The following is a 72089-nucleotide window of genomic DNA, read 5'->3' on the forward strand; positions in this document are numbered from 1 at the left end:
TACAGTATTTTGGGGTTGTGAAAAGCTTTTCCCAGAAGTAAAAAATTTGTTTTTTTGCATTGAACAGTATTTATTTTCAGCCAGCAACAAAAATGCATATATATATAAGGAAGAACTATAAAGACAGAGGTGTGCATAGATAACTTATTAAGAGTTTTAAAGAGACGGATTTATAAAAGTTTTTCTAATTTAGTTTCCAAATCCCATATTTGAATTCTATGTACCGGGTAATATTGTGCTCTTTCATTGTTATAATTTTTCATTAATAAATACTGTTTAAACTAGAGTTTTGATTAATACATATATATCTATATATGAATATAAAATAATTCTGAATAGTACCTGAGTGAATGTTTGACAAAAGTAGTTACAATATAACTTTAAGCATGTTAAGTACAACAAATTTTATTTTTTAAAGCTTTTTATACATCTGCATGATGTAAAACATCTTGGTGTACAGTGGGTGATATACTTAAACATGTGCATGTGAAACATGTTAAAATAAAAATGTAAGCAAGTCAAGAAATCTTTGGTCAGACATAAGGATAAACAAATTATAAATTTTTTAACAACCACTCACAAATGTAGGTACAGGGTACACATGGTACAAGGAAAATCAAAACTGAAAATAGTAGAAGCAACTTAATTCAATTCATATGTGTGCAGATACAACTGTACACAATTGAGACGTTAAGTAAACTACAATCAATCAAGCAAGTGTAGAAAATAAAACAATTATATGTTCTAAATAAAAACAGAACATGTCTCACATGACTAAGCATAAGTTTTTACAATATTATTTTGAAAAAATATACAGGTTTGTACACTTTTAAGCTTGAGCTTAGGCAAGAGTTTTTTAATTTGTTGGTTTACAGATCCGTCAACCCAATTTTTCGGATTTTCAGAAAGAAAAAAAAATGACGTATCATGCTTTTTTATTCCAACCAACCTTAAGAAATACATTATCCCTAAAATATAAATAAAAATATCTGCATAGCAAAAATTCAATGGTATATTATCAGAAATGATTACATATCATGTTCTAAAAAAATTAAAAATCTAAAAATAATCCATAGTTTGCGTTTCTAAAATAGACAATCAAAACTAACCTTAAAACAATATTTGAGCAAATAATTTTACGGAATGAAGCAGATGTTAAAATCCCATTACAATAATTTTGTTTTCCTTTTTTTGTCATTATTCCGATATATTTTTCATCTCATAGAAGAAATGAACCCGTCCAAACGGGAAAGACCTCAAGTTAAAAGAAAGAAATATCCACATACAATTGGGAATTTTCTTGTTTCATAAATTGACAAAAATGTTTATCTACTCGGATATCAAAAACAGGATTGGTTTTTTTTCGTTTGTAAAATTACCATTTTATTTTCCTGTTTTCCATGGTCGTACTCCACTTTTACAAACTTATATATGATGATTGCATGCATTGTATGTTTAAAACAGCTGAGCTATAATATTTGGAACTAAGAAAGCAGCTGAGCTATAATATTTGGAACTAAGAAAGCAGCTGAGCTATAATATTTGGAACTAAGAAAGCAGCTGAGCTATAATATTTGGAACTAAGAAAGGAGACAAAAAAAGCATACCAAAAATATTGTAAGTAAGCTGAATGATATATTTTTTCATTTTCATTTAAATGTCTTGTAAGAATTTTTATTTTCCGACCGACCCAACTTTTTCACATAAAAAATCTGTAAACCAACAAATTAAAAAACCCTGGCCTTACAGAATTATTTGAAAAAGTACATTTGTGTAAAAATGCATGTTAGAAATCAAAATAGAAAATAAATGACTTCACTAAAATAAAAACAATAAATGCAATATCTACCAAATATCATACTTTTTCTGTGTAAACAAATTGTCATCTTAAGATGTCAATCAACAATGAATTATACAATACATAAAAAAATGAAAAATGTCAATGCATGTATTTGACATATTTGGTGGAAAATAAGCTAGGTCATGAAGAAAAATAATTGCTTCTCATACAAAATTAAACATGTTTATAAAATTTGATTGTTCCAAAAAAAAAAATTTAGTGTACAATCACGAATGAATGATCTATTTCATAGAACATTGTATTTGTCTTTTTCTTGTAAGTTTTTCCAAATGAAAAAAGTACCATTAAGCAATCTGTTGAAACTGTTATATAACTTAAGCTATGTGAGAAAACCTACCAAAAAGTAAATTACTCTTACTGATCTTCATTTTTCTGAAAGGAAATAGTCCAACCATAACAATAAGTTTTGAAGCTTTCATTTGGGCCACCCTTAAAAAATTCTTTGTTTGATGTTGCCTACCCATGCCTTGTAGGGTTGGGTAGGTAGGTAGGGATTTTTTTTTTTTGCCAACAACATATGTTTTAGACAAGAAAACGATGTCAAAGCAGGAAAAAATCTTTTAAAAAAAAAATTTGAACCAATTTGTGCAATAAAATTTTTCAGGAAGGCTGATTTTTAGTTGGGTAGCTATATATATAGGTTGGCAACATCAAACAATCTAAATTTTATTTTTGGCCTTGAAAGTGGAATGTATATGAGTTGATCAAAGTTCAAGGCTTATGAAAATTATATTCAATGGAAAAACTGAAATGTTTGTGTCCATTTACATGTATGATTGTGAATGTTGAACAATGAACAAAGTAATGCAAGATTTCAATAAATTCTGCATACAAATAATGCTATCAAAATTTAAAATGCTATTTTTAATTTTTGAGAAAAACTATCCTGTTGCAATTTTTGCAAAAATGAAAAAAATTTAAATACATCATTCCTCCCTATTTGACAAATTACTTTTGCCACAAGACATCTCCCGGCCATCTCTGAGCATTTTGTGTTTGAAGTTGAATCAGTGGATTAGTTTTTGGATTGTATGCTTTGTAATTTCGTTTCAAAAAGAAATCCAGCAGCTGCTGTAGATCATGTGCTCCTTCATGCCAGCGCCATTCCATAAGAACTGCTTTAACATCTACAGTATCAAAAAATGTTTGTCCACCATTAAAAACTTTTGTTTCATATCCTTCTACATCTATTTTAAGAATTACTTTTTTAAAATCGAAATTCGGAAGTTGAAGTATATCATCCAATTTTGCTGTCATGACAACATCTTTGTATTTTCCCGAAACAGAACTGCCCTGAACTTTTTTCTCATTACTATCTTTCAAGACGTATGTTCCACCTACATTTTGAAAATCTTTCCCGAGCTCTACTTTTTCACGCGTATCTGATAGAGCATTGTGTATAATAGTGATTTTATCCGAAAATGGCTTGCCATCCAATGAAACACCAGATTCCACTGATTTACATAATCTTTGTAAATTAATCGACAATGGTTCAACTGCTATCACCCTCCTTCCCAGTTTTGCTATAGACAGCGCAAATACTCCTATGTTTGCTCCCAAGTCTACAAACTGTAAATCTTTGTCTTGATTGAGAAGTCGTGACACTAGATTCACTAAATTTCCTTCCCAGTGTCCACTTTTCATCAGGTCCCCACTGACCCATTTGTCATCAAGTGGACTATGAATATAAATTGGCGTATTACCCCATGAATTAACCAATGAAGCTTTTATGAAGTTATCTTTTGTTTGACAAATGCCGTTATCAGGAATCCAATCATTTCCATTGTGGGAGAACACTTTTAAACCATTGTTAACACTTACATCTGTGACGACAGGTTTAGCTTTTCTTATTGCTTGTTGAATGTTTTTATTATTCATGATGGTAGGCTGCATTTTAGCTTTTATAGCTGATATCAGAAAAGGCTTTTTATTTGTTTTTCTTCCCTCACTGTTTTTAATACTGTTAATTACTTTGTCATTACTTACAATAGTATTCATCAAGGTATTTCCATTATTTACAGAAGATTTTTGATTTTGTATTGTTATTCCTCCTTTTACAGAGGACTGTTGATTTTGATTTGAGTAATCTCCCTTTATAGAAGATGTTTGATTTTGTATAGAGTTATCTCCCTGTTTCAATATTTTCTGTTTTTCAACAGAACTAGTCTTTTCCGACACCTGTCCATTTTCAGATTGGTCAGTCTCGTTGTCCACTCGAATAAGTGTATGGTGTCCAATGATCCATCCTGCAACTGTACAGCATACAACTACAACAACGAACACAATGGGCCTCACATTCATATTTAATGCTTTCTAAGACTACAAAAATAAAAAATCAGCTTGTATATTTAGATGACTAATCTTGTGAAGATAATAAAGTGGACTACAAAAATAATGAAACAGCCTGAATATTTAAATGACTAATCTTGTGGAGATATAAAGTTATATGACTACTCTTTGTGAAGATAATGTTAAGTCCATTTGGCACATATTACATTTTACATGAGGTAGCTTAATTTATGTTGAATGTTAACAGGCCTACTAAATGACTAGTTTGGTCAGCTTTTAAATAAGATAAAGCACTGAGACAAAACACTGGATAATAGAAAGACTTTCACTAGACACTATTATTACAACTCTGAGGTATTATTGTAGAATCTGCCTTAAAGATATGCATCTCTTTTGTAAATGTAGTTTCAGTTAGAAGGTTGACTGGGATACCAAACCATCCATCTGGCTTTTCTTTAATATGATACTTCACATCTCTCAATTATCCTTTAAAGATGTCTGAATTTTGTACAGGTATCGATTACATAATGTGCACAACTGAAATTAGAAAATAAATTTATTCTAAATGTATATTTTAAGAGTATATATTTAAATGTACAAGTAGCAATGAGAAATTTAACAATTTTTAAATTTGCACATGTCTAATTTGCTTTTTTGTCATTTTGTTTAAACTATTAAAGGCAGGACACCAAAAAGTGATCAATGCTTACAAACTTGTATTTGTCATTTGTTGCTGTACAAATGTATATATCATATTGGTATATCGTTCATTGTTTTTACTTAAATCAGGCCATTAGGTTTCTTGTTTGAATTGTTTTACATTTGTCATTTTGTGGCCTTTTATAGCTGACTATGAGGTATGGGTTTTGCTCAGTGTTGAAGGTTATAGGGCTTTTGGCTGGCCTATAGTTGTTAACTTCTATGTCATTTGGTCTCTGGTGGCGAGTTGTCTCATTGGCAATTATACCACACCTTCTTATTTTCATATATATCCTTTTGTCAAGTTTAGTACAGTTAGTGTGGTAAGTGGCCCAATAACACAATTATCATCCTTTGATTTGTGTTGCCTACAAATTCAGTCCCTAGCATGCCTAGTGTGGACAGTGTATTACTTGCAAATATACACCTAAATATACATGATCTAGTTACATTTAATCCTTCAAATTATGAAATTAAAAGGGCTAATTGATGTTTAAATTAAATTGCTATTTAAGGCTTAAAACATGAAAAAGTAAACTGGTAAGGAATGTATTATTAGTCACAATCTTTTTTTTAAACTCTGGAGGATAACAAGCTTGAAACACAGTTAAACCTTATCTGAAATAAAGTTAACTTGTATACATCATGTACATATTTCATATTTTTTATGACATTTTTGATAATGGAAAGTTTTCATTGGAAGGCACAGAATTGTCTAAAGTATACATATCTGTTGATCCATATTTTTTTTGCAGTTGTTTTATCCTGGGAATTGTATACTACATGTAAGTCAATATATCATGTATATTATGTCCCAGTTTTATCCTATTGTGAACATGACAATATTTTTTTTACAAATAAATTTGGTTGAAATATATAGTAAATTTAGGAAATTACAACAAAATACATCAACATTATAGACCTGTGACACTTCTGTTTCTTATAATACCAAGTTGATTGAATTCCGACCAGAAATGACTACAAAAGTTTTTGAAAAAAAACATAGTTTTATATGAAATATATAAACAAAACATTGTAGGCAATGAATATTTATTGCATAACTTTGTTCATTAAAAAAAAAATCATGAAACAGTTGGGATATTCATGATATTGAACACTTCACAAGTTCACTTGCTTCCGCCCCATTCAGACTCTCCTTCATTCATGTACTGTACTAAATTGTCATCTATTTGTACCCTGTGAATGTTTGCACAGGACTTTGGTACAGAATTTGAATATTTTTTTTTTCTTGTTTGCACTGAAATTTCAATTTCCTATTTTTATACCACATACTCAACACTACTAAGCTTGCCTTATCCATAGGGATTTGACAAAGTGCATTTAAAAAAAAATGTATACCCCTATATATCCTTGTATATCCTTGGGTATACATTTTTTTAAATGCATGTAGAGGATTAACGGACTTATGATAGGTATCAGGTCGTTCTGGCCCAAAATAGATTCGGCCCGTTAATCTGACCCAAGTCGTTCCAGCGCCAAGCACATCTGGCCCCATAATAAGATAATGAATAATTACTATAAAAGTTAGAGAGTTTTCTGAAGTATTGGTTGAGGGTTAGTGCAAATGAAGAGGTTGTATAAATTTCGCTGATCGGAGGAATACTTTAATATTTGGAAACAGTATTGATGATCAATGACAACATTTAATTAAACCTTTTTTGAATGGGATTCGGCAAATCAAACAATATTTCACAATCAGTTTTTATAACTTTTAAAGAAAACAATTTGAGTGCACAAATGCACAAGCTTGGAGATTATCTTGTGTGTACATGTATTAACCATTTGTAATTACACCAGTTGAAAAGAATATTAAGATCAAAGTAATATGAAAAATTGCTGATTAAGTTGACTAATGATTGCACTAACTACTGTTATGTATGTTTTTAATATAATCATGCATATACCCAATATTCTTGATTTTTATAACATGTTTAACATAATGACTTCTAATAAAATTGTTATTAACATCAGGGATGATTCCAGGTGTTTTCTAATGGGTCCCTTGACCATCAAATTGGAAATTTTTATCCCAATTGGGAATTTTTTTATCATAAAATCTTAGACGAAATAACATTTATTTTCCTGTAAAAACGGAAAATGTATTAGTTTTACACTGACTGCTGTAAAGAGAGTTGTAACATTTAGAATAATCCTGGATAGGCTTCTGATTATGATATACATGTATATGATTACCAGATTGCTTGACATTTAGTGGATTGAAACCAGAAAAGTTGTTTCATGAAGATCATTGCACATGATGCACTATCTTTTGAAGGCTTGCATCTTAGCTATGATAACCTTTAACATATATAACAGCTAACATATACCATTGAAAAAAATCATCCATTGGGTAATTTTTTCAACAACTGGTCATCTTTATCATGTTTATAAATTTACCTTGATTTGAATGGATTTCAAATTGGACTGGCATGACTGGCCAACTGTTGAATTCAGAAAAGGAATTACATGTACAAAAAATTTAGTACTTAATTGACAAGATTTGTTTGTGATTGTTGCTTGCTGTTTAATATCAGGGACTTTCTATACTAACACTAAAATATGCTTTGAAATACGCAAATAACTTCTAGCTTTGTATATCAGAGATACGAAACTAAGTTTATTGTTGGGGTGTAGCTTTACCCGAGCGGCTTGGTAATTCAATAAAATCAATAGAGACGAGTCCCGTTAGTATAGAAAGTCCCTGTTAATATGTAGAAGGTTGCCATAGTTTTACTTAAGTTGTTACCCTAAGAAACAGGAAATGTAAGCATTGAACCATTGTATTATATTTAATTATTTGGATCATCTTTTATAATATTAATTTTTTTTTTTTCTGAATTGGGAATTTATGTTCACATTATAAATTATTTTTGGGCTGCTGGCTGATTTAAGGGCCGCTAAGCGGCCCTAAACTATATAGTAGAATCCCTGAGCATATTAAATGCTATCTACTGCATAATCATCCCTACTCATTAAAAGTGATAAAAAGATTCTAATGTAAATTTTTTACATTAAAAAAATATAATTCGATATGAATTCTATATACATGAAATACAAATATTTAAAACATTAAAAACGATATTCCATTTTTTTTTTTAGATTGGGACGGATCGACTTAAAATGTAGGCTGCATCAACTTGGGATGGATTGACTTGGGAATGGATCAACTGGGGCCACATCTACAATGTACTTGGGGCTGGATCGGCATGAACCCATATGATATATCTTACCTGTAGTCAAGTCCCTAAGGGTAAGGCAAGCTTAGTAGTGCTCAGTATTGGTTCAAAAAATAGAAACTTAAATTTTCAGTGCAAACAAGGAAAAAAAATCCAAATTATGTACCCAAGCACCTGTGTTTGGTCTTCGTAGTCCAAATAATTATGATGTCTTGAAAGGCTTTTCATTTTTTTACTTTGACGCTTTCCTGCTTCAGAGCAAAAAAATAAAATAGGCTTTCAAGACGTCATAATTATTTGGACTAGGCTTTGTACAACTTTTCTAGCTAGTAGGATCACAGCCACAGGTACTTGTACACATGTATGTTGTAGGCACTGGCAGGATATCCTTTGGGTACCTCTGTGAAGTTATATTTTGATTCATTTTTTATTAAACGTTTATCAACATTGTTTTTACTTGGAATATATGTTACTGTTACTGACAAACAGCATTTGAGTTATTTAACATGATATTGAAAATTTGCCGGTCGACTGATACGTTTCTAGAGAGTTCTCTACTGGGGTCATTCGGGGTACTACCACTCAGGGGCATCGATAGGGTATCCTGTCTACAAGTACCTTTGGGTAGGCTTTGTAAACTCACATCTATATTAAGTTTTCTGTTGAATCCAGGTCTCTGCAAATGATGAACTTTTGTGGGATTTTCAAAACAGGAAGTTAGCAAAGATTTGTAATTTATATGAAAGAAATCGGTCTTGGATAACTTAAAAAAATCCGGATTAGTAAACGATAACAAAATAATAATAATAATATAATAATAAAATTTTATTCAATAAAATATCAAGCATATGAGTTAATACAATACTCAATATATACGATACATAAAGACAATACTAACACATGCTTTGTAAAATATAATGGCATTTTATGAGTGTAGTATCCTTAAGTGCATGGAAAAAATTTGCTGATATTTTATCAGGGATAACCCATGAAAGCTCTAGAGCTTGTTTCCTATGGGGTCCTTTCATGTAAACGGCTTATAGTTTCGACATACAAAAAATTATATCACACAAATTAATATGACATAAAAACTTCATTAAATAAAAAATAAGTTTAATAATATAAAAAGAAGTCTGATGAAGTCTCACTATAACTTTTGGTCAAGTACTCTTTGACGCTAATTTTGAAATCCTTTATTTTCTTTATTTTTTATCATTATTTGGCAACATTTTCCAATCTTGTATGCCATTAAAATAAAATGTATCTTTTTGTTGACTCTTTACTGGTGAAACCCAGAAGTTATATTCACTATTTCGTGTGAAATGATGATGAAAATGTCTTACCTTTGTAAAATTTGTATACATATAATTAGGACAATGATGGTAATAAATATTATGAACATGGTTTAATCTCAATTGTTTAACACGATTTTCAATATTAACATAACCAATACTATTCAATACATTATGGTCAACTTTTGATCTATGATCAAGTATTTTTTATTAATCTAACACATTTGTTTTGTAATACTTGTAACTTATCTTTATATTTTTTGCTGACACCAGCATACCATGCAGAACAGGCATAGTCAAAATGACATTGAATTAGAGCTGTAACTAAAGTCTTTCTAGATTGTTCTGATAAACAATTGGCCTGTCTGTATAGGAACTTCAATCTTGAATTTATCTTTTGAATAATATTATTTAAAAAATTTTCTCCAGGAAGAGAATTATCAATATGCAGGCCTAAATATTTCACACAATTTTGCGATGAAATTGTGTGATTATTACAAGTTACGTCAAAGTTACGAATTTTAGACAATTTACGTTTTGACCCAAACAGAATAGTTTCTGTTTTCCCCAAATGAAGTGATAATTTATTATCGATCAGCCATTTGCTGCAAGATTCAAGTTCCTTACCCAGTTTCTCAGATATAACTTCTGTGTTCTTATGAGAATATAGTATGGTACTATCGTCAGCATATAATAAAATTTTGAAGTCTTTACTTATACTTATAGACATGTCATTAACATAATTTAAGAATAATGGTGGTCCTAAAATACTCCCTTGTGGTACTCCACGTGTAATATATCTTAAATCAGATTCAGTACCATTAATACTTACTTTTTTGTTGTCTATTACATAAATATGATTCAAACCATTTAGTACATTTGACACCCATTATTTGTAGTTTGTTACACAATGTATGATGGTTGACCGTGTCAAAGGCTTTTTGCAAATCTAACATTATCATTCCAATATAGAGTCCCTTAGCAGTTTCATTTTTAATATGATCTAACAAATGAATAAGACATGTATCTGTGGAATAAGTAGATCTGAAACTAGATTGTAAATTATAAAGTAGATCATTTTCCACAAGATATTTCTCAAATTGTGAATATACTGATCTTTCAACAATTTAAGAAACAACTACTAAAATACTAACTGGTCGATAATTTCCGACATCCAGCCTACTATTTTTCTAATATATAGGACACACTCTAGCTGTTTTCATCTCATCAGGTACTATGCCTGAAGTTATCGACAAATTAACTATATATGTAATTGGCTTTTCTGAAATACTCGAGCCATCTCTTAAAAACCTTGATGGTATTCCATCTAATCCAGTACTTTTACTTGGAATGAGTTGTTGTAACTGTTTTAAAAATATATTCTTCAGTCACAGGTTTTAATTTAAAACTCAAATCGTTACACCTAACAGTGTTATAAAAAAATTTAAATATGTCTGTTTCGATATCAAACACTTTTGGAACTGGTGGTAATTTTGATACTAAATTATCAGCTATAGTTGTAAAAAAGTTATTAAAATAGTTAGCCACTGTATTTGAGTCATGACAGTTTTCATTATCTAAATCAAGTACAACTTTACTTTTCTCTTTCTTTTTAGTACTGTAACCCATACTTTTAAACAGGTTCCAAACATTTTTAGGATTATTTTTATTTTCTTCTATTTTATTTTCAAAATATGAAGACTTAGCTTTGTTTCCCTCCCTCTGGGTTTTATTTCCACATTTACAATAATCATTATAAAGATGTTTATTATTTTTTTTATACATATTCAAAAGCTGATACAGGATCATACAGGTGTCACTAGTGAAACAGGAACTTCTGACCTTTCCGGATCATATGAGTTCGCCTAGTCCAAATAATTATGACGTCTAGAAAAGCTATTTTTGATAAGCAGGCGTCCAGAAAAAATATCAAAAAGCCGTACAAAATGTCATAATTATTTGGACTACAGTCGAGTTCATCCCGTTTTTTAGTTCGGGTTGCTAATCTCAAGGAGGTTATAACCTCCTTGCTAATCTTAAGTTTTCTGTATCGTGTCTTGTTGTATGTGTTTTCATTAATGATTTTTATTGCCTCGTTGTTACTGTCTTCAGCCTCCTTTCACATGTGTACAATGTCAACATTTTTGTTAATTTAAAATCCAGATTCTTGATGGTCATCAAACAAAAACTACAGAAAACAAGTGTCTCTTCCATGGGACTATTATACTAGTTAGTATAATAGTCCCAGCTCTTCCATTTCGACTACTGAGTATACCGGTCAAGTTAGACTCGGCTATTGTTTATATTAGTATCGATCACTGACCGTAGGTGCTGGAAAGGTGAGACAAGGAAGCAATTCTAAATATAGGGTTCAAAACTGTGCGTTTACTGAGCCCCCACCACTCCCACTTTTTGGCAAAAAAAAATATTGAAATGAAAATGAAAGTTGACACTAACTACAATCTGATAACAATTCAGATCTATCGTAACTCGCATACTCATCGGGGTTCATATATGAGCATATAACGAAATCAGACATCTATATTTTAGTTAGATTACACTAAATGACTCCTACACTACAGTACAATGTTCTAGTATAAGACTTAATTCAGAAATTTTCTATTTTTTTTAATGCTTGTCTCTTCCAGTATGTAGCGCAAATAAATAAGTCAGTTTAACTATGATCACTTGCTAAAAAATTGACAATAAAGACAGAAAGAACAAAATAATGCACAATAAAGACATGAGAGAAAAGTATCACTGGTGTACTATAATCAATGATGAAAGATCAGTGAACATAAATGATATTGTGAGTCAATTCAAGACACAAAATCACCTTTAGCATATGACAAAGCAAATGAATGGCGCTTTCATAGACGTTTTTCATCTCAAAGTTACACTGATACCTTCAAGATGGTGTAAAGAAAAACTCTGACCTAGCTGAAAGTTGCCAAGTCAGTCAAAAGACGACTCTAGCCATGACCTGTTTGAACTGAATGATTCTTAATTTGCTACATGTCGAGCACGCCAGAACAAATCAGTTGCGGTAATGATATAAACGAATTATAAATTATATCTGACATTCACAAAGAAATAAATCTAACAAAAGATTAACAAAGTGTCAGGAAACAAAACTGCTCAATGAAAATCACTGCCACATATTAAAGCAAAAAAATGAAGAAGAAAAAAATCACTGAAAATGTTTGTACTATATAACGATTATCGGATATAATAGTAAGCTATGGCACAATACCTTGATGTATGTTGTTGCACCATATGTATATATATATCACCATATGTATATATATATCTATTATATAAATTGCAAATATATATATATATAACTTTCGTGTTTTTTTTTCTATAAAACTACAATACATGAAAAGTTAAATAGATACTAAAGAGCAAAAAATGATAATCAATACAAGGTATACACCAATATGACCGATTTTTCCCACAGGCGCTTGGGTATATGATACAGATATTTTGTTTGGATTTTTTTTTGTTGATTAAAATATTCAAGTCTCTATATTCATACTACATATCTACCACTACTGCGCATGTCTCACCTAGTTTCGAGTGATTTTACCAACTCTTGTGACAACCAGCAGTTATAATCAAGCACACATTTGTACTCTTAATTGACATAGATGATCTTATTCCTATTCTATTATGGAGTGGACTCGTTCTCCTGAGACAGGCAATGATTTAAAAAAAAATAATTCACTATTTGATACTACACAACACGACTAGGAACATTAGATTCTTCATTACGTTGTGAGTAGATATAAGAAGATGTGGTATGAGTGCCAATGAGACAACTCTCCATCCAAGTCAAAATTTATAAAAGTAAACCATTATAGGTCAAAGTACGTTCTTCAACACGGAGCCTTGGCTCACACCGAACAGCAAGCTATAAAGGGCCCCAAAAATTACTAGTGTAAAACCATTCAAACTGGAAAACCAATGATTATAAATTTACAACAACACAACGTGCAAAATATTTATGAAAATGAAAGAAAAATCATTGATAAGGCGTTTCAGTGTGTCAACACTACCTGTAACCGAGTACGGCAGAAAGTGATTTTCCCCCGATTATAGTACTGATTTTCCTTGATTTTGTACTGATTTTTCATGATAAATTTTACACTATAGCTCTGTCATTTAATTTAAATAGCTTGAACTAATCAATTGGTTAAAGATGATTTATTCTGTCTGGTCAGTAGTCATTAGTAAGTGATATCCTGAGGTGGGATTGCCTTGAAGTTACATCATGACCTCTCTTATTCTTTGTTTTGATGCTGTTGCAGCTGATTTGAGTCAAATAAATTCTGTTTTAGTCTGCTTTAAGAAAACTGGGAGTATGAATTTTTTTTCATGACATTTTTTTCAAATATAATAATCTGAAAAATGCAAGTAGAAATTTGGACAAAATAAGCATTTAAATGGAAAAAAACTAGCAATTAAACTTGAGCTTTTGTGTACAGATTGTCCCCGATCAGCTTGTGTTGATTACAGATTTTCCCTGATACCTATACAGATTGTCCCCGATTTTAAAAAAGCTATTCCTTCAAAAATAAAGCTAATATGTGGATCTTTTTTACACTTAGGCATGTGCTAATAATTAATAAATAGTGGAATATAAGAAAAAATTATTTTCATGCAAACCTGTAATTCTATGATTTTATATATAAAATTAAATTAGAGATTTTTTGTTCATGGATATTTCATTGGTTGTTTCAGAAACTTTAAACAGGCTTCTTCATGCTTGGGGTTCATTACTTACTGTTTGTATATTTCTGGATTCATAGTTTAGTGAATTTGATAAATTGTCTGAAATGGTCAGATATTGTAATGATTTTTTTTTATAATCTTTTGTAGTGTATTTGTTGATTAGTTACAAATTAAAATATTTTCATCTTGTATTTTAAAGTTTTTCCTTCTCTGTCAAGAAGTTCTGGAATGAATGTCTGGTATGGTCTGCTTTTATAACCTCTTTCGCTACACTCTTCAAGTCTTCTCCAAATGACAAGTTTCTCAGATAAACATGTCTTCTGATGGTGATCTACTATTTTTTCGAAGATGACATTTTTAGAAATCAATTAAAGCATTTGTATGTTGACATTTTCTTGCAAGTAACAGTTTAAAATAAAACTTAGAATGAACCTTTTTCCTTATGATACTATAAGAGAAAATCGGGGAAAATCTGTAATTAACTTCATCTTCTCTGGGACAATCTGTACACTGATCGTGGACAATCAGTACACTGCATCAGAAATTGAAATCATATTTTTTTTAGTATTTTCCTAATCTTCTTAAAAAAGTACTTCCAGATCTAAGTCTACTTAATTTGCACATTTGAATAAGTATTCTATAATTAGAGTAACACTTTTAGATATTTGAATAATATAAGAAAATCACTTCCAATGACTTCCTTTGATTCAGAAAACTTTCTATATTTAGGATTGGTCATCAAAATCCATATTGCCCATGGGAGGTCAATGATAAGAATGTATGAATGAAAAGGAAGGTTGCATAATTATTGACACAGATTTTCTTTTATTCATATATAATTACCCTTTTGATGTTCTCTACATAGGAAAATCGGGGAAAATCAGTAATCAATCGGTGAAAATCAGTACTGTAATCGGGGGAAAATCACTTTCTGCCGTACTCGGTTACAGGCAGTGGTCAAGCATTATCCAATAATTTTTTGAGTCATTTTCGATTTTGAGTTTGCCTATAAAATATTCTCATTCGTAAACACTAAATTCAACTTGAGATTTTTTATAATTTGATTGATAATTATATTTAAAAAAAATAGAATAAATAGAAAATAATTACAAATGTTCCATAGCTACTAAATACACCGTATATTGTATTCTGAAGGTGACACTCCGCAGGCAGACATAAAATAGAAATTGACCCTTATAATTTCTAACAACCAACCTTTTCTAGGCTATCTTCTGAATTAAGCTTAATGTTTGGGTCATGCATGTTCATCGGTATGTAATCAGTATCTTCCATAGATTTAATTGATTTACAGTAGATAACATGGTGAAATATGTAATTTATTTTGTGTATCCATGGCAACATTTTACATTTATTTGCCATATATATATGGCAAAATTTGGGATACTTTGCTAATTGTGCATATTTGCCATATTGCCTTATCATGACGACAGCCATTACAATAGGATTATACTGGCCCCTAAATTAAAATACAAATATGCCAATTCGTAAGTCGAATCAACAATCTCAGCTCGCATATATAGGCGAATTGGACATGTTTTTGCCTTCTGTTCTTGTACAAATGAACATTATAAAAATAAGGATCGAGATGAAATATGATTGCCAATGAGACAACTATCCATGCACCAAAGTTCAAATAAGGTGGATGTAAGCAATTATATGCAACTGTACGGCCTTCAACAATGAGAAAAACCCATACCGTATAGTTCGTCAATAAAAGGCTCCGACATGAAAAATGTGAAACAATTCAATTGAGAAAACTAACGGCCTAATTTATAACAAAACAATTTACGAAAAACAAATATGACAGACATGAACCAACGACAACCACTGAACTACAGGCTCCTGACTTGGGACAGGCACTAAACAATGTGGCGGGGTTAAACATGTTTGTAAGCGCTCAACCCTCGGACTCCCCCTAAAGGCGTGCGAAATTGACGATCTTTTCCGGTGAAAGACATGATTCCAGAAATGACGTATTTGTTCATGATTTGTTCGCATGTAGGGAAACACCTTGCAGGTTGAATTTTCAGGTTAAATAACTTTTATCTTACCTGCTTTCTTACTTTTTCTGTCAAATTGTTTTAAAAACATGATAATTTCATCCTTCCCATTTCGAAAATTACCGTACTTTAGCATTTTGCCTTTGAATTGTACAACATATTTGTAAATATTCGCCAAAGGAAGTTTTCAAAGACACGTTAGTTTTCGAACCAAGACGGAAAAAGATTGGATTATATAATAAAACATTGCGGCCTTTTGCAATGCATATTTTGAATTTTCAGTATATTTTTCAAATTCGTCAGTTGTAAACTTTTGAACAGGACTGGAAATATTTAGAGAAATAATAATTCCAAAAAGTATAGGACTGAAAGGAAAATCTTATTGAATGTAAAGCAAAAAGGAGTTAAGAAAAACCTCTGAATACAGCCATAATTTGACGAGGTAATTTTTCATCAAAACAAACAAATGTACATGTATTATAAAGAAAAAAAAAGGTTTTGTCTTTAATTGTTTCTTGTCGTGTATGATTACTGTTTTTTTTAATGTTATAACTGCAAAAAGGAACTGTAACGAATACAGAAAATATCTCAAGTTGACATCAAGATTGATCAAAAGACATACATTTAATATGATATGGTATACGTAATGTCGTGTACAAAATAGTAAAATTGCAACTGTCAACGCTTCCACTTTTGCTTTCAAATGATTGTTTTACTTAACATAAATAGCTTGTCAATCACAGTAGTCATATATAATTTTCTTCCCTTCTTAAGACTCCAGACTAGGATTGCCAGTTTAACGGCCGAAGGCTGGTGGTTCTCTCCGGCTTCCACAACTAAATAATTGGCTGAGACAATATAGCAACGATAGCTAAAAGTGGCGTTAATTAACAACAATTAAGCAGGCATATGACTCCAAATGTTTGGATATGATAACATTTTTACTTTATTCCTTTCAATATAAAGATCTCTTATTCATACTTATTTATTCGTCATGAACATCCATGTAATATTTGCCACTGGACGTTAAGCAACCAACAAGCAATCAATCAAACGTATTTACAGCAGTTAGGTTATCCTCCAGTTGTTTACAGTTTCAATATGATAAGAAATCTTTCGCTCTAACAACTATTTGAGGTGGTAGCATGAAAACAAAAGTTAATCTGTGACGTCATCATGTCCTTTTATAGCAGCTGACAAACTCAATCAAGCTATCGTCTGCATCAATCAATTATAGAGATAAAGGGCACATGCGCAACAATCGCTGAAGAGGTTACTGGCACTGATTGTCTAAACCCTTTGACTTTCTTCAATTTTGATATGAGTGGAAATAAAACAGAAAAATAACAGGTACGTTAGTTCATAACTTACTATCAGTTTTAATTAACCTTAAGAAAATAATAAACCTATTTCATTAATCTCCTGTGAATATTTTTATCAACTTTGATTGACGTTAAACTCGAGTAGGAAGCTAGTGAAGAGAGTCTTCAAGTTGTCTTAGATTAATATTCTTTACATATATGATTAATATACGATTTATGCATGATATATATACTTATATAAATCTATAATTTTATTGTGAACTTTTGATAGAATTACTTGTGAGATAATGTACAGGTGGCACATCCGTGGTGAATTCAGGAGGTGTAGAGAGCGTCCCCCTTTGATTGGAAAATATATCATTATTGGCATAAAATCGTCCAACTTTTTTTCGAATATATTCCGTTTTATGGAATTACACCCCCTTTCAAAAATCCTGTATCCGCCCTTGCAAATTGTATTTGCAAATAATTGATATTTTAGATGATTCAAATATCTTGCATGCTACTTTTGTTGTGTGTCCTTAAATTATATGCCTGGAAGATACTATATCCATATAAAAATTTGTATTTGAACCTTCACTATCAAGTTTATTTCATGCATGTGTCCGGCCTTGAATCTTACTAGTCTTAGTATCGGTGTTGACGTAGACATAATTTTGTCTGCTTGCCATATGAACACTTTCATTGATTGATAAAACACATGGAATTTACAAGTAAATGTGATATAACGTAAAGAAGTAATTAAAAGTATTTACAGGTACAATCATTCTAAATCAACACAAATTCAAAGTATTTTGTCGATAATTTCTGGACATATGTTTTTAATAATAAAAAAGGAGTAGGAAAATCCTGATTATATTAAATTCATAATTACGAAACACCTAATTACATCACCCCTGGCTCCCCGTAGTTTCTATTCTGTCATTACTCCACCACTGTGCAGAAATAGCGGTTTCCACGGTGATAACAATATTTAGAATCACAGTTTGTGTATACATGTGGTTTGTGTTTACAGCTTCGCTGTTGATTAATTACATATCTTTTATTTATCTCCTTGCTAAGGCTTTCGTCGAATTAATTTTGTATAATGATTTACAAAATAACAAAAATATTCAAAATTCCAAGAAAGTTTTGATAATTTTTACATGCCATTTAAACTCATTTTACCTATGGGACGTGTACAATAAATAAATCATTAGTACAATAAAAGAAAGAAAAAAAGAAGACAACAACAGTTCTCAAGTCTTATGTGAGGAAACGGTGGCAGCATTGTTGTATAACAACAGCTTGAATATGTATACATATATATTGTTACTTGTCGCACAGATTTTCCTCAAACGATTTAATAATTGTGAAAATAAGAAGATGTGGTATGATTGCCAATGAGACACCAGAGACCAAACGGCATAGAAGTTAACAACCATAATTAGTCATCGTCCGACCTTCAACAATGAGCAAAACCCATACCGCATAGTAAAGCTATATAAAAGGCCTCGAAATTACAAATGTAAAAGAATTCAAATGAAAAATCTAATGATCTGATTTATGTAAAAAACAATGAACGAAAAACAAACAAGATAATTTTATACAGCAAAAAACGACAACCACTGAAAAACAGGCTCCTGACTTGGGACATACACACACTGAATGTTGCGGGGTTAAACATATTTGATGGAGCCATGCAACCCTTACCTAACCTGGTACAATGGTGCAACGACACAACACAAGAACAAACTATACAGAACAATAAATGAAAAACAAATATGAGAAACAGCAATAAACGACAACCTCTCAAATACAGGCTCCTGACTTGGGACAGGCACATATAAAATGTAATAACATATAAATACTTATTACATACCGACAAGTCGACCGTTATTTTCATGTGAATAAAACGAACGGGACAGAACGTTCATTCACATTTGAGTTGCAGGATACACCTTTTACCTGCATGCATAATAAACCCTTTGTATTAAAAAGTGTTTTACTTAAATTAAAATACGTCTGCGAATGGTATATTCCTGATAAAAGGTGGGTTTTTGAAACAAGAAAACTAATTCATCAGACCATGCAATCTAAATAATATTTGAGAAATGGCTTTTATAATCATTTGTGGATTTAGGCAGGACCTAACTCGCCCTACTAAAATCGGAAAATATCATTTCCATGCATAAAAAACGCTCGGCGAAATTTGTACGGTCGCACCCCACCTAGCCACAAATCCTATAGATCCGTACCTGCCAATTATAATGAAACGTTTGTGTGTGCTTTCTACATAATGCAAGAATGCATATCCTCATTTCTACCATTAATCCAATTTATGAATTTAAAAACGTTTTCAATTTAAATTCTGATCTGTATATCAGTAAATTGCATAATTAGAAGAACCGGTAATAACATAATGAAATATTAGAGATTAATTCGTCGGATATTTTACTAATGAAAACCAGATTCATGTCATCCAGGAGACTTCGATAGTTTAACTCATTGGTTACAAATACAATATAAGGCGTGCGTAAAACATAAATCTTTGGTCTAAATGATAGACATACAATGATACATAATAAAAAGTAAAATAACAAAAATACCGAACTCCAAGGAAAATTCAAAACGGAAAGTCCCTAATGAAATGGCAAAATTAAAAGCTCAAACACATCAAACGAATGGAAAACAACTGTCATATTCCTGACTTGTTACAGGCATTTCCTTATGTAGAAAATGGTGGATTAAGCCTAGTTTTATAGCTAGCTAAACCTCTCACTTATATGACAGTCGCATAAAATTCCATTATATCGACAACAATGTGTGAACAAAACAAATAGACATAATAGGTAAAAATGTCAAAAATAGGGGTACAGCAGTCAACATTGTGTTATAATCTTAATCACTATAAAAACAAATATGTCAACAAAGAAAAACAAAATATGGCATATAGACAAAGCACATAAGCAAAAAAGATTATCGTTACCTGATACATAGTATTTGTCACCTAAGCCATTTTGCAACTGGTACATGTAATTGATATATTTACGGATGGCGGTTACCATTAACCAGGGACAAGTATTACAGATATAAAGGGAGAACAGAATAAACAAAATTATGTTCACCCACTACACATTGGGGTTGTCCAATTGTACTGAAAGGAGAACAGAATAAACAAAATTATGTTCACCCACTACACATTGGGGTTGTCCAATTGTACTGAAAGTAAAGTTGCAGCTCGTTCGGTCGATTTTTGGCTTTGAAATTAATTTTGAGTGTTTAGATCCAAAACCTTTGGTCTCGATCGATCCTGGTGAAGCTTCTCTCGGAAACACGTGTGACACGCGGTATCCCAAACTTTTGGTCTCGATCGATCCTGGTGAAGCTTCTCTCGGAAACACACGTGACACACGGTGCTTCCGAAACTTTTTGGAACGAGCGATCCCGGTGAAGCTTTTCTCTGAAATACTTCTATCAAGCTATATTATAAGCACAACAGAATTTCTCGAATATTTAGCCGTGCGACCACTTTTAATGCAAATCTTAGTGATGCTACATGTAAATCCCCATTTCAATCGAATAAGATAAACCCATGCAATCCGTGAATCTTTTATAAATTAGTAGTTGTATTAATTATTCCATATGATCATAAATGTAGCAAAAATTACAACTTTGGTCGATACAGTGATTCAATACATTCAAATGTACTCTATATGAAAAACGTTTCAAAGTGAAGCAGTAGAGAAATTTTTTACTCGTTAGACGCTTGTTTCTGCTTGAAACACGATTGAATAACCATATTAGAGGCATTCGAGTCTTTTACAAGTATGTTATAAAACGTGTTGCAGATATACGAGTAATACATATCTTTTCCCTTGTTTGTGTTGCAAATACATGGCGACATTTATTAGTAAAACAATAGTTCATTCTCTATAGTTGATAGGACCGCCATTGAAAACCCAATGCGTGTCCTGTACAAAATTGGTTGAATTGCAGTTTTGAAAAGATAATAAGTCAGAAAAAACTAAATAACAAGTTAAATTTCTGCATGTTTACTTGTTTTCTCTTTTCCTGTTCTTACTAACTTTGATTTCAGAAAAGTAAAGTATGACCTCTATATATCCATTTTAACCAAATGACGCTTAAGATATATGCATTTAAGGACGCTAGCTTGCAATGCATGCATTGAGAGACGCTTGCGATGCATACATTTAAGGACGCTTGCGATGCATGTATTATTTCCGGCAGCAGTGATAAACAATAGAAAACTGATATGATCCCTTTTTGTATGAAAACCGGCTACCTACTTTGCATTGGTCATTGAGGATTGTATCCCAATTGCTTACACCAATTCAGACATGTCCATCCTCTTGGTATTTTACCCTCTCAGTTTCAGACTGTACATGCATATAAACAAAATTTGCTTTGATTTAAACAGAAATTCGCCATCTAAGAGATGTCAAAATCTTCTCCCATCGATTCCGAGGAAGTTTATCATCCGGAAAAATCCAGGTAAGTTGACAAACGAGTGATCGATTGATTCCGAATTCATACCTATTCCCACCTTCCCATAGATAAAAAACTATCCATTTACCACGAGTCCGTAGAAAGAGTGAAAACTATTTGCATGGTGCCTATAGAAAGTATATTTTTGCCATGTCAAATAATAGCTTCGTCCCTATTCCATATGTTTGCAAATGTTCGTATGGCTATTGACCACACATAGTTTGTCCTATAGGTTCTTCTTCAAAGATGTTTTAGTCAAAACGTGTACCGAAGCCTTTTACATATACACCTATATATCAGTAAGGGTTTTGCTCGTTGTTGAAGCCGAACAATGCCTGCATGTTATTGTACAAATCTTTGTCATTTGGTCCTTCACTTTTGTCTCACTTGCAACCCTATCTCCTTATTTTTATATTTATAACTATTAATAAATATAGTAATCAAAACAAGATTAATAATTATCAGATTGACGAACCTAGTATTTGTTCATTGTCGTTAGTAGCACATTGAAAATAAAGCATTTAGATGTTTTATATTAAGCATAAGATAAGCTAGCTGCATGTGCCTGTCCCAAGCCGGGAACCTCGTCAGTGATTGTCTTATATCATATCTTTATTTGAGAATATGATGTTTATGGCAAATCATTGATAGTTATTTCTATTTAGCTATTCACATTTTTTAATCAGATGAGTTTGAGGTTAAAGATTGCGTTTTGGCTGTAGGATGGTTTTCTTTTGTTACTTATATCGCTTGGTTGCTGTCTCATTGACGTATACCCCACACATCCTTTTATTCATAATTTCATTACCTAAACACCCCAAAACAATAGATTAGTTCAATTATATCTGGCATTATCATGATTAAGATCAGCATCCCAATATATTAATAGCTTTAATGTCAAATAAATATATTAATCTTGTGATAAAACAAAGCAAAAATAATATAGCATAGAGATAAAAATTCTTTTATAAATGAGCACATGGTAAAAAATTATAAGACTTCTGCCCTCTGTTCTAATGACTGTTTTATAAAGGAGGCAACATTTTAGCATGTTCCATAATACAGGGGATAGCATTTCTGTTCGTTCTTGTGTAAGAGGCATACAATTATAAGTAGATAAACAATTTTCAAACAGATTATCCCTTTGATTTTTGTTAATTTAACATTTAAGGAGTAAGTAATTCTCTTCCTCCAGAAAGTGATACAGTTTACATAATCTAGCCTTTCTGAGTTTTAAAATGGCGACCTTTTTATATTTCTATATAACGCTTGTTCATTCGTTGTCATAGCAAGCATGAACAAGGTTCTACTCTTCTCTAATTCATTTGTCAGACTTTCTATTGTCACAGCAAGCATGAACAAGGTTCTGCTGTCTCTAATTCATTTATCAGACTTTCTATTGTCACAGCAAGCATGAACAAGGTTCTACTGTCTCTAATTCATTTATCAGACTTTCTATTGTCACAGCAAGCATGAACAAGGTTCTACTGTTCCTACTTCATTTGACAAGCTTTCTAGTGTCACAATAAGCATGAACAAGGTTCTATTGTCACAGTAAGCATGAACAAGGTTCTATTGTCACAGTAAGCATGAACAAAGTTCTACTGTATCTAATTCATTTGTCAGACTTTCTATTGTTACAGCAAGCATTAACAAGGTTCTACTGTCTCTAATTCATTTATCAGACTTTCTATTGTCACAGCAAGCATGAACAAGGTTCTACTGTTCCTACTTCACTTGACAAGCTTTCTAGTGTCACAGTAAGCATGAACAAGGTTCTACTGTCTCTAATTCATTTGTCAGACTTTCTATTGTCACAGTAAGCATGAACAAGGTTCTATTGTCACAGTAAGCATGAACAAAGTTCTACTGTATCTAATTCATTTGTCAGACTTTCTATTGTCACAGCAAGCATGAACAAGGTTCTACTGTTCCTACTTCATTTGACAAGCTTTCTATTGTCACAGCAAGCATGAACAAGGTTCTACTGTCTCTAATTTATTTATCAGACTTTCTATTGTCACAGCAAGCATGAACAAGGTTCTACTGTTCCTACTTCATTTGACAAGCTTTCTAGTGTCACAGTAGGCATGAACAGGGTTCTACTGTCTCTAAATCATTTGACAAGCTTTCTAGTGTCACAGTAGGCATGAACAAGGTTCTACTGTCTCTAATTCGTTTGACAAGCTTTCTAGTGTCACAGTAGGCATGAACAAGGTTCTACTGTCTCTAATTCGTTTGACAAACTTTCTATGTCACAGTAAGCATGAACAAGGTTCTATTGTATCTAATTCATTTGTCAGACTTTCTATCAACACAAACGAAAAGTAGGAGAACCGTTTTTTTTCCAATGAAAAATAATCGTTATAGAAACTGTCGATCCTTATTAAGAGAATAAAGCAGATTGTTTGCTTTGCGTCAATTGGCAAATATTTCATGCATATTCATGCAAGACGAGAAAAAACTTAACAATACGTCTGGTAGATAGGCTCTTGCAAATAGTTAAGAACGGTATATAAAGAGAAATTTTGACGTTTTGCTGCACATAGGGGCATAAATATTGCCTTGCCACTGGACATTTGTCGTTTAGGAAGCTGCATTGTGCCCTGGCTTTAGACGCTCGAAGACGCTGCATAAGACCAGAGTTAACACAAATGAACATTAAAATATACTTAAACCAATTTTAAATGTAAAATAAAGGAAACATACACATTACACTTGAATTTGATCAGACAGATAAGATACATACAGGATGCTTTTAACTGTAGATAACTAATCAAAGTTAGTATCTTTGAAATTTATTTTCAGACTAAAGATGAGTCATTTCGTCAGAATAAGACGTGTTGCTATGTTACTAATCGAATATTGTCTAACTTTTTGTAAAATGCATGTATATATACATATGAAAATTAACAATTTGCATTAATTTCACAATCATGACGGAGCTACTAACTCCGCTGCGTGGAGGGTAAGTTAATATAAAACAAAACTTTTATTATCCAATGATGTTTTCTAAAATCACCTTTAATGGAAATTCAGTATACATTTGCTGTTGTCTTTTTGATTTTGAAAGCAAGAAATTTAAACATAAACAATAGTTTACTCTTTTTCATATCCTTGCATTTAAATTCTAATTAATAGGCTCTGATCTTTGTTGAATCAAAACCATTTGACTATATATGTGACGCGTATTAGTACAATATTGGTGTGTGGTGTTCAGATTATATGTGACACGTATTAGTACAATATTGATGCATGATGTCCAGAACAGTAATGACAAAACGTTAAATCGTACAGTATGGAGGAGAGAACAAGAAAAAAATAACTATAAGTGTGTTTTTGTTATTGACATTCAGGAAAGGAAGCTAGCTGATATATTTGGCAATTGGTGAATTAGGTGTGTCAAATTAGTGATTTTCGTTTAGTGAACAGAAAACAAAACCTTTGGATGGCCGTTTTATAAGTATGCTATCGCATTTGATGATGGACCATGAAAAAAATCATAGAAGCGAAGTATGTTTTTTTAGATATTGACAAAGTTTTAGACACTGTAAGCTTTGACTGATTGTTAAAAAAAACTGTGATAATCGCCAGAGTACTTTTATGTGGAAGACTAGCTTAGTCTTATACTTATTATTTAATATTTTTACTTGAATAATTATTTATTCGTCCGTCACTTGTGGAAGATTCTATAGATGAATGTTCCTAATGGGCTTCTAATTATCCATGATTGCATTCCCCGCTGTGATGCTTATTTATGTACACACACTTCTTGATCTATTGTGATCTTTGACTGCTCCTGTCGATTCTGGTAAAATAGTTCCTGGACAATTCACGCCTGAAACATGGCAGCAGCTGTGATTCATCCGCGGTCGTCTGCTGACTAACGATACAGATCTTGCCAAGTTTTCGTATTTCATGATTTTTGTTAAAGTTTTTGTATAAAGTTTGTTGGAATAACTTATTTAAATGGATGATTCTGATATAATTCAAAAGATTGGAAAGAAACGGTAAGAAATATTTCTTTAACATCTGGAAGAAGTATTCTGTAGGTAAAAATAGTTTGTAAAGTAAAAGCAGATGTTCGTTGTATGCAAGGTTGTTGAAATAGATAAAGAAATTATCTCCTTAGGAACAATAAATGAAATGTAGAAGAAGTTAAATTTTGAAGCACAATAAACATAGTTTGGTTTGTTTATTTAAAAACTACGCAAACAGTACCTATAGTTAAAATTTAATTACTGTGTCATTTGGTGCGTTCTGTTTTGTTCGTTTCCACTGTATTGCAAGATAACCTGGCACCTCTTTACCTATTAACACTGTAATAGCTTTAAATGTAACTGGATATACTGCATTATAATGCTTAATCTTAAAACAAAGCCAAATTCCTGAACCCCATTCTAAATTATCGATCGCTTTCATTTTGAATTAACCATAGATATCATGCATGGTGTACATTTGATACAATAAATCGGACTCACGCCCTCAGGGGTATCTCTAAAACCTGTGTTTCTGAATCAAAGTATACGCTCGAAACAAAGCTTGTATATAATTCAAACTGACTATATCAAGTTGCTCTGTGTTTCTGTTGTGGTATATACCAAAACTATTTGCATGTAGTTCGCAGGACTTTATTATTTTAAATTCAATCTGCCTAAATGTCATTACGACTTTTCAACGAACTTTTTACCTTTCATTCGGGTTTCAATTGAATCGATTTCAAATAACTGAAAAAAAATTAAACTGTTTTTTTTTATTAACAATCTCTACTATTACTTCATTGTTGAAAGGAGCATGTTTTCACCGGTTGACCCCTCTTTTGAGCTATAAAATGACTCAATTTGAGATGTATAAGTCATGCTAGTAGGTAGTTTCGTATTATCATGATCATTAGGTTGGAATTTTCGGAGGAATTTACATCAATTACTCAATAACTTAAAAGCATAAGGAATTCAGACTTCAACGAGCTGTAATTTACTATACATGAAAAGATAAGATACTTAAGAAGATAAAAATAGCTTAAAACTCACCTAACGTTTTATCCATCAGCGCCATCATATTTCAACAATACACCAATATATGAATTCATGCACACTTGTACGTGATTGTACGGTGCATATACATGACTTGGAGGAAGAAGGGGAAAAAGGGGGGTAGTATATGGTTACTGTACCTTGAATAAGATAGAAGAAATCGGATATTAAGTGAAAATAATTATATGAGTTACATTAAAAACACTATTTGGCCACGAAAGTTAAAAAAATAATAATTGTTTTTAAATGATGAAGGTGGTGACACGCTTTTATAATGTGGTATATATGGGGTAAATAAAGCAGGGATATGGGATATGAGGGGATAGAAAAGTGTGGATGTGGGATATAGGGGGTAAATAAAGTGTGGTTATGGGATATAGGGGGTAAAAAAGTGTGGATGTGGGATATAGGGGATAAACAAATGGGGATGTTGATTATTAGGGGTAAAAAAAAGTGGGAAGTAGGAAAAAATTTACAAAAAGCGGGATTTGAGAAATGATTTCAAACCCCTCTATGATGTTTATATTCTGACAGACCAATGTCTTGTTAAAATTTGTAACTATGTTTATAACATATGAGATTGATTTAGAATAATTTTTTATTTGGGACGCAAGAACACAGTGTGTATGATATTTTTGTCGTACAACTCGCCATTTACGAAATCCCCATGGATAGTTTTTTTGAAGGTTCTTATCAGGTTCTATAGATTAAACGTCCAAAAATGTTGTTTTTTTGTTGTTTGATTGACGTCCAGTGTCAAATATTGTATGCATATTCAAAACGAGAACAATCAATAAATATTCTATTGGTGGATTATGCAATGTGGGTCGATTGCGATAAAGGACGGATAAACAAGACCGCCACTGGAAAACTACAAATAGGGACAGACCCTCAAAGAAATTGAGCCCCTTCACGAAGCATCGGTTTAAAGTCCTCATACCGACTAGACGTGGCTGCTTTTATTTGTACATTCCACACAGCCAAACAGACGCACTTTTGTATATTTTTTTAAATCAACGTGACAATATTTCTATATCCCAGTCATCCCTTGGGGACGTTGCTGTGTATTTAAAACACCCAACACAACCAAACCGAATTCACTACTACGCCAGTCTCAGACAGCCTCTTTTCCATACCCAAGTGATACTTAAAAGTAAGTTCATCGAAATAACTCTGCAAATAATTACATTATTTGATTTCTGTACGAAATACACGGGATTATATTAACACTTGTTTTGAAAAAAAAAATATAGACAGCAAAGATTGTATTATATCTATCTGATGAGTCAAGCCCTCTTCAACTGATTTGTTTGTTCATATGTTGTGCTGTTATACCACTGTCCCAGGTTAGGGGAGGGTTGGGCGGCCGCAAACGCATTTAACCCAGCATGTGCCTGGCCCATTTCAGGGGCCTGTAATTTACTGGTTTTCTTATGTGACTGTATATTAAATTTGTTTTTCATTTGTTGTTTTATAAACAAAGCACACTGTCGGTTTTCTCGTTTGAATTGTTTTACGTTTTGTCATGTAGGAACCTTTAATGTAGTATGGATTTTGCTCATTGTTGAAGACCATACGCCGGTGACTCTACGTCATTTGGTCTTGGGTGAAAATTTATCTTATTGGCAATTTCACCTCCTTATTTTATTATATCAATGAATGAATTACTTTATAAAAACAGTCGATAGACATGAGGCTCTGGATGGGGGGAAAGGGGGGGGGGGGGTGGTCTTCCATTCTGTATTTCTTAATTTCTAAGGCCATTTTTCTCTATTCTTTATAAATTTTGCCTGTTATTCTCTATTCTTTATATTTTAGCACCCCATTATTCTCTATTCTTTATTTCATTTTTTTGCCTATTTTTTTCCATGTTTTTTATTTTTGCCGTTTATTCTTCACATTTTGCTTATAATGATCTATTCTGTAAACCACATCCAGTCATGGTAGACGGAATTATATCACAAATATGCCTTAATGTAACAGTGAACAGACATACGCTGACCAGACTGACCTTGTATATTTTTACACACAAGTACTAACTTGTCTGGCACAGACTTTCCAAACAATTGGGTACGAAATCAGATTACATGTTACAGAAATAATAAGTACAAATTATTCTGATTATCTCGTATCTCTAGGTCTGCGTGCAACACCATCATGATCATTGGAATTAATTAGGAATATGCGATCAGCATCATTATCTCGGACATATAACATGTATAAGTGGATATTAAATTGATGATCTTATTCAAATTTGTTTTGCTATTTTGGTAAAATTGTTTCTCAAACTTAATTTTCTATCCAATGCTAGTTTTTTAATATACAATTATTATTGATAATGTTTATCAAGTTGCATTTATGTGTATTTAACCCATATTAATCGAGGCTACATATAGCCCAGTGTATATATGCATGCATACAGCTTTGGGGATCCGTTGTTTTGCCATTATCAAATGGTATTTCATAGGCTTAATTACAAAAAAATATTGAATCTAGACCTGAAAAATTGAAAGCATGTATCAATTTTAAATCTCTATCCAGTAATTATTACTCGTATATCTACTTGCCGGAGTGAATATCTTCATATATTTGCCAGTGGATGTAATGGAAACAACAATCAACAAGTCGTTTTTTTTAAAGTGCAGCTACGTGTATAACATGTATAACAAGAAGCATAAATGTTATTGAAATATTGAAATCTTAATATATACTCATAATGACAAGTAATCAACTACAAAACCAATCCTAACGAGTGATTCAACTTCTTCGTTACTAACAGGGTAAATGAACTCGATCTATAACTTGTAATGAACCTGCCAAGACTTCTTTCATCTCGTCTTATTGTCTATCCTTTACGTAAATGAGAAGGTGCGTGAAAGTTCTTTCTTGAAATAGAAAATTGTGTTTACATAAGACCAGTATATATACAACCGATATCAATTTTATATACACATATAGAATATTTGTTCCCAAGTATTGTGTGCCTTCTTTTATTTTAAATATCAGTAACAGGTAATTATGTATATACAACTTATGTTTAACAGGGGCTATTCAGGATTGTTTAAAGGGAGGTGTAATTCCCAACGAATAAATTTATAGATTGTATTCCAAAATTTTATATATCTCGTGAAAAACGTAACATTGGATTTTTTAATCTTCTTTTTTGGCGTCGGATCAAAGGGTGAGGCGTACCCCTCTACGTCCCCTGTCTTGGATTCGCCACTGTTTAATAATCTTTAAGATAAAACTCAGTAACTCACAAATATAAGTTCGTACACGTGATGTTTCCAGGAGCTAACTTAATCTTGCTCTCCTTTTATCATGGTTTTGTTTTACAGTAACGTTCGTCTGTTCAATGTTCGAAAAACATATCAGAATACCGTGTTCTTTACATGCTTCTGATTTTGTTGGTACTGAGCTACTAAAATGTGTTAAATGATTAAAGTCAGTTTCAGCACTGTTATCCTACTTATTCTGATAACTTAGAAAACGTAGGTATAGCCTTTCATAGATTTTACCTGTAGGTAGTTTTAGCATGCGCGGAACTGAATATTTCAAACGGGGATTTCTATAGTTTCCATATAAAAAGGTATGTTAGGGGATGGGAAGGTTCAGCCTTATATTTGTCGTGTTAAATATCACATGGGATATACCAATTCGTGAAGAAAAGGACCCCTTTTAATTACTCGCCGTTTTTTCTAAATCCTGCAAGTATTGAACATATTTTAGAATATTTCCTCTTGATCTGCTGAATGACTTCATTCATATAATAAATATTTTTCGGTAATATTCACGTCCGGGACATATACTTTTATCAATTATAAACTTTAACAGATATTTGTCATGATGTGTAAAAAGTCATCAATCTCATTTAGTTTTTTCTATTCTCTACGTTTTACAAAGTGACCAAAAGTAACCAAAAATGCATTATTCTTAAACTTAACTCTGATTGGCTACTCTAAATCAAAGTTCATTTAAGTTTCGAGAGGATGATGTAAATCAATGTTTCTTTGACTTTTGTCACTGTCAAAAATCCTTTCTAGACTTTGAAATTTGATTGGTCAAAGAAAATAATGATATAGTGACAATAGTTCTTAAACCACGAACACGTGTATCATGTTTTTCATTAGGTTGATGTACTGGAGTCAAATTTCCTACAAACATGTACCTTCAGAAATACTATATTTCCGTAAACGAAACTATTTTATTTACTTCTGCATGTATCTTGTGGATGCACTCATTATGAAGTAGCAAATTCTAGTAATATTTATACGAAGAGTAATCAACAATGTTAATGGCTTACCGAAATCGTGATAATTTCCGCATATTGTTTTAATTTTTCACATCTGACAAGTAACATATATTTTCTACTTATTTAGAACGATGACATAATATAATTAGGCTTTAAAATACTGTCTGCAAATTATTCATAAATCAATTAATTAGCACGATTACTCATTGATGATTACCTGATTGCGTATTGTTTACAGATTCCATAATGTTGTGTAGTATATTCTGGCATAAACTAGTTGTAACACAGTTATGACATAGTCGTTGATTTGAGGACGAGGTATATCAGGCGTGGGTAGCTATGTAACCCCTCTGTGATGATAATCTATACCGAATCATATCTAACGCCCAGTAACGAAACATTCTTTCGAAGTATATATACAACAATTGTGCTCGTTCTTGCAGTTTGTAAACATTATAACTTTGTTGTTGCCTAGAATGCCATGGTTGAGTAAAAATGACAAAAATATTTCTTGAATGGTAAGGTCTAAAATTATTTCGCTTTTTAAGTGTCGAATGCTTTGGCTTCTTTTGAGTGATGCTACATGCAGCTTTTATGCTTGAAGTTTGAAACTGCGCACTTATTCTTGAAGATTAAAACTGCGCATTTATATTTGAAGAGCAATCACAAGTGAAAGGATAACTTAAATCTATCGAATTTGAATCAATGATGAAAAGTTGTATCATAAATATGCATAGTTTGAATTAATCATGCGTACGCATATATGTGTTATCATTTTTTGAAGACAAAAATGATTGACAAAATGGATGTAATTGTCCGTTTAAGAAGGTAATAATTTAAAGCCTCATTTCGCCGATTAGAGTGAAACACATCTAATTCTGGCAATGATGATGTTCCGTTTAATCAACAATTGTTGGAGTTGTCCTGAAAGTACAAGTTTCAAATATCAATCCAGTATTCGGGAAGTCCACAGGATATGCGAAATATAAGATTTAAGTGCATACTACTATTTGCTGTGACATTCAAGCTTGTGTCTTTGCTGGAATATCTTGATGGTTAAAGTTTGCGACATTACTTAGCTTTTGGATTATTTTTTATTCGAAAAATGATTATTGTGATTGTTCTGTTCCGGAGTGATCTTTCAAGCAAAAATAAAATATATGTATAATCACTATGTAATTTCTAATCAAAAGTTTGAGAAAAATGCGTTCTATTCCGTAAATTGCACACGACTTTAAAAAAAATGTAGCCTCCAACTGTCCTCTGGTTATTTGTATCGTTGGGTTGCTGTCTCGTTGGGTTGCTGTCTCGCTAGGTTGCTGTCTCGGGGACGTATATCCCAAATCTTTAATTCACACATATAAGCTATTCTGATAGAAGCATCAGATAACAAATCTATAACGACGCAGAACCTGTGAACATGATTATCTTATCTATAATGTCAACTCGAATTGATTTTAGTATTCGTCTTTTGAATTCCCAATACCAACTCAGCGGAGATTATATATATTTATATCGTTAAAAAAAAGCAATACAAAAAAAAAAGAAAAAGAAAAAAAAAACATATTCCAATGTGAAGATGCATGTACGTTGCTACCATATTTGATTGCTTAGGATTTTTTTACAGCAATGAGTTGTCTTCTCCTTTGTTTATCTTCTAGCATGTAAGAGAACAACAATTCAAAGGAGGAAACGGAAGGGCAATGATTTATAGTTCTTTGTATTTCTGGCAATGTTTTGACAGATTGCATTGTTAATTATAGAAAGTGTGGGATGTTTCTTAACTGATCGTGATGTTTATTTTTAAATCAATGTGACATCATACGCGGTAGATAAGTAAATATATGAATAATATATTTGATCAATAGCAGATATAAAATATATACTGGTGAACAGTAAATCTAAATATTTTAATACAATATAGGAGGTAATAGTTAAAGCTGTAAGTTTTTCATTATTTTTTCTGTGATTTCCGACTAACAACATGCAAGGATGTCCATTTACAGAACTTATTAGTTTATCTAATTAAAGGATTTTCAACAAATGATAAAAGAAAATGATAATTATAAGAAATGAAGATTACCAACAGTATATCTTGTTTTCACAGTACTTTTTTAATTGTTTGCAAAATTCTGCCGTTCCATCTTCATGTCGTAGTGTTACACTGCATTCCTTTTCATTTATATTTACATAGAAATAACATGTTTCATTCTTAATAGTCTTAAAGATTTGGTTTACTTTACAGAAGATTGTAAATTAATTCTGAAAAGTTTTGAAAAACAATTTCTATTCCGAAAACATCTGCCTAACGAGGGGACTAACTCTCTATTTCTGACCGTTTCTCTATCGTGGTTCAATATGCACATTGTAATTTAAATACATAATTTACCACTTAACCTCTTTTACTCCCCTTTCTTGAATGTACACAAAGTACATGAAGTAATTTTGCAGCTACAATTTCATTTTTTCATTCGAGTGATTTTTTAGGGGTTTACTTTGGGATGACATGGACTTTATTTTTCTATCTGGATTGTTTTGGTGATTTTTCTCAGAAAATAATAAATATTGCAATATTTTTGAGCTTTGCACTCTCTAAACCTCTCGTAATATTATTATCGATCAAAGATTTCGGACTGAAAACAAATCTGAAACTAAATCTATATCAGCAGATTGTAGCATGTAAGAAGTAAAACTGATGGCACACAAATGATTGACACATTTGAATTGTACGATTTGGAAAAAAAAAATTACAGGAATGACGAGTCAAATTTTCAGACAAGGGGAAGGAACTCTACTTAAAAATAAATGCACAATTTGTAACGGTTTATTAATATAAAGGTAATTTTGAATGCAAGTGACATATAACGATTTTCATGAAAGGCTTTCACAAATGTGCATACTGTTGTAAAAATAATGGCAAGTGCTTCTAATGGATACAAACGAAAGTCTTTCACAGTACCAAGTTGAAATGTTTATGTCCATTTCTTAATAGACTTACAAATGTTATTATAACTCATTAAATTCCTGAATAATGCTACATTTACATCACTAAAAGGGGTCATACATGTATATGGATAATGGCAAATAAAATGCCTTCTCGTTTAAGGGCTCAGGAATCTTGATTTCTTTTATTTTGATAAACTTTTAAATATATCATTACCCAGTTTTTACTACCATTCGATATATACATGATATATATAGCAATAATGTTGTGATAGCCAATGAGACAACAATCCATAAAGACCAAAGGACAAAGATGTGAACGATTACAAATTTCACACTTCATTAGTCAGTATTTTGTTTACAATTCTAAAGTTGTAAATGATTATTTGTTGGGTACTGGGTAGTATATTTTACTACTTAAGTTTTATTCCTGGTCTCATTCGAATAGCACCGCCTCGGTGGTCTTAATGTAGCATCCTGGCTTTGATGCTGGGAGGTCGTGTGTTCAAACTCCGGCCGCGTGTCAAACCAGAGAATTGAAAATTGGCATTTGCTGCTTCTCCGCTAAGTACACGACATTTAGTAGTTAGAACCCGAGAACAAACACTGATCGGCTTGAAGTCAGAATAATATGTCCGGGTAGAGTGACATGTCTTCCTTCGAAATGCAATCTTATTAAAATATCGATTTCTGATTTCGCTATTCTTATACTCAATAACTAGCAAGCGAGTTGTGATATATAAAGATATAAACTTTAATCAGATTGTGCGGACTGTTATCTTTTGAACTAGCACGTTACAAATCAAGCTCTGCATGTCGGTCTCGTACAAAGCAGGGATTGTTTAAATATCGGATTATAAAGTTCTCGTCCTGAATTATGTAGTTAATTAGCCACTGGACGTTAAACACCCATCCATCATCACCATAACTCGTATATCTTTCTATTGGTTTTACTTTCGATATCTTAGTCTAATTTTGACCAAAACAATTTCGTTGACTGAACACTTAATCATGGATACATGTATCAAAACAGAATGTTGTGTAACTTTTGTTGTTTACATGATAAGACAGATGACACATTCATTGCACTGACAAGAAGCCGCACGTTCTGAAGATTGGCTTGGTGCCACGCTTATTGACTATAAACTAACAAAAACTCTGTTTAATTTACTTATTGAACTTTATGCAATAACACATACATTTTACATAGAACTATAAATTTATGGATGAAATAAATAAAAAAAATATTATTCATTTTATCATTAAATGCTTAACTTTTATTCTTAAGCGTATATCGTTTTAAAAGTATTCTCAACTTTTACACTTTTACGTGGACAAAAATAATCCCTCTTATAACTTGATGAGTATATCTCGCGTCCATCGTTGAAGCTATAAGGTCGTGCAATAATCAGTGGGTAACAAAGCCCTTATCAATCTCATCTGCTAAGAAAAGATGATAGGTTATCTAAGATAAGCAAGTTGAACGGAAACTGCTAAGGAATATTTTGCATGAACAGGTGCTTGCAATTGCAGGTGGAAGGTATTCCCTATAATTCTTGTTTAATTTGAGGAACCTTACAGAAACTAACAGGAATTTAAACATGATAAATTAAAAGAAGATTATAAATGATTATAAGAAAATTATTATTAATTAAAAGAAGCTTATTAAAGGGACTGTCCTTTAATCATTCATAATTTACAAAAGTATCGTGACAGGGAACACCTATGAACATTCTCACCATACATACCAAAGGGCATTGTTATAGGGTAGACATTTAAACATTATCACTGTACATACCATAGAGGATAATCTTCCTCAAAGGTGTCAATCCAAGAGTTAACTCGTATACAGAACTATAATATAAAAAAGAAGATGTGGTATGATTGCCAATGAGACAACCCTCCACAAGAGACCAAATGACACAGAAATTAACAACTATAGGTCACCGTACGACCTTCAACAATGAGCAAAGCCCATACCGCACAGTCTAATGTATGCTCATCTTTGAAATTCTCAGTAAAAAACCTGCTAAAATGGGACCTCCATTTGGCGTTGCGTGATGCATAAATACGCAGACACGTCTGGTCGTAGAATACCATGCCGCGTGAAGAGTGTCACTCTCTCTGCACGTTTATGAATCTTTTCAAAACGCCTCTTAGTTGTGTTGTCGATTGTTTTTATCTTGATTGATCTGTAATTGCTTTCTGCTTTCAGTGCAATTTAGTTGAATGATTTAAAATTACAACTAAAATGATATCCCTATTATTTCATAGGACTTTGCCGTTCAAATAATGTTCCTTTTTCGATAAATCAAATGCCAGTTATCGTAAAATGTCTCAGTATTAACCAAAATTTAAAAAAAATAAACTTTTGTTTTACACATTACCACTGCTGGTTATTAATGTAGAAAAACAAAAATAAATTGACACTGCAATTACACAAGACTGTAACACTCAAGTTTACATAATACCAATACACAATAGGAAGATATTGCAAAAAAGAACAAAAAGCATAAAAATTATGACGTATGGAAGTACATTTGATTAATATTAGCTATCTTGTATCAAGGATGTCTTAGATTAAGCTGTTGGTGTTTCTACCTTGTCTTATCTTAAAGAATACCAGACTGCAAAATTATATATCTGGATTCGTCAATGCATTATTCTGCGTCAGGGCATGACAAACAAGTTATCTGCCCTTGTTTTCGTCTGAAGACTGAACGTCTGTTTTGTCAGTAATTGTACCTTTTCTCTGCCGACAACAGTGGTTATATTTTTGAAAGACCAAAGATGTTTCGTCCAACCATTGTGTGATTTAAATACTTTTAGTTAATAATACCACAATGAAAGTAGTTTCTATAGGTATTTAAAAACATTTAAGTGAGATAGAGTGGACTCAAAGTTATATTTCGAAAATTCAAATCGTCGCCATGGAAAAGTTTTATCGTAACGGTATGGCGGTTCAGCTTCCGGTTTTAAATAAGTCATCATTTTTCAGGTATGTTAGTAACAATAAGCACATCATGTAAAGGAAATTAATTATATCTTGACATGCCCCGTTGTTGTTTTTTTTCATGTTTGTATGGACATGAAATTTGAAAGTGAGATTCTCGTGCCTTTTATAACAGTAATTATTAGATTTCTTTGCAAGGTATGATTAATAATTTGTCAATATGACACAGCAGCTATGTAGTTGGGCTAGGACTCGCAGTGAGGGGACTAGGGACCGTCTTGGACTCGCAGTGAGCAAGAGTTTTGATCCATTAACGTTCTGCGGCAAATTAAATGTATATTCAGAACGAGAACATGAAATGTAACATGCATATATATTCATCCTGCTTTAGACCGACACGCTGAGCCCGAGTAGTCACAAGATAAATGTCCGCAGGATGACATCGCAAACTACCTGGACACATTATTCTGACTCTGAGCCGACCAGTCTTTAATCTTTCTCCTTAAAGATGCGTGCTTACCGGAGAAACAGGAAATTCCAATTTTAAAGTCTTTGGTTTGACCCAGATGGGGTTCGAACCAATAACCTCCCGCACTCGAGGCGGTGCTCCACTTTGAAGGCCTCACTGTGACTTCGAAATGAAGAACAGCAATTAAAGCGCTGTTACATTGCTTTTTTTATCATGTGTGTGTTATGATCTAGCACGCCTAGTGTCATGAACTAACTAATACACCATAACTTTTATGTCACGTTTAGCAATATGTCTATGTGGTAGTATTTTTTGCTAATAGGCTTTGCAATTTTAGCGCCAAATTTGAAAGAAAAAGTAATAAATGTGTTCGTAGTTGTCCTTAGAACGTCGCCAGTATTTGTCTTATGTTATGTCTTGATATTTTCTTTTATTTGGAAAGTTGGGTTTTAATTGCAGAGCTTTAATAATTTAAAAAAAATTAATTAGACTTGGAAAGTTTGGAGCTTGTGTAGACAGCTGTATATGTTGAAGACTGTTTATTGATATATTTTGGTTAATTTTGTCCTTTGGTAACTGTCTCTTGACTTCTATCCCACATCTCATTTTATTCATATTAAAAGAAGTCAGTCATAATGGTATGGAATCCCGACGGCCGGGGAGTAAATATTGGCCGCGATACCAGGCAATGCATGGTTGATTTTTATGCCCCCGCCGTGGCGGAGGGGGCATTAAGTTTTACCCTTGTCTGTCTGTACGTACGTACGTACGTACGTCCTAAAGTTGGTTTCCGTTCTCTAACTTTAGTTTGCCCCAACCAAATGTTATGAAACTTACACACAATGCTTATTACCACAAAACACAGATCAAGTTCGAATTTTGGTAGCGTTACTTTGACCGTTCTAGAGTTATGTCCTTTTACAAACGGAAAAATTGCTGAATTTTTCGTTTTCGTTCTCTAACTTAAGTTAGCCTCAACCAAATGTTATGAAACTTATACACAATGCTTATTACCACAAAGCACATATTAAGTTAGAATTTTGGTGGCGTCACTTTAACCGTTCTAGAGTTATGCCCCTATACAAATGGAAAAATTGCTGAATTTTTCGTTTCCGTTCTTTAACTTTAGTTTATTTCAACCAAATATTAAGCAACTTATACACAATGCGTATTACCACAAAATACAGATCATCTTTTAATTTTGGTGGTGTCATCATAACCGTTCTAGAGTTATGCCCCTTTACAAATGGAAAATTGCTGAATTTTTCGTTTTCGTTCTCTAACTTAAGTTAGCATCAACCAAATGTTATGAAACTTATACACAATGCTTATTACTACAAAACACAGATCAAGTTAGAATTTTGGTGGTGTCACTTTAACCGTTCAAGAGTTATGCCCCTTTACAAATGGAAAAGTTGCTGAATTTTTCGTTACTGTTCTTTAACTTAAAGGGAAATCACACTATTTATACTACTAATAATAATTCATTGAAATTTTGCATGTAGACAGATCATACTTATTAAGATATTTTAGGCGAAATAAAAATTGGGGTCACCGATGTTGTTTTCGAGATATGACGTCATCAAAACTTAAGGAATCGCGTTATAACGAAATATAGAAATACCGCTCTAAATTGTTAAAAAAAGACAAACTTATTGAAAAACTATGTTTAACTGGAATAACAAAAACAGTCAAATGTAACTTGTACCTTATGAACATTTATTTGTCTCGGTTTCCTTATTTTTGAAGACATTTGAACATTTTCCGCCATTTTTAATTGCTATTTATAATAGATTTTTCTTGAAATAAAAAAAATCTACTAATGTTTTTCCCTTCAAACTTCTGCAAAAGTTGCAGCTTCAGGGAAGATTTTGAAAGCATAAATAAAAAAGGGGGGTCACCGATGTTTTAAATCCGCTAAAACGGAAATAATCTTTATTATTAAATTTTGGCGGGAACTATAACCTTTTAACGTTATAGAACGACGTTGCTGGCATAACAGCATTTCTTGCAACTCTTGGGTTGAATTAAACCTTTTCACTACAAAATATTATATCATTTTTGAACATTTTTTAAGGTATTTTGATTATTCATTGATATCTTTATCAATCTATCGAATCGTTAAACATAGATACAATAACAGTTTATTATAAAGTAATTGTCAAAGTTGAAGTCATCTCATTTTTTTAATTGCATTTGTTGTATGGGGAAAACGAATGTTTGCCTCATGCCGTATTATAGAAATAATTTTCGGCTTCCAGATAAAGAATCTTCTACCTCGGAAGACTGAGGGTATCCGGGCTGAAAAGTAACACGTTCCTTTTAGACTGCAGGCAGAATAATTTCGTTACCATAATTTCACTAGCTTGTCCATTCGCACCGGGAAGATAAAACCTGAAATGCCGTGTTTAAAATGCCACAAACTCAGCACTTTAAAAGAAACCTATTTTCGGTAGGAATTTAAAATTGGTTCCGTAATTACACAATGCTTCATAATTTATTCGAACTGTGGAAACCAAATTTTTTTCTGAGTTCTATCATCCCGCACCCATTTTTCATACATCGTTTCATGTTCATTGTACATAATATGTTCAATGTTCATCGCCTGTGTATTAAAACTTTATGTACATGTATTACGTATATTCTATTATATATATATACTGTTCGATTAATCGCTCAACGTTGGTATGTTATGAGAAATACAATGCATCTGATAATTTAGAGTTAATTGACAATGAAATACACATCGCCATATTGATATCAGGAACATATAATGTTCCCAGTTGATGTATTTAAAAAAATCTTTTAATTTGTAATAAACGGATCTAGTTTTTTTTCTTGTTCTGCTACATCTATCCGTGTTTCTGTGGACATGTCGATATATTTTATCTAACTCTAGTTTTTTTGTCGAGCCTTCGACTTTAGTCGAAAAAGCGAGACATAGCGATCCTACATTCCGTCGTCGGCGTCGTCGTCGTCGTCGTCGGCGGCGTCGGCGTCGTCGTCGTCGTCGTCGTCGGCGGCGGCGGCGTCCACAAATATTCACTCTGTGGTTAAAGTTTTTGAAGTTTTAATAACTTTCTTAAACTATCCTGGATTTCTACCAAACTTGGACAGAAGCTTGTTTATGATCACAAGATAGTATCCAGAAACAAATTTTGTAAAAATAAAATCTATTTTTTCCGTATTTTACTTATAAATTGACTTAGTTTTTCTGCTAGGAAACAATACATTCACTCTGTGGTTAAAGTTTTTAAGATTTCAATAACTTTCTTAAACTATCCTGGATATGTACCAAACTTGGACAGAAGCTTGCTTATGATCAAAAGCTTGTATCTCGAAGGATATTTTGTCAAAATTTTGTACCTGTTTATCCGTATTTTACTTATAAATGGACTTAGTTTTTCTTCCAGTCAACATTACATACAGTATGCAGTTAAAGTTTTTAAAACATTTATTAGATCCATAAACTATCCTAGATTTATACCAAACTTGGACAGAAGCTTCTTACAATCAAAAGATAGTATCGAGAGGAATATTTTTATTGATTTTTTTTCTCATTTTTGTTGAGCCTGCGATTAACAGCAAAAGTAGGCGAGACACTGGGTTCCGTGGAACCCTTACGAATTTTTTTATCAGATGACAAATGAGAGTGTGGATAACCTTTGATGTAGAATAAGAGTTCGAGTTCCAGCTAAATTTAGAGTTTTATTTTTTGTTCGAATGTTAATTCGAGTAAGAGTTCTAGTTAAAGCTCGAGTTCCACTTAGAAACTTCCGAGTTATACTGTAAGATAGAATAAATTCTGGTAAGAGTTAAAATTTTGAGATCTGAGATCCGATGAAATTAAAAGAAAGATTGCAGTTTCTAATTTCTGTTGGTGCACCTCTCTTTCTTGAATTGTATATTCTTTTATCACATTTATGTTTCAGTATGGTATAGCCTGTATACTTTTTTTTGCAAAAACTGATTAATGATAGGTACATGTAATTGGAAAATAACTGATTGATTGTGTGTGCCACTTTCAGCACTCTGCTATATCATGTTGGCCTTTTTTTTTTAAAGAACCAAGGTATCAAGAGTAAATCAGCTACCTCTGTATTAAACAAATGGTTGTCCTTTACAGTCATGATCGGAATCTGACAATCTCCCTATATCACTGTTTGTTGACACGCAAGTGATCACATTGAGTGATCTGAACACGAACCAACATCTGAACTACTAGTTTTTTCTTGTTTTTGTTTTCGTTTTTTTCTTGATTCTTGCAAAACTTTCAGTGGCAAATATTACATGAATATCAGCACAATTTTTTTTTCTATATGAGATGAATACTCTTTCACAAGACGGACCTTAATGTGATGGTTACAGATTAGCACTCTGAAAGACATGTTACTCTACATAAATACATGTGTGTGTATTAAATATTTCTCTTGTTGGAGTCTTGTTAAGCCAAATATACAGTGTGGATTTTTTGTTGTTGTTGTTGTAGGCAGTACGGTCATCAATAGTACAAAAATAACTAGGCATAGTGTTTGATATTCCCAGATTGCTCTGACGTCTAGCGGCCTTATTTTTTAACTTGCTGGTCGTACAGTTCGCTATAATTGACAGTTTGAAGAAATACTACAAATATGATTTTTTTGTGCCCAAATTATGTAAGCCTGTACAAAGCATTAAAGGAAGATTGAGTATAATGTACTATATAATACGGTGCTAAATTTTCTTTGATTTCGACAGACAGCAACCGATGTAAAATTTTGTATGCTTCTTTTACAGTGATGTTTAACTGGCGTTATTCTTATATAACGCTTGATATTTCAACAAATATGATTACTCTACGAATCACTCGTGTTCATGTGTTTGTGCCCCCATACCCCCCTTCCAAAAAAAAAAAAGAAACAGAGAGAGAGAGAGAGAGAGAGAGAGAGAGAGAGAGGCGTTTGACACCAAAGGAACATCGAAACTCATTGTTCTTATTTACATCCCTCTGTTGGACAGAAAACTACAAATTCCGGAAGCTGTCCGCTTACATGCTGTTACTCTTGGTATATTGTTATTTTTTCCAGTATATTCCCACATACCGCATCGCGACGATACGCTGCCAACAGTTGGGTTACACTAATTGCAGGACAATTGCCCGTATTGACCGGATGAGATATAAATAGTCAGAACTTTTTTGTTATTTGATAGATTATTTTAATATTTGAAGACCTTAGAGATATTAGACTATATTTTATGAATATTTAACAAAAAAAAGTTGACCGGACGGATTTCACACTCACTGATGTACGCTTTACAATATTGAACTGATCGACAAAAAGTGTTACTAGTAATATTTACAATATTTTTTCATACAACTAAGAAATCTGCGATATAAATAGTTATCTTACATGAAAATTTAAATTTCATAGTAAAACAAAATGTTTTTCTAAAAAAAAAAGTTGACCGGACGGATTTCACATTCGCCGATGTACGCTTTGATTATACTGAAATGATCGACAAAAAGTGTTATAAATATCTCTTTTGTTTTTAAATATTTTTTTTCTTCGTGAAACTAAGAAATCTGCGAGATCAATAAATATGTTAATATAAGAAAATATAAACTTTCCAGTAAATAAAAAAAGTTTTTCTACAAAAAAAAGTTGAGCTGACGGATTTCGCTACAAATAATAAAGACCAGATCAACAAAAAATGTTGATATTTCTAATATCTAACAATATTTTTCGGTGAAATTAATAAACCTTTAAGAAAAATAATTGTATAAATGGTATTGTATGTAAATACTAACTCAATAATAATATCTTTATTTAAAGAGAGTAACTCATTTGAATTAAACCCAATCGTAAGGTAATTCAAGACCATATCAAGACCACTTTCGGCTATTTTTTTGCCATACATTTTGTCCGTTTCGAGTAGCATTTTCATTTTTTGCACTTAAATCAAAACGTCATTTGCTTTCTCTTGATTTAGTGAACGTCCCTTTGAGCGGGCCGCCATTTTAGAAATTAGCAACCTTTACGACGGACTCGAAACGGCGACGTCATAATACGGTCACGACACTATAGTGGCGCCGAGAGCGATGCGTATAAACAATAGTGTGATTTCCCTTTAAGTTAGCTTCAACCAAATATTAAGAAACTTATACACAATGCTTATTACCACAAAATACAGATCAAATATGAATTTTGATGGTGTCACTTTTACTGTTTTAGAGTTATGCCCCTTTACAAAAGGAAAAATTGCTGAATTTTTCGTTTCTGTTCTCTAACTTAAGTTTGCCTCAACCAAATTTTATGAAACTTATACACAATACTTATTACCACAAAACTCAGATCAAGTACAAATTTGGGTAGAGTCACTTTTACCGTTCTTCAGTTATGTCCCTTTATATTTTTATATGATATGCAAGCGGGGGCATCATCTGTGTCCCATGGACACATTCCCCATTTATTTTGGTTAACTTCAACAAGCACATACGATATTAAAAGTTTAAGATATGAATACAGGTATATCAATAAAGAGAGGTGTGATGTATGCGCTATGCACAGCAACGAAACGAAACGACAACATTAAATAAACGACTCCTTGACAGTAAAGGTTCCGTTACCAACATCCAGTTTTTTTTCCGGCCGGACTATTACTAACAGTAACTGTCCATTTCTTCTGACTGATTAAGATTACGCGCATGATGAAATATTATCAATCTAAAAGTACGAAGATCTGGTATAATTGTCAATGAGACAACTCTCCACCTGAGACCAAATGACGTAGAGGTTAACAACTATAGGTCAGTGAACAAAAACCATACCGCATAACAAGCTATTATAAAGCCAACAACATGACAATTCCAAAACAATTCAAACGAGAAAACTAATGGCCTTATTTATTTACAAAACAAAAAAACGAAATATGTTACCACATTAACTCACTAACAGTGCAATTTACGGAAATTTGTTGTTCTTCTATGGTTCTATAACGTATCAAAAGAAGTATTAGAAAAGGCTGGGAAAGTTTTGTTGTTTTTGTTTAATTTGTGCGTTACTTTTACATCAAGAATGAGTATGCATGTTGTCGAATCATTCCACTGGAAAATATAATTCATTTATAACAATATTCCCGCTTTTTACTATTTTTACTTATTTCTATTGTTTAACTTATAGCATATCATTTACTAATTTTATCCTCTAAAAGAAGTGTTTAGATTTTGAACTCAATCATAAACACTGTTTTTGTGCTGGTTTTTCAAGGTGTTCTATAGCGCTAAACATGTTTATTGAACTCAAATGTGTTAAAGACATGTTCTGCTGCAAAACTGTTAACGTGTTAGACGTGTTTACTATATAAACATCTATCATCTTCTTACGATCCCGTAGGATGGGCTACTCATTAGCCTCGAAGCCAGATGCATGACTAAAGAAATTGTCTAGAAAATATAGCCTGTTTCATGATTAAACTTGGCGACAGGACCTTGAATTACTGGCACAGTTCAGCAATGTTCTCGTACAGTGCCCTATACTTATTTAAATTGTTAATATAAATAAGAAGATGTGGTATGAGTGCCAATGAGATAACTATCCATCCAAGTCACAATGTATAAAAAGTTAACAATTATAGGTTTAAGTACGGCCTTCAACACGGAGCCTTGGCTCACATCGAACAGCTAGCAATAAAGGGTTAAGGCCAATTTACACCCAACAAATGTGTTGTTTTGAGCATACATACAGTGAATTATGTTTGGGGTTGGTATCTTTAAGAGTAGTTTTGCTTTCAACACCCACATCTCGCTTCAAGGTAAAACAAACTAATTTGATAGAAAAAAACTAAGGAACAGTAGCACGCTTATATCAGGACACATAACTCCTGTGTGGAATATATAAATATTTTTGAGATAATTTTGAAAATATTAATATGGTGCTGTTGTCTGTGAAAAATTTCGAAGGCAGTTTTCATGAATGAATCTTAATTTTCACTCTACGAATATATATATATTGGCGAATAAAACGGCTTACTTTGAAAAGCATAAAATACTTATCGCGGATCAAATTAACTAAAGAGAGCTTAAATTATCAATTAAATTCAAAGCTGTATCTGAAGTCGATATTAAATAAACAGGCTACAAATCTCAAGCTCTTGTGAGCTTGATTGTCCAATTATTTCTGACGGAGTTACTAGTCTGTCAAAATACCTATAAACATGATATAATAATTAACAATACACTAAACAATGAGTGAATCAGACCTGAAAGTTAGGACAATTTATTTCAACAATGTTAACTTTACTAGAAAACACTAACACAAACAATAAAGTATTAGTAAAATACTCGTTTACTGCAACAAGTGTACAGGGTATATATTATAGTTTGAAAAAAAAATCAACTAATGTTTTATCAAGAATAAAATTATTGCAACTCATTTAGGGAACAGGTTTACATAAGAACTCACTGAAATTGTTTACATATATCTGTGCATTATACTACAGATTACAAGAGTTATTCGTATACACAGTTTGATGGCGTAATCAAATGTTTTGAAAAACTGCCAGGAACATTCAAACAGGAGCCAATCTTGTAAGGAAGCATCGTCCTTGACGAGATTATATACACACGTACATTGTTGTTGAACTAATCAATGGCATCCAAAATGCAACAGATACAGATATATAGATTTTTTTTACATGATCATTAATGTTTCAATATGTTGAAAGAAGAAAATTAAAAAGGAAGACAAAAGGTTAAAGGACAAAACTATTAGAAATGGCATGTACGTTTGTCAAAATATATTCTAAGCTTTTTTTAAATCTGCTTCACATGTGTGCTTAAACGAAGACTTATATAACTTCCAATTACAAACTCATTACTGACACAATGATTTATCTCCCCTACCCTAGGTCTTTGTGCAATTTTGTCAATTCTCTGGAAAACTATAAAAGAAAAAAAAATTATATATATAAAAGTATCTACTGAAGAAAATCTACAAATAACTTATATGGACAAAATATCAGTCAACTTCTTGTAAAAGTTATGGCTTGTTAGAAAACTGAAATTATTTACAATTATCTTTTCAGGTATCGAAGAAGGCTGGAAAGAGAACGTTACCATACGACATCAATAGATTACAACACTCTTAACAATATGGCGAATACAAGTACGTCATCGGCATCTCCATCATCCACATCCGGAGGAACCGGAAACAAACTAGCGCAAGAAATACAAGATGAATTCCTCGTCTGCAAAATATGTCTGGAGGTATATAAAAATCCAAAATGTTTGGACTGTCTTCATACATTTTGTGAGGCTTGTATTGATAACCATGTCATGTCCGAGTGTACGTACAAAAAGTATAGCGATTACAGGGAGTTTACCTGTCCACTTTGTAGGAAAAGGACCCAATTACCGCTAGGTGGTGTGAAGAAGCTTCCAGATAATTTCCTTGTTTCCGGTCTTTCAGAAGTTGTTGGACGACAAAAACCTTCAAAATTCCCCTTCTGCGATATTTGCAAATTAGTCAATCATAAACACAGAGAAGCAACATCAAAATGTTTAGATTGTAGTAAATTGTTATGCAAGTCTTGCGTAGAGTTACATAAGGAAACAAAAGTTACAAAGGGTCATAGCATTTTTGATGTAGAAATTGAAAAAGATATCGAATGCAAAGAGCATTCAGAAGAAGTAGTTCGATTTTATTGTGAGCCATGTGAAACATGCATTTGCGTTCTCTGCACTTTCAACGAGCACAAAGATCATGAAATAACCCAATTTTCGGAGGCAGTGATTAAGTATAAGGAGACGATTCAAGAGTTGTTAGACAATTGTAAATCAAAGATCAATGGATACGACGTTCAACTTGTAGCATTATCAAAATGTGATACGGTCATTAAAGCAGCCGAACAAAGTATACGCGACTCTGCCATTCAGTACATCAGCGACATCAGGGCAAAGGAAAAACAACTGATTGATGATCTTCACGAGACTTATGGTAGTGACGTTATGGACTATGTTTCGAAGCGTACTGATATGCAGATCAACGTCGATAGTTTAAAAAGTACTTGTAATTTGACCGAACTCGTTCTGAAAGGTAAAGATATTGAACTGCTTTTGTTGAAAAAGCAAGTCCAGGAGAAACTCTCTTCTTTATCTGATATTGAGTTAAGGGATCTACCACCCACTGTTAATAAACAAATTGCATTCGTCCCTGGAGTTATGAATTTTGGAGAACTTTGCGAAAGCGATAAACCTGTGGGGACCGTTAATACACCAAGACCGATTGCATCTAACGCACCACAAAATACAATGCCACCTAAATTTACTACATCAATTAGTTCACAAACTGATGAACCTCCACCAAAAGAAGAACCTTCTACTACGGCTGCTTATGTACAGACCGATCAAGGACCTGGAAATGGTAGTGATAAGTCAGTGGGAACAGATATTGTTGAAGTCATGGAAAAAGCAGTAAATACAAGATCACGAAGCCTGCAAGGATCAACATCACAAATGCAACGTGTTGCGTCGGAAGAAAACGGAAGCGGAAATGACATCATTGCAGATGGAGCAGCACAGCGACGCCAGCGGAGAAGACGGGAACGACCAAAAATAGAGGTATCTGTTACACCTACAACTTATGCTTCAACTTTCACTATGGAGACACCATCTAGAGGCTCCGCAATTACTTATAGTAGTAGTATTGATGAAAATTAGCATAAGTTAAAGGTCAATATGCTTGGATAAATGCACACTGGAATTTGCTACGCGGCTGCCAGCTATGTACTTATGCTTGCTAACCAAAACAATTTTCTAATTATAATTTGTGATGATTTAACCCAAATGTTTATGGAATGTGAATCTTTAAGAGTGCCACTATTTAATTTAATTTTGGATTATAAACTATATATTTCTATCCAGAGTTCTGGATATAAACGATTGCTTACATCTGGCGCTGGCTGGTTTAACTAATGCTGCACTGCTTCTAACTTTGATGCCTGTTTTAGTAGAAGATTTTGTTTACACTAGTGATTTTTCTCTGGCTATTTTCTGTTTGCTTTAATAATGAAATGCACTATTTTTCAGACTTGATTAAAAGCTCAGCGATGGAGTACATGTATATTAGTTAGACTGTTGGTGAAGATAAGTGATAGAGCTTTGGATGAAGTATATATACATGTTGCCATGACAATTCGTTTCATTATTAGTAACCATGACTACAAGACGCCTATCTCAGATTACTTACAAACCGTTTGATATTTTTCAGTCGAAAGAAGAGTCAAAAAGTTCCTGTGTTATTGCATAAACCAAGAATTATCTACTACAGACGTAAGATTCGTCTTGGAGGGAACGTTTCGGATGATCATTACAAGTATATTCAGCACATAAAAGTTATATTGAGGAGAAAGCATATGAAATATGGACGGAATAATATCAGATGATGACAATATTGATTCTGAATTTGTAGGAATGCAAAATGCCTTGAAATGGATATTTAAGGATCTAATATTCTGCTTTCGTTGCTAAAGATGACACATTTAACTTTACGACTCACTTTCATCCCTCCTCAAACTGTTATCGTTATTACGCACATGTATGCGTCTATCACTATAAAAATGTTATGCTGTGGCTGTAATGTTATCAGTGGATGTAGAAATTTTTCAACTTAGTTAGAATCTGCTTCAAACAGCGTATTGTGATATTGTGACATTACATATATAGTATTATTTATTTATTTATTTAGACATATCCGCGTATCGACTAGATTCTTACATTAGAATGAATGAGAAGTTGTGATAGTTGACATGCAGTTCCGGTAATATGGGACCATTCTGTATGCCAAGGAATCTTGGGTAAAAAATATGGCGGAATATTTATTATATCCAACATTCATAACCATGTAAATATAATCATACGCCAAAATTAAATTAAACTGTAGTTGAATTTTGTATGTTATTATGGATAAATAAGCTCCTATTAACATGCATATTTAATTAGATAGTCAGTCAGTTTTGATTGAGTTCACTGGACCCAAGGAACAGCGTCAGCTGTTGCTATCGTTTGGTGTCTGTCGTCACTCCGTCATTCGGCGTCTCCGTCTTCCATCTGTTAACAAATGACAGCTTTTGAATGGCTGTTCCTGTATTTAATTTACCCATTTTAGTTTACTATGGTGTTGTCATATTACGTGTAGGCTGCACTTGTGTAATTAAGCAAAGCAATTTTCAATGGGAACAGCTTGCAAAGCAGATGCAGTCACTATCTATTAAGGCAGTTGAGGCGGGTGAATTCAACATTTCCCAGGAAAGGAAACCTGCACTACTTTTTTGCATTACTGAAAACATATCTGCTATGCGGCGTATTTTCACCTTTTACTGGCCTTCATTTATAAACATTGTTGAATCACACAAAATTTTCAAGCCAAGCGCTTGAGTTAGCTGTTACGATACAACGATACACGTTTCGTTGATTGTCAAGCGGACATCTTGCAAATAGCAATACACCTTCTAAATAATATTACGTTTAAATATTACGATAGCTATCATAAAAATTTATATACTAGTATGCAACCTTACTGATTCGTTTCAAATTTTGTATGGACTTTTTGCTCAAGCGCATGAAATAATGCAAAAATCATCATATTGCATAACCCGAATAATTCTGTCGTTAAATTCCGCTGATCTGCAATTACTCCATTAACGCCTGAATGCATTGACAATTGAAAAATCTTCAATCAATCATTCGGAATTAGCTCGGGAGTTACCTATCTCGATACTATTGAGCTGATTGCTGATTGGTCACCTCTTCTACAAGGCGCCAATCAAAATCCAGGATTCGTGAAGAGTCTTTATCGTGTAAGGAATTCAGGCCCTCGCAAGTAGGAAAGATCGATTACGGGGAGGGACTGAATTATTCGGGTTATATTGCAATAAATTTTGAGGCTATTCCGGGATGAAAATATGTATAATCCCCAATTTCAAAGAAAATCCAGTCCGGACCGAGTACAAGACAACCCGGCCTAAAGACAACGTGGGACTATCTATGGAGAAAACTCAGACCTTCATGGTGACAACTTTTTTGATCAATATAAAGAAATATAGTATAGATATAGAGTCAACAGGGACCGTCAATAGAGACAAATCAGTCCGTACGGCCTTCATCAATTGAGAAAAACAAGTCCCCGGCATAACAAAATGTTAACCAATTCAAACGAGAAAACCAGCGACCTGATGTAATCGTTGGAAAGGGCTTATTTCATCAGATCGACACGAAGCGCAAAAAAAGCATGGATCTACGAGTACTCGCAGTTACTAAAAGCTAATTCAAAGCTCTATTCAACTAACAAATAAATGATGTTATACCAGACTAAAACATCTCATTGCGTTGAAGACCCATCGCAGTGGTGTCCTTGTGGTGTTTTCTGCTCTTTGACTCATTCCACGATTCCATTCTCTATTCTATACAATGCCAATCATTACACATCCAATGAATTTAGTGAAAAGACGTCACAAATAGCCCGGGAAAAGTATGACCTTGTGCAATGCCAAATTATAAGTATCGACAGGAAGTAGGCCAATAAGTGCTCATAACTATATAGCAATAGTCTACATAACAAGTTTATGAAAAAACAATAAGTCAATGTTAGTTACCCCGGTAGTATAACTTATGCTTCTTATATAACATAGATTCTTCCATCTCTTATTTGAAATTATTAGATATTTCTAAACAAACTCCATTACACTATAATGAGACAACACTTACTTTTTCTCACATCTTTTAAATTGTACGACTTATTGACACAATGTTTCCTGTAATCAACAGTTTATTCTCTGCCTTCATCCCTTTTCTTATATATCTAGGTGATTTTGTTGATCACCATTTTAGTATCGTATCAGTCCTTGACATTCATCGTTTTTATTAAGATAACAGTTTTTTTCTCCATTCAAAGACATTTTTTTTTACAATGTGACGATGTATTATCGCATTTCGTCCCCGTTTATTACGTACATAATTATAGTCTTGAATTGGAAAAAGGTAAAACAGAGTGGCCCTCCATAAGTCGAAGCGAGACCGACAAATACCATGGCTAAAACAAATAAACGACAAAACCAAATCCAAAAACACTACACAGAAAAAAAACTATATAGAATAAATGGCGCAACCCTAACCAAAAACCGGGATTGATCTCACATGCTACGGAAGGGTAAGGAGAACCTTAACAATAACTCTCCGTATGACAAGAAACAATCCTAGAGTCGCCGAATTAGTTTTTTCTGTAAACTTTCTTTAACTTCTTGATCACTGCACATATGTTTATGATATTTTGCATACAAATTCAGCATATAAAATTTTCTGTTATCATTGGATCAACGAAAACATATTGTAATTTAATTAAATCAGCATAGGGTCACCAACTTCATTTTTAGTGTTTCGTCCAATGTATCACTATGTAAATTATTGAAAAATGTCGCACAACATTACGCTAAATTTGACGATTCGTGGGTAGTTTCTCAAGTTTGAAAGATGAATAACTAATACATGAAGACTTGCCAATACGGAAGTTAACCTGACTAGAATAATGTGTAGGGGATCATGTAAAATCAGTTCATATATTGGCGGAAAATGTGGCGATCAATTATTGTCTCTTAATGTGTCATATATTCAAATTTTCTTCTCTTCTGAAACAATATGTGTACATCTCTAAAGATGATTGCGCTCTTTACACATATATAATATTTAATGGTGATCAGGTGTCAGATGCGGCGACAATGAGTCAACATTGAGTCCTCAAATCTTTCTCTAAATCTAGATGGATGATCTGCACCAAATTTGCAAGAAATAATCAAATGTTAATAGACTGAGAGGGATTGCACGGAGGGTTACTAGTATCCCGAATTCAAGGATAAAAAAAACCCGCTGAATCCCGAATTCCCGAAAAAAAGAAAACAGTCCCGATAAGTGGAAATCCCGAATTGCCACAAAAGTAAAGGCCCAATACTAATGTCCTGAAAAAGGTCCTTTTGCCCCTCAAGGATTTGTTTTATAATGTTGTTTTTTTTTTCAATTCCTACTGGTTAAACAAAAAAAAGCGTAACCGGTAGAGGTCGTAATTTGTGATTGATCAAATTTCTCGTCCATTAAACAAATGCAGTAGAAACCTTTTCAAATTTTATAAGATTAATGATTAGGACATCATCTTTAACAAATTATGTCCCATTTTTCGATGGCAATTATATGACAGACAAAATAATAAACTTAATTTTTTTTTAGGTAAAATTATCGAAATATTCTTTATTAAGCTCAGGACAACAACCCATACTTTGCAAATTTTAGTGGTGGTGGGGGGGGCAAGGAAACCAGAGATGACTATTGATGTGTTAAACATCAATAAAATAAAAACTGACTGCTGCTAACATTTATTTTACAAAATAACTGACAAAGTAAATAAAAACTACCTCTTACAATGGAATGTTGTTCACTAATTGATTAACCATTTAAAGAAGTGCATGAATAATTTTAGTGATCTTACCAAACAATAACTGATCCTAAAGCGAACATTAGAAAAAAATGCCTGTCCCAAGTTAAGAACCTCAAACCTTTAATAGTCTTGTGTGTTATTAAAATTTTGGTTTCGGAGTTAAGTGTGTCGTCCATTTCGCGGAACTAGTACAAACTGTTGTTGAGGAGCTAGCTGAAACCCACCTCCGGGCACGGATTTTCTCGCTGCGTTGAAGACCCATTGGTGGCCTAGGCTGTTTTCTGCTCTTTGGTCGGATTGTAGTCTCTTTGACACTTTCCCCGTTTCCATTTTTTATTGCATTAAACATTTTAAACTTCGGACATTGATCGATATCGTCCTAGAATTACTTTCTCATACCTCTTTACAGATATAGAAATAAACAGATACAAACAATAGTGTCTTAAGGAATATAACACTAGAAATACATGTAATTCTCCATGTAGCCAAATTGATAATAAGAATTATATCCCATAAAATGGAATGCGTTAAATTTCAAAAATAGTAAGCCCAATTAAATTCCTAGATTATTGAATTTCAAATGGTTATAAAACTTATAACATTGCAATATACAGACAGATCAGAAGTCAATAAAATTATAACTAAAGGCGTGTTGATTTAAGAAATAGGAGGTACGAACCAAATAACTAAAGCACACAAAAAGGGATGATTAAACAAGGCAGAATGATAATAAACATATTTTCTTCTACATATGGATAATACCAAGTGAACAAAACAATGAGTAACAATTATAACTACTGAAGTTATCTATAGGGAGGATCACACAGGAAGACGAGTTTTCTAACAACTTGAAAGTTCATGGAAGGTCTGGTATGGATTCTGGCTAGTTTTGACTTGAACAGGGAATCTGAAATGTAAAATAAAACTGTAATAGTTTTTATTTCTGGTGAGTTTTAAATACCCCATTGTTTCCTCCAATGGGAACATTTTACTTCTGTACTATATGTTGAAACTGTTTTGACAGAGTTATGAGGAAAATGACTGTAATCGACACTACCTAAGTTTAACAATCACCATCACAAATTGGTTGACCGGTACGATATATCTGTTTCTCAATACACTAGCGACATGTTTTCACAGTTGTGTACGATATACTGTGTCTCAATACACTAGCAACATGTTTTCACAGTTGTGTACGATATATCTGTGTCTCAATACACTAGCGACATGTTTTCACAGTTGTGTACGATATATCTGTGTCTCAATACACTAGCGACATGTTTTCACAGATGTGTACGATATATCTGTGTCTCAAAACACTAGCGACATGTTTTCACAGTTGTGGACGATATATCTGTGTCTCAATACACTAGCGACATGTTTTCACAGTTGTGTACGATACATTTGTACCTCAATACACTAGCGACATGTTTTCACAGTTGTGTATGCAATATCTGTACCTCAATACACTAGCGACATGTTATCACAGTTGTGTACCTTTATATACCCAAATTGTTGTCTATGTATTATACAGAAATTTCCAGGTAGTCGAAAATAAAAAGTACAAAAGTATCGGGCATGGTGTATGAATTGAAAACTGAACAGCTGAGCTATTTTTTTTTATGCATTTTCATCTACACTGATACAGAAATGTATTAACTGAATGTTATTGAAAGCAATTCTTGTACGTTCGACAATAATCTATCTACAAAAAGGAAAAAAGATCTCAATATTTATAAAAAAAAATAATTATACGATTTAGTTAAGAATTTATTGTAGGGTTGACTTAAGAAAAGTATCCCCCTTTCTTAAGATATGATTTTTAAGGCAGTTTTCTAAAATTTATTCAGTAATTGCGATATATAAATTTTGACATATTGTAATGGCAATTATCAAGACTCTTTGTAGACCACCAGATTGTACTGTTCTATTTGTGTCGTTCGATTGCTGTCTTATTTCAAGCATACCTCAAATTTCGCGGCGATATAGTCTTTCTGCGCAGATGCGGCGAAAAGCCAATCAACAGCAGAAAAGTATTTTTACCAAAAAAAAAACCGATGTACTCCAGAAGATAACAGTACAAAACGTAGGCACATATTTACCTGCTTCTCACAAACACATTTTCTTTGAGTATGACATGTTCTGTAAATTAACCCGTCTCCTGCAGGTTCATATGCCACACAGTCTGAATTAACACCATTGCTATCTGAAAAATATGATCGATTTAAGTGATGTGATGTATCGTGTAGTGTAAGAACGAAGTGTAATTAATCACTATGGTGGCACGGGATTAAAAAAAAAAAGAAAAAAAAAAAAGGACATTTTGGAGTGGAGGATTGAAATGTCGTATCAAAGGTTTTCAAACTCACGCAGTAATAATGATAACGTTATTGACATTTTGCGAATAAGAGTGCTAATCTTTAATCCCCTGCTACTGTATCGTATGTCCCTAATTATATCGTAAAATGTTGAGCTGACCATCCCATTTTCTACAATCATGACAATGGGGAAATTTGTAACCTGTCTCACCTTAAAAACCACTCCAGATATGATAATTATCTAACACTTGCCAGAAACTTCGGACTATGTTGAATATAAAGTTAAATAAAGGGGGAAGGCACCTTTTAGACCCCCAACCACCCATAATATAAAATTTTCACTTTATAACTTAAGCTTCTTACAAAATTCTAAAGAAAATGCTACCACCCACAGTTTATTGATTTGAGTGCCTCCCGTCCCCCTATGTATTTTAATCTGGAACAGCCCTAACCAATTTGCTGGACCAGATAAAAGCTATTCCAACAAAATAGATACGTGAGGATAGGAAGGGACGTAAATATCCCCCCTCGACCAACAACTTACTTTAAGGGCATACGATACAGTTACAGGGGAGGTAATGACGTTGCTAACGTAAATTGTTATTTTCGCGACGTCAAACTGTGACTTATCGGGAAAAGATGCAGTTTTCGACTGATTTTTATCATTCAAACTGATGAACTTGTCAACGAGTTCATGGACCCCCTTGTTTAAAATGACATTTGGTTTCATTACGTAGGAAGATTATGTGTACCAATTTTCATGAAAAAGTCAATAGTGCAATTTGTTTTAATTTGATAAATATACAGCAAAAAATGACGTTTTTTTTTCTACATTCATGAACATATCATCCCTTCGTAAATTTCACGAGTTGGTTGACCGTTATGAAATAACCTTCTCACAGATGATATCGGATATGTTCCTTATGTCGTAACTACAATACCCTTCCCTTTTCACGAATGTGACCTACCGAATTAGACTATTTATCGGATTTGTAATAGCATGCATAAGCAACACGACGGGTGACACATGTGGAGCAGGATCTGCTTACCCTTCCGGAGCACCTGAGATCACCCCCAGTTTTTGGTGGGGTTCGTGTTGCTTAGTCTTTAGTTTTCTATGTTGTGTCATCTGTACTATTATTTGTCTGTTTGTCTTTTTATTTTTGGCCATGGCGTTGTCAGTTTGTTTTCGATCTATGAGTTTGACTGTCCCTCTGGTATCTTTCGTCCCTCTTTGATAAATATGAGTTATTTGTAAAAATAAAATGTACTAATTTATAGAACATAATATAAAACAGAAATTACATATAATTTAACAAAAAACAGCTTGTGTTTATCTTTTAAAACAAAAAAGTTATGTATTTCTGTTGAAAGGAAAAATACGTCCACAAATCCGAGTTTTGAGGAAATATCTGAAATTTCAACCTCAATTTACTCAAAAAGTAGCACATGATGGTATATTTTTTATAACATATTTGATTTAATCAGGTAAAAAATAGCCTATATGCAAATTTTCATCAAAATTTCATTATGGGATCAAAACTGTATCGTATGCCCTTAAGTAATTTTGTTGATACCATACAATTAATCCACATTCACAAAAGATGGAAGATACAATGAAATTCTTAATATCTTTATTTTTCAAATGTTCAAATCCGGACAATATTCGTGTACAACATCTTCATCGTTTTCAATATCAATTAAAACGGATTATTATATATAGTTGTACTAGTAATTTAAATAGTATTTACGACCAAGGGCTCCGGTTAACTTACAGTATTAAGTAATTTACGAAAGATCAACTTACGATGGGACTGCCCCGTAATGCGAACCTTACGATGTTATCTATCTGTATTGTGTACATTTGGAAGCAAAATGCTCACCATTCCATCTTAGCACAATAAGCACAGCATCTATATCAACATGAATACATATCTCTAAATTCATTTTTGTTCCTATTTTAGAATGTTTTCCAATTTGACGTTGGAGAGAATATTTATTTCTTATAATCGAACTTTCGTAAAATTATTTGTGTACACGGTTAGTTGTGGTGATATTCCCGAACTTATGTTACTTCCCCTTATACATTTACCTCCTTTTTTCTATAACTACACACCCTTTCTTAGACTAACTGATAGCTAATGACTCACCAGCTGTAAGAGATAATGCACTTAAAGATCCAAGTTCGAAGGTAGGTGAGTTTTCAGCAGTCTGATCTGAGGCACCAGTCCAAAATCTGTCAGCTACAACGTGAACAGTAAATAAGTAATTTTTATTGATTTAAAGTCCAAACATTCACTATCATCAATTATACATGATATTTGTTTAAGATTTCCATCTTACAAAACCGGAATTGAAATAACAAAACAGTCTTTTTGTAATGGTCAAACCAATCCTCGAATATAACAGTATACTTTTTTCTAAATATTAATTACTTATCTTCTGTTTACATCTACATGAAAACTTTTTGTGTCATAAAGTCGCCGCTTTGTTAGAATTCGGGATCGTGTATAGTTGCAGCATTTTTATGATGTTGTGTCTCATATAGTTGCCGTTTTGGTAGAAATGATGATTGCATACAGTTAACGCGTTGTTGGGAGGGAAAATAAGAATCACAAGTCGAAAAATCCAAATACAGAATTAATTTGATTTCATAGTACTGTAGTATCTTTTTACAAGCTTTTAGAATTTTAAAGTTTACATCGTCTTCAAATATTTGTCTTTTTCTGGCCTACTATCTGTTTTTTTTTTTTTTAGCCCCAATGCTAAATCTGATGCAGACGAGACGCGAATTCAGCGTGTCAAATTATATGTCTAATGGGTGGAAGATGTTTAACTGATTCATTTTGCTTACATTGATAAAAAGTATATCAATATTTTTACAATATCGGGATATTTCTAGCATTATAGTTGACTGTTTCTTGACTGAAGATTCATTATTTTTTTTATGTCAGTATTTAAAAATTTTGTCACAAATAGTATCGCATAACATGACCATATACATTAAGCTCTAATATTTTTATGATTCAGATTGCTTCATATTCCTTAGTTTTCCAAGCCATATTACATTATATGCAATTGAAATATAATATCATGATGATTTTTGAGAGCAAAAAGACTAAATGCGAAAGACATGCATAGCAGAAAATAAAAACTAGATGTGTCGGAACGACACGAATGGTCCCGCTGTCACAAAAAGCTTTAAGCCATCTGTAGGAGTGGAAACTTGAGAAAGAAAGTCCGTATAACTGTTTTTACGAAATTTTCAGTCCAAAGTCCTTAATTTCGGCAAAAATCAGCGGAGCAGAACCAAACGTTAACTCGGTCTGTAATTCACCATAGTTAATTCACGTACTATAAATCAGTTCAATATGTGAAGGCGTTTAGAAAAAAAGTCCATATAACTGTACGTTGCGGAATGCCGGATAAGGGTAAAACTATATGGCACCGACAACTTTCTTGCGGGGCCATACAAACATTCTGCAATAGTATGTATGGATTTCTATGATAATAATGTTGATTTCGTTTGATGTTATAAACAAAAACTATTTCCTTTGATTGCTTCAAGGCTATAGAAAGTCAAGTATATAGAGGTTTACCTAAGATATAAAAGGCACCGACATGACAAATGCTAAACGCTTCTAACGAAAAAAGTAACGACCTAATCAATATACAAAACAATAAACGATATAAATATAATAAACGCCCAAACGACAACCACTGAATTACAACCTACTGACGTGGGACAGGGACATAGAATGTGTCGGGGATCCACATGTTGGGGGCACCTAACCTTCACCTAACATGCGACAGTAATGCATACATGTGGAGAAAAACTTAGTATTTCGATTGATTTTTAACTTTTATGAACAGTAAATTTACAAAAAATGACGTATCAAATATATATTTCATGTCAGCACTTAGGTGCTGATAAATGGGCCGTGATTTTTTTCGGGCACGAAATGTCTATTAGCAGTTACGTCGACTCAATGTTTGTTAACATTTGGGTTTCACCAAATATTGTGATTAGATTACAGTATATAATGTGTTAATATGTTAAGGCACCATGTTCTCTAAATGTCAACTGTTTAATACTAACAAATTTCATTGGTGTGCAAATTCGACGGTTCACATTTCTTAAAAAAACGATGCTTAGGTTACCAGCAAAAGGTTTTTGATTTGATTTTTGGTGTTTTAACGCCACTTTTAAGCACCGCTTTTGGGCTATTTCGTGGCGGCCAGTTTTTATTGGTGGAGGAAGCCGGAGTGCCCGGAAAAAAAAAGACCTTCGATAGGAAAACTGACAATCCTAGTCAATTAAGATTGGAGTCGAGTGCACCCGCACGAGCGGGGTTCGAACTCACAACCTCAGTGTTGACTGGCTAGTGATTACAGTAGTAACTACTTTGACCACTCGGCCACCGAATCCCCCCAAAAGGTTTTTGAATAATGCGCTTGCATTATATGCTGCTACAGAGAAAGCTAGCACCTCTTTAGGATCCGAGTCGGTTTAGTTACAAAATCAGAGTCAAACTTAATTACAGATGCTATAATCTCATATACGCGTTCAGAGGAATACAAATCCAGGTAAACGAAAAATAATTGAAGGCATCGCTTGAACACCAAAGAGCGAAACCAGGAACGTTATCTATAGATCTACGACCACGACAACATATGAGCCTCCTCATGGGGGTTTTAATTATGTGATTACTTTGCCGTTTTTTTCAGTGATTATTTGATTACTAGACCAAATATTTAAAACAATATTTCAAAACAACATAAAAATATAAAACATTGACTAGGGGTAAAAATCCCTGCCCCACCCCAAATAATCAAAGTTGCTCCCTTAGGAACAATAGAGCTTGAAGATGTTGAATGAGGAGGAAGATGATACAATTATTCTTACATCAGAATTGTACACAACTATTCATCCACCAGCAAAAGATGCAGGTGATACTGTGTAACCGAAGGAGATGGAGAAGCTTCCTCAAGAAGTAAACGAGCTAGACATGCCAGAGAAGACTTCATTTACAACTTTTGCAGATTTTTTTGTTATTAAATATTTTACATTTAAGTTTTTATATAATGATTACCAAGCTTTCAGTTTATTATTATTTGATTACTAAAGAACATTAATTTCTGATTACCAAAGCAAATATTTAATGATTATGTGATTATATTGGCCAAAAATAGGCGATTATGTGATTACTGGAATCCCCCCTTCAACCCCTACTCCCCCCCCCCCCCCCCCCCCCCACCACCACCCCCAAGAGGGGCCTCACATATCGCTAGTGATCGAGTTAGACACAGACAAATCGTATCGATCACCCAATTCATTCGTGGTTGTGACTGTGACACTTGTGTAGTGTCAATTTCAGTCGTTTTTCCTCATAGTTCTTCTAGAGCAGTTTTCGTGTCAGGAGCACAGTCAAGTATTCAGTAAAACATAATTTGATAAGGTTTCAGGTCATTTCATGAGCTCTGAACCTGCTTACTCAATTTGGTTGATTGTTACAATTATACAATTAGTTTCTAGAGCAATTTCACTTTGCCTTTGATGACAATTGTCCGTTATCGTCCATTTTACAATAACAGCAGTTTGTTATTTTTCCTGACTTTTGACGATTACTATTGAGTATGACTTTGAAACCGTATGACATGGAGATGCATGCATGGCGGGAGTTGTTCTCTCTGTCTCACCTTGTAGGGTTTTTGCAGTTCTCATTGTATGACATGTTTATTTATTTATATCTTGAGTTATGACGCATGCCACTAGTGTACCTGCTTCCCGTCCGGAGAACATGAAATAACCCCCAATTTCTGATGAGGTTCGTGATGCTCAGTCTTTAGTGTTTCGTGTAGTGGTTTGTTGAGCCTGTTGTCCAGGGGTTGTCGTTGATTCATGTCTGTCACAATCGTTTTTCGAAAATTGTTTAATCATGAATAAGTCCGTTAGTTTTCTCGTTCGAATTGTTCACATTTTGTCATGTATATGTCATTTATAGCTGACTACACGTTATGTATTTCGCTCACTTTTGAAGGCTGTAAGGTGACAATTAAACTCTTGTGGATAATCTTATTTTTATATTGTTTGTCTTTTCGTCGTAATGTTTTTTACTTTTCATGGCGTTGTTAGTTTCTCATTGACTTATGAGTGTCTCCGCGGTATATAACGCCTCTTTAATGATATGTAAATAATAAAAATAAGATCCCATATAATTAGTAGACTGTTCAATATATGCACTTATCTTTCCTTCTATACATTTCTAGGAATATGATTGGTTAAAATCGACCGCGTGTAGACCCTGTATATTTAATATGGGCCGGGTTAGTAGGCGTGGTTTATTTCAATACACGGTTAGTAGTGGTGTTACGTCCCTTTATAAAAACAACACGGCGTTGAGGAAAAATGTAAAACGTTTCGCACGGACAACCAATGCAGAAACTGATGATGAACGATTGAAAATAAATGCAGAAAACACTTTAAAAGCTAACAAATTGTTATTGTTGGCATTTGTTTTATATAGACCAATGGAAGTAGGTTCTTTATACTGAAGACTTGATCACTTTGATAGTCAACTAGTCTAAGATAAATTCGTTACACAGTGTGCTAGCTAGTGACCTTATACGATATATATCGTATTAGGTCACTAGCACACTGTGTAACTAATAGTATCTTGTACAAGAACATATATCAGAATAGAATCAAGACCAGACGAATGATATGAAACCATTTCCATATTCTGCAATCAATTAAGATATGCATCAATAGCAGTCAAAACAGTGTCGTTACCTCCATCCAGAACTTGACCAACGCCAGTAAGCTCTGTTTGAGTATTAGGTTTCCAAAGATACGCGTCTTTTGCTCGACACTCGAACTTAAACGAAATAAGAAATTATTCTTTTATGTAAAACATGATCATTATTTCATTGTGTTCAAATACTAGTATTAAAATTAAAACAACGTCATATAAAATAAGTAAGAAAATACAAAAGAATATAAAGTTTTGAATGATATGCTGAACCGAAAACATCAATATAGAGCATACCCAAAAGATAACAATGAAAAATATTTTTGTATCCATAATCACGAAGTAGGTCTTTTTTATTCTAATATTAAGATCGTGATTTAAAATAGAAATCTTATAAATGGTTTCAAAAGTACACTGGCTACAAAAAAAAAAAAAAAAAAAAAAAAAAAAAAATACAATACAATACCACTGCACCAAGCCAACCAGTTTCTGTGTCGCACGTATAATAGCAATTCCCACTACCCGCGGGTATCTCGGTAAAATCTGTAGGGCATGTCGTCGTTGGTAAATCACAATTAACTGAAAGAATAATTGTGTATTGTATTAATTATGATAAAATTAAAAAAATATATGATAAAATTAAATGAATTTAGAACCACAAAACATTTAACAAAACATTACACAAATTTGGGGTCATTTTACCCATAAACTAACAAAAAAAAGTTTAAAGTTAAAATTAGAATTAAACAAAAATATATAGAATTAATTATTTAGTTGAAAGGCAGTTAACTTTAGTCTATTCCGAAACTCTCCTACATTGTTTTTGTTAAATTGAATATTTTATTTAATGTTCTTTATCAAGTATATATGAATGTAATTACCATCACAAAGCATTCCGTCGAAATTAGACACACATGTGCAGACCGGAAGTCCTTGGCTATCGAGGGAACATTGTCCACCGTTTTGACAGGGATTTACCGTACATGCATCCACTAAAGAGCAAATAAAGTAAATGTTTTAAATATATTAGTTAACAGTGATAAATAAGAAAAATAACACAACTACCATAAAATAAAATGATAAAATGACTTGTTATAACTTCAAACATATCCGCTACATTGTAAATCCACTCCTCTTGGACTACTGTAAAATCTTGGCAGTCATAATTGCGATTTTTGAAGATAGGCAAATAAGCGAGATTAATTATTGCGATTTCAGGAAATTCTGCATACAGCTATATATATATCAGATAGAATGAGCGTTGTTATCATTGCGACTCATGAAGTCGCATTATGCGCATTAATAACAACCTCGTAATAATATCTGAATTTACAGTATGTTGAATAGTTGGCTCATTGGTATATAATAACACCAAAACATAATATATATATATATATACCAGTCTAAAAGGGTACAACATCACCAAAAAATGACAATAAACGAACAAATGTAACTATAAATATTCCGGATAACAGATATCCTTCATCAGTATGAGCACGATGTAAAATGAATCAGACCAATCTATTCTGATTATTAAACTATAGCAATCTTGAATTATATACAATACAAAAAGTGAAACAGTTTCACCCGAACATCATATGTGGAGACGCTAATAAATTTGTAAAATTTCCAAAAAACCACTCAAAGACATGCCTAAAATGAAAATAGTAATTAGAGATATGAATTGGCACAACTCTAAAATTCCAAAATGACGTCAGTTAAGATGTTACAACAACTGCGTGTAAATACATTCCCCAAAAAAATGAGTGATGGTAGGGAAAATGAGTCTTTTTTCATTTATGCTCTCTCTGGGGTAACGATCCTTAGCTTTCTTATCCAAAACCTTTCCCGAGCAAGTCTTTCGGCCCTTTTGTTGGTCAAGGGCCGAAAGACTTGCTCGGGAAAGTCGATAGTTTTTTAGATGTTTCAATTCAAACGTCACTGATGAGTATAAATTCTTGATTTCATGAGAAACCTGGTGTCTATGAAAAGATCCGTTTTTCGGCCCTTTTGTTGGTCAAGGGCCGAAAGACTTGCATGGGAAAGGTTTTGGATAAGAAAGCTAAGGACAGTTTCCCCAGAGGGCATAAATGAAAAAACATAGAATGAGTCACTCATTTTCCCTACCATCACTCATTTTCCTGACATCATTTGTTTCCAGTTACTCCGGCTTCCATACTTGACTTTTACAGTTTTAAGGATTCTTTTGGAATTTTTTGAATTTTACTAGTTTAAATACCAGGGTTCTTTTCATTTGGCAGGGATGTACAAGTACGCATCCACGTCCAATTTCTTAACCTTAGCCCAGATTTACTATTATTTTTTCTTTTCTTTATAAAACTGCTATTTATTTAGGATGATAAATACGCAGCCTCTGTTTGACATATTTTACCAGCTTATATCGATCAGTGCTGTTTTTTTTTTTGGGGGGGGGAATGTATTTACACGCAGTTGTTGTAACATCTTAACTTACGTCATTTTGGAATTTTAGAGTTGTGCCAATTCATATCTCTAATTACTATTTTAATTTTAGGCATGTCTTTGAGTCGTTTTTTGGAAATTTTAAAAATTTATTAGCGTCTCTACATATGATGTTCGGGTGAAACTGTTTCACTTTTTATTGTATATAATTCAAGATTGCTATAGTTTAATAATCCGAATAGATTGATCTGATTCATTTTACATCGTGCTCATACTGATGAAGGATATCTGTTATCCGAAATATTTATAGTAACATTTGTTCGTTTATTGTCATTTTTTGGTGATGTTGTACCCTTTTAGACTGGTTATATATTATATTTTGTAGTGTACTGTATCATATTTATATGATCCATCGCCCCGTAAGATTTATCGTTGGCTATTATTCAGTCATTTTATATATATATATATATATTTATATATAAGTACGTCTGAACCAGTGACAACTCTACAACAGATTTATCCATCGGATCACCAGCAGTGATGGTGATACATGGCTGTGTACATTCTGTATATACAACTCGTCTAAACACCAGCCCAACAATGTTAGAACTGTAAATTTGCTTTGGCAAATATTTAATCCCGGCGAGGGAAGAACTAAATATTTGCGAAAGCAAATTTACAGATCTAACATTGTTGGGCTGATGTTTAGACGAATATATATATATACAAGTCTAAATTGAAAACAACGTTCAAACCTATGATTGCGTTGGATAAAAACCGCAATTTTTATACGTGTGCATGCAAAACAAATTCTTTGTAGAGGGGTTTAAATACAGCACAAACAACAATTTCCAAAAGACCAAAAAAGTGAAAAAGTATATTTTAACAAAACGCATTTGACTAGCATATATATAAACAAGTCAAAATTGAAAACAACGTTCAAACCTATGACTGCGTTGGATAAAAACCGCAATTTTTATACGTGTGCATGCAAAACAAATTTCTGAGTAGAGGGGTCTAAATATATTATATGCTATAAGCTACCTTTACTGTGAAATAAACTATTTCACTGTCAATATTTCATCTGTCCAAAAGTAGCTGTGCATGTGCTCCAATAACATATCGGTACGATAAATATCGTCTATAGTTTTTCAGCTGTTTCAATTCAAACGTCACTGATGAGTATAAATTCTTGATTTCATGAGAAACCTGGTGTCTATGAAAAGATCCGTTTTTTGTATCAATTTTAAAACGAAACGACATATATGAAATGTCTATTTAAATGGAACATGCTGCTATATACTTCGGATCCATAATCTATAACCAGAAAGCATAAATGCATAATGTTTTGTAACATATAACATGCCCAATATATAACAACTTGTTAATAGAATAACTGTTTTAAATTCAAACCTAATACGTCGCATCGATCTCCTGTATATCCATCATCACAACAGCAACTGACACTTCCATCACTATTTATTGAACACGTGCTTTTTTGTGGACATGGGTTGGCGTCTGCTTCGCATGGGTTGTCTAATAAGACAATTCAGTATAGTTAATATTTTTTCCTTTTATATCTACAGCCACTTTTAGACATTTGCGGAAACTGTTATACACCTACGATTAGTATTACAATTACACTTACAAGGTATCAATTAAATCTTGGGTCGTTTCAAAGTGTAAATATGAACCGTGGTTCAAAACAGAGACTTAACTCCTATGATATTTTTCTATAGTTAAACACCGTGATTTCAAAGAAATATCGATAAAAATGGCATCTTGGCAGCTTGAGGAGGAATCAGGACAACTCGGACCACAGGCAAATCGGACTAAGACAATTCGAGCCAATTTAAAGACAACTCTGACTACATTTAAAGACAGCTCGGACCATTTTGAAAGACAACTCAGACCAATTTGAAACACTTGTTGTCCATTCGTTTGATGTGTTTGTGCTTTTGATTTTGCCATTTGATTAGGGACTTTCCGTTTTGAATTTTCCTCGGAGTTCAGTATTTTTGTGATTTAACTTTTTGCCAGATTAGTGGCTCTTCGTGGTTTTTACGTTTAATATTATTTTTGTTTGTTTTTGTCTAGATTTTTTTCTTTTACATTAACGGGCCCGTGTTGTAATAAGTGATCAAGGAAATCTTTCAAGGTAGTTGAAATATCTTTTACCGTCAGGCGCAAAATGGTAATATTGGACTATCGTTACCGTCAACTTGATTCAATTTATATTGTGGTTTGTCAAATTATCCTATTTTTCGTCATGGAGAAATGAACTCTACGTTGCTTTATGGAGTTTTTGTAGACCTATTGTATCATAGATCAAATTTATTTGTTTAGTGTATGTTCACTGGTGTTAATATGTCTTTTTATTGAGGGAAGCCATTTCAATTGATATTTTATAGTGTGTCTTTCTATGTTGTGATGTTACACTATTGTTTCAGATAAGGATGAAGGTTTGGTACCATGAAAACGTTTAAACCCGCTGCAATTGTTTGCACCTGTCCTAAGTCAGGAATCTGATGTTCAGTAGTTGTCGTTTGTTGATGTGGTTCATAAGTGTTTCTCGTTTCTCGTTTTTTATATAGATTAGACCGTTGGTTTTCCCGTTTGAATGGTTTAACACTAGTAATTTTTGGGGCCCTTTATAGCTTGCTGTTCGGTGTGAGCCAAGGCTCCGTGTTGAAGACCGTACTTTGACCTATAATGGTTTACTTTTATAAATTTTGACTTGGATGGAGAGTTGTCTCATTGGCACTCGTACCACATCTTCTTATATCTATTTCGTTTGTATTTTCGTCGTTTTTCTTTTGATCATTATTTCGTTTAAATATTTTTAAAGGAATCAGGTTGTCTTTTAAAGTACACGGATGTCTGTGAACCAAATTTTAGAATTAATGCAAGCCAAACAATTTTTTTAAACGATGATTTCTTTAAAATTTCTTTAGAAATAAAGTGGTTATATGTTATCAAATAAAATTATATTACATCATTCTTGACTTTAATGCTCTTTGCTTGTATAAATATCTGAATGCACACGAATATTAATTGGATCCGAACCTGAATCAAACACATGACACTTCATTTATAATGTGATATTTTTATATTTCACTAGGAATAAATTATAAGCTGATATTTTAAAAAAAATCGCCAGCGCGATATGTACTACATGTATCGTTAACGTCACAAACAGTAGGAAAATACCATTTACATTAATTAGCAAGATTTAAACGTTATTGTTAAAAAACTATTTAAGTCGGTTAGGGAGAAGTTGTGGATATAAAAGTGTAATCGTATAAAAGATGTACGACTCCCATTTACTACATACCGCCCGCTTTTTTAAAGCGGGTGGAAATATTAATACGGAAAAATAAATAAATGATAAGTGTATTTCGTGCATTTATTTTATTTTCCCCATTATGGATGAAGAACACAGATTAACAATGGCAGCATTACCTGCCCTGATGCAGACTCCACCAGATGTTACGGTACACATTTCATTCGTCACCTGATTCTAACCACGCGGTAGTACGGGCTTGACCACCGACAAGCCAATCTTATACAATCAGGGAGGGAAATATCATAGGCAATGATTTATACTTTTGGAATGGGAGTGATGTGTTCACTTGTTTTGCAAGCAAACGATATTCCTTTTATAGGTGAAACTCCTGAAACATTACTTCAAATTGTAGCCGATGTTAATGGTCTCTTCAGACAGAGAACCGGTCGGGATCATAAGCTTTCCCAGGGAAACAGAATTCTTCATTTATGTTATGGTTACAGTCGTACCCGTCTTATCATATGATTTCTGAAATAGTTGACGTTAGTGTTTCGACTACCAAAGATGAAACACATACATGTATACCTATTTCAAGAAACATATAACCGTCTTATTTATTGGCCTTCTTTGGATGATTGGCAGAACTTACAAGCTGGGTGGCCAAACTGCCATTTGCAGTAGGGCTATCGACGGAAAGTTTGTGGCCGATAACGGAACCACAGGAACAGTATTTCTCAGGACACAGGGATTATCACTGCATTCACACTCAAGTTGTAATATTGAACTAAGACAGGATATGTTATGTTGAGTGCGGATTTCTTTGGCATCAGCAATATATGTTGATGAGAAATATAGGACAAGAATTACCTTTTCCGACTGAGCTGTTTTTGCTAGGTGACAACATATATCATAACTGATATCCTAACAGATATCCAGTATTGACGCCTTACCTAAGGCAAATCCCAGAACATGCAGAGGAAGTGTAGAAAATTAGATAGACATATTACACACTATAGAGTAGAGGTTGAACACGCCATCAGAGAATAAAGTTTTGGGGACTTTGTGGAGATTCTCATTTGTTGTGATCATAAGTTTCTGCAATTATGTGTCGTCGAGAAGACTTATTTACATGATAAAATAAATATCATTTCATTTTACTATGTATCTCAATTGGGGTTATATTTTTTGAGTTTGAGAGGACTCCTAGTTTTTTGTCAACTGTAATCGTAACTTTAAGTGTAATTCTGGGTATAAACCTAGTTTCCGTAAATGTCTTTTATGAGTATACTATCACTACTGTCGATCAATTACCAGCAGTATGCGAACTAACTTTATTTTCGTGTGTTCATTAAATAGGAAAATTAACTTTTACCTTCATAATGTTAAAAAAAAATTCAAAAATTGAAGGTTTTCCAAAAAAAAAGACGCGAGTACACAAAATGTGTGTAAAAATAAACAGCTTAAAAGGATGATATTGTTACACATGGTTTGTATAATATGACGGAAATCATTATAATACAAAACCTTTTTTCATTATAACATGTATAAGGTATCACATTAAACGATAACGTTTAAGGGCGAACAATATATTATTTTTTTTTAGATTTGAACGCTAGACAACCATGTATATTTTGAATAAACATACCGTCACAATTGGCACCTGTCCACTCATTCATGCAATTACATTGAGGGGTCAAATCTATCATATCGATCAAAACGCAGATACCTCCATGTGCACAGTAAAAGTTCAAACATGGATCTGGAAAGATATAGTTTATCATCAAATAAATAAATAAATTGATAATTACAAAAAATCTTTGGTTTTTATTTCTTCTCCTTCTTATTTATTCTCGTCAAGAAAGATGTTTGAACCGCTGATTGGCTGTTCCCGAACTCATTTGCATTTTATGTTGTTTATGTTTTCTTGTACATTGTTTCCTATTAAAGATACATTTGAATTGCATATTCATTCGTGACAAAGAAACTTCAATTTCCATATAATTTATTTATCAAAAAACGACACCGTAATTACCGTTTTCATATTGGAAATGACCTACATCTGAAAACTTCACATTTAGAAATATAAATCGTTTGAGCGTTATCATAGGGGAGTCTTTGATGTTAAACGATGATTATTTCACGTGTTTAATCTAAACATTTTATAACTTACGTGGTATGCATTGGTAATCCAACCAGAGTTGAATATCATTGCTGTACTTTGACCATGACCTTGCTTCAGGCTCTTCCTCGTTTATACAATCATCCTCATCAAAAAGGTCACTGACTGTAAATTCACATGTTTGTTTCCCATTACATTCGCCCTCCACTTTGACTAAGGACTGTGGGTCGCTACATAGGTCTTTTCCAGGTTTGCCGCCTTTACGTCCTTTTCCGTGGTAACGATTTTTTCTCGGTTTACGAGGTTTTGCCTGACTACCATAGTTCGCATTAACCACACTGATAACTTCCCCTTCGCCACAAGTAATTGTGACTACCTCATCATCGTCGAATACGTCATTCTCTGAAGATAATTATGACAATAAAGTTTGCTATAATTTTTAACCACAATAGTAATGAGAACTATTAGAAATAGTTTACTTAGTTTAGTTTAAACAATATTTAATTCGAAGACATAAATTGAATTGGATTTGAAAACAAGCCCTCTCAACTAGATGTAGAAAATTTGGCCGAAATAGAATGTCATCAGGCAATAAGAATACAGAAATCACCATTTTCTTTTAATCGTTTTCTGCAATCAGTGAAGAAATCTGGTTTTGAAGTTAGATTAGTTAATCATAAATCGGTCTGTAAGCGTTTTGATTGCTTCCGAGATCGTCTGTGCGGACTTCATTGAATTGTGTAAGCCTAGAGCTTCAAATCCAAAATATACTGTTTTTGATATCTTATAGTTCCTTCTGTTTGTTTTCATAACAAAATGAACCTCTTTAGTGCCTATTTATCATACGTTTACAATAACACAATGGTACCAACTGCATTAAATTCACATTTCGAACATGAAGAAGATACATTGATTAGTTTAAAATAGGGTTATAAAGACGTAGAACAAAAATACCAAAGTGAAATTCAAAAAGGGAAAGTCTATTAAAACTAACATAATCCAACGCTATTAATCAACGGAACAATTGAATACAACTGTCATATTCCTGATTTGGTACAGGCAAAAAATTCATAATTTGAATAAACATAGGAAAACAAATGAGATTTTAGAATAAATCTCTTAGTGATGATTGATGCAAATTATTGAAACGCTAGGTTCTTAGTAGCATACCCGCTTGTCTACTTATAATATGTAAGTTATCAGGAACAATCATTAATGCGTGAAGAACATAAACTTAAAACTTTAAGAATGTTCCTTTGTTTACATTACTATATGTTGACGTCAAATATGAATTGTATGATTGCATGTTCAGCATAGGGAACCTTTCCGAATTTCAGAAATTGTTTAAGCACCTGCAGTCTAGAATACATATTGTTCAGATAAGTAATACCGAGTTTTGTGAAGAAAGGTGTAAACACGCCAAAGTGTCTATTATGTAGATTTTTAAAGTATTTTAAAAAACTCCTGAACACAAGATCAACGATACCTATGCATTAATTTAGTTTCTTTGTTTACATTGATAATAATGCCATATATATGTATATAAAAGGCATGACCAACTGCTGGAACACTTCCTTATATCATTATAAACATAAGAAGATCTGGTATGATTATCAAAGAGACAACTATCCACTGGAAATCCAATTAATGACATAAAAATTAGCAAGTGTAGGTCACAGTACGGCTCTTTTAACAATGAGCAAAACCCATGACGTTTTCAACACTAGTGTGCGATAAATAAGATTTTTTTTGTTTACACCGAGTTATTTATTAATGATACAGGTGTAAACCATGAAGCCATTTACTTGTATAACTCATTATTTTAGAATTATTTATATTGTAAGTAATACTATTAGAAATTATCATTTTTTTATGAAATTTTGTAATAAATAAAGTTACTTATAGGGACTTTGTCCTCTTTTATTGATGATAGTTGTATTTTATTTTTTTTATTCTTCCGAAAACTTAACTCCGGTCTGTGAAACAGTAAATGATGTAGTAATCGAGATATGTATGTAAAATCAGATATCGCAGAGAATATGTTAATGATGAGAAATTGGTAATTTACAATTAAATAGTTAAAATCATCATATTTGTAATATATTCCAGTTTGAAGTCGTCAAAAGCTGTTTATGTACAAACTTAAAAGGTGCCATGATAACAAATATTATTTAGCATTTGA

General features: G+C 32.9%; 3 protein-coding genes across 8 annotated transcripts in view; 1 reads left to right on the top strand and 2 right to left on the bottom strand.

Moving 5' to 3' along the window:
• Positions 1 to 2504: 2504 nt before the first annotated feature.
• On the bottom strand, positions 2505 to 8754 carry LOC127711616 (uncharacterized). The gene is made up of 2 exons (XM_052217717.1): positions 8690 to 8754; positions 2505 to 4687 (listed from the first exon to the last, which is right to left on the bottom strand). The coding sequence occupies exon 2, from the start codon at positions 4160 to 4162 to the stop codon at positions 2810 to 2812; it is 1353 nt and encodes a 450-aa protein (XP_052073677.1). The 5' UTR covers positions 4163 to 4687; positions 8690 to 8754; the 3' UTR covers positions 2505 to 2809.
• Positions 8755 to 17300: 8546 nt separating this feature from the next.
• On the top strand, positions 17301 to 49479 carry LOC127711614 (tripartite motif-containing protein 45-like). 6 transcript variants are annotated; one of them, XM_052217712.1, is made up of 4 exons: positions 17301 to 17443; positions 21836 to 21909; positions 46617 to 48150; positions 48800 to 49479. In XM_052217712.1, exons 2-4 carry the CDS (start codon positions 21854 to 21856, stop codon positions 48836 to 48838), a joined length of 1629 nt encoding a protein of 542 aa, XP_052073672.1. In that variant the 5' UTR covers positions 17301 to 17443; positions 21836 to 21853; the 3' UTR covers positions 48839 to 49479. The 6 variants fall into 6 exon arrangements, with proteins under 6 accessions (XP_052073672.1, XP_052073675.1, XP_052073673.1 ...); XM_052217715.1 differs by lacking the exons at positions 17301 to 17443; positions 21836 to 21909 and adding an exon at positions 24795 to 24871; XM_052217713.1 differs by lacking the exons at positions 17301 to 17443; positions 21836 to 21909 and adding an exon at positions 25677 to 25913.
• A 4055-nt stretch (positions 49480 to 53534) lies between these two features.
• The window catches only part of LOC127711618 (protein jagged-2-like), a 22815-nt gene continuing 4260 nt past the window's right edge, over positions 53535 to 72089 (bottom strand). Inside the window, exons 3-11 of the mRNA XM_052217720.1 lie at positions 69959 to 70309; positions 69434 to 69547; positions 65916 to 66038; positions 62963 to 63073; positions 62548 to 62660; positions 62123 to 62207; positions 57480 to 57572; positions 55114 to 55217; positions 53535 to 53918 (exon numbers count right to left, since the gene is read on the bottom strand). Of these exons, the coding sequence (XP_052073680.1) occupies positions 53895 to 53918; positions 55114 to 55217; positions 57480 to 57572; positions 62123 to 62207; positions 62548 to 62660; positions 62963 to 63073; positions 65916 to 66038; positions 69434 to 69547; positions 69959 to 70309 (1118 nt within the window). The 3' untranslated portion in view covers positions 53535 to 53894. The remainder of the gene's footprint in view (positions 53919 to 55113; positions 55218 to 57479; positions 57573 to 62122; positions 62208 to 62547; positions 62661 to 62962; positions 63074 to 65915; positions 66039 to 69433; positions 69548 to 69958; positions 70310 to 72089) is intronic.

This window comes from Mytilus californianus, unplaced genomic scaffold (genome assembly GCF_021869535.1).
Source record: "Mytilus californianus isolate M0D057914Y unplaced genomic scaffold, xbMytCali1.0.p SCAF_8, whole genome shotgun sequence".
Taxonomy (NCBI): Eukaryota; Metazoa; Mollusca; class Bivalvia; order Mytilida; family Mytilidae; genus Mytilus; species Mytilus californianus.

Bases quoted from the DNA above. Each gene is read 5' to 3' on its own strand.
- LOC127711614 (XM_052217711.1), top strand. From the start codon at position 37,062: ATGGAAAAGTTTTATCGTAACGGTATGGCGGTTCAGCTTCCGGTTTTA. The intron at 37,130-46,616 runs GTATGTTAGTAA...TTATCTTTTCAG, and splicing joins AATAAGTCATCATTTTTCAG to GTATCGAAGAAGGCTGGAAA. The intron at 48,151-48,799 runs GTATCTGTTACA...GATATTTTTCAG, and splicing joins GGGAACGACCAAAAATAGAG to TCGAAAGAAGAGTCAAAAAG.
- LOC127711616 (XM_052217717.1), bottom strand. From the start codon at position 4,162: ATGAATGTGAGGCCCATTGTGTTCGTTGTTGTAGTTGTATGCTGTACA.